The 72,089-nt window shown below is 35.9% G+C and overlaps 1 protein-coding gene across 3 annotated transcripts; it reads left to right on the top strand.

Moving 5' to 3' along the window:
• The first annotated feature begins 31,224 nt into the window (after window positions 1-31,224).
• On the top strand, window positions 31,225-35,666 carry LOC141724334 (putative methyltransferase PMT21). Of its 3 annotated transcripts, none has more exons than XM_074526446.1 (8): window positions 31,225-31,400; window positions 32,484-32,821; window positions 32,935-33,083; window positions 33,201-33,396; window positions 33,563-33,773; window positions 34,013-34,688; window positions 34,815-34,892; window positions 35,104-35,666. In XM_074526446.1, the coding sequence occupies exons 2-8, from the start codon at window positions 32,552-32,554 to the stop codon at window positions 35,318-35,320; spliced, it is 1,797 nt and encodes a 598-aa protein (XP_074382547.1). In that variant the 5' UTR covers window positions 31,225-31,400; window positions 32,484-32,551; the 3' UTR covers window positions 35,321-35,666. The 3 variants fall into 3 exon arrangements, with proteins under 3 accessions (XP_074382547.1, XP_074382548.1, XP_074382546.1); XM_074526447.1 differs by lacking the exon at window positions 31,225-31,400 and adding an exon at window positions 31,807-32,061; XM_074526445.1 differs by lacking the exon at window positions 31,225-31,400 and adding an exon at window positions 31,808-32,085.
• Window positions 35,667-72,089: the final 36,423 nt, after the last annotated feature.

Consider the following 72,089-nt stretch of genomic DNA (forward strand, 5'->3'; position numbering starts at 1 on the left):
AGAAATTTAGATCAGTATTTGGATCAGTTGGTGATTCAAATTTGAATTTTTAGATCACAACAGTTGGAGATGGCCTTATATCTTTATTATATTTCTTTCAATTGGCCAAAAAAAAATCAGCCCTATAGATTCAGAGTTCTGGGTCGGCCCTTGAAATTAATGATGTTTTCAATAAACTGACAAACAACACAACTAGATGAAAGAATGGTCAAAAACCTTAGGGACCCTTAACAGTTGTTGTTACAATTTACATTAAGATTACCGCGACCTCTATAATGCCTCTATTATTAGATACTAGCTTAAAACCCATGTGATGCACGGGCTCCGTTAATATTTATATTTTTTTATTTATATTTTATATAATTTTATTAAAATTCTAATATAAATAAATAAATACGTTAATTAATAACAATATAATTATAATTTGATTGTGTATAACTTTAAATTAAATAAAATAGTATAGTATAAAATAGTATATGGTTGATAAGATTTGAACCATTAACCTTATTTATAAATAATAATTAAATGTTTGATATTGGCGAGGTTCGAATCTATGAACCTGGTTAGTGTATTTAGTTATAAATATTAATATAAATGTTTGTTGTTGGTATGATTCGAACCTAGAAATTTACTTGTAATTTTATAAATAATAATAAAAATATTTGTTGTTGACGGGATTCAAACCTGTAAGCTTGGCTTGTGTATTTTTTTTAGTATTCGGATCTAACGGTTATGATCATTTGGTTAAGAGATCTGACGGTCGTGATCGAAAGTGATAATCAAAAATACGGTTTACCGAACTACAAATTATACCCTTATTTATTTTTATCGTAGATAACCCGCAGCCGCACCCAAATTATACCCTTATTCGGTTATTATAGTTAAGTATAGAAGTATAGATAACACACAGCGTGCCTTCAATCACAATATAAACAAATCAATCAGAAAGACTATTTTTTTTACTAGAAATAGCTTATATAAAAGCAAAATATATTGTGAACATTTAAATTCTGTTGACCCTTTCATTTGAAGGAGTTATCTGCACTAGAAATGTCTTGCACTATTCAGTCAACAAAGTTAATTCAACTTACTAAATTCCTTCCTGCATTGCTTAGGATTCCACCTAGTAATGGTTCTCTCTTCCAGTAACTACCTAAGCACATAGAAGAAGTCAGGGTTGTACCATTATTGATAGGGTATAAGAGACCCGGCTAGGGCACAACCTGGACCTAAAGGATACCAGGCTCGATCGATGGACCGAGACCCCCCTCTCCCAGAACAATCAAATGAAGAGCCCAGGCCCGGGTCCATCGCATGACCTGGATCCAGATCCAACCTGGGACCCGGACCACCTGCCTACCCGGATCCGGATCAGGGCTGAGACCACCATGAGGGGGGTCCCAGAAAACACATGCACATCCCACAACCCACCAAGGAAGGGTACGTGGGCACGTGACTGTGACAGCTATCCACAACCAACACACCAGAAAAGCACGGCGCGTGTCAGAAGGCCGTTAGGACACCCTAGAGGTGGTCCTCCCCTGGACACGTGTAAGCAATCCACCCAAGCCAGGAGTCCTCTGCTCCCAAGATCAAACGGTTGTGATTTAGAGTTAACAACCCCTAAACCATACCTTTGGGCTATATATACCCCCAAGGCTGAAGGGTTTAGGGGTTAGAAAATATTCACTCTTACATACTCACCCTCTCATATCCATACACACACAGCAGCCTCTCTATTAACATACATACATCTTCGTCTTCTCCAAAATCATGTTCTTATTCTTACACCGGAGGCGCCGTGGGAGCCAAACCCCCCTTCCGGTGTTGTTTTGCAGGCGCCCAACCAGCAGCTACACCTCATTCACGCACAGAAGGTCCAGGAATGACGTCGGACGGAGCCGCCCGCTCATCGGAGTTATCATTTGGCGCTAGAAGGAAGGGGCTCCATCCTTGGGTCTCGGTGCCCCTGGATTCATCTTCATCAGCAAACTCTTAAAAGAGTCCACTTTTAAGCCTGTAAGAACACAAACAACCATACCCTTTCTTAAATATGAATGTTCATTTTAGCCACGTTTGTGTGAGCTCGTTACTTTAGGCCACGTTTGTGTGAGCCCGCTCTTGTTTGTTAAATTTTGGTTGTTTAGGGTTTGATGATCTTGATAGTCTTGAAGCTTGGGGTTTAATAGTCTTCATAATTTTAAAACCCAGAACTGTTTTAGCTTGCATATTTTCTTTTGTGTTCTAGAGCCTGCTATTCTTGTTTAGTATTATTGTTAGCAAAGCACATAAAGTTTGTTTGCTGTTATTCTGGAAATTTTTTGTAATCTTCAAAAAAGCAACCTCAGGTCCACATTTGTAGCCTCAAATCTTGGTCAGTTGTTTGTACAATTGTGGTAATGGCAAGAGCATGAAAAAGTATGGCTGGTAGGCCCTCCGTCAGTAACCAGGTCCAGGATCAGGACCACTCTCAGGCTCATGAACCTGGGGGAGATTGAGAGACCCTCCAGGAGCAACCATTGACACAACACACCCCGGACTTGGAAAGGCTAGTGACACCCCGGGATGCCAGAAATGTCATAGAGCTCAATCAGTACAAGTACACCAATGTTCCAGTTGCAGAGGAGCACATGGCTAACTTAACAAGCCATGAACTTGCTGAAGCAATCAGGCTCTATAGAGATGAACAAGCCCGGCTCCAGATAGAATATGAGCAAGATGAAGAGCAAGAAGAGTCTGGGGATTCTCTGCAATCCAGGAGATCTGTCTTCGACCGAATTGGGGCTAAGGCAAAAAAGAGTCAAAAAGAGCCTAGTAAGAAGGAGACAGAAGCAACCAGAAAGAAAAAGTTAGAAGAAATCAGAGAACATATAAGAAAGGTAGAAGAGGCAAAGCTGGAGCAAAAAATTCAGAAAAGAATGCAGCTGGAGGAGGAGAGGCTCCTAGCTAAAATAAAAGGCAAAAGAACTCGGAGGGACCCTACCCCCGAGCTCATTTCTGACGACGAAGAGGGGGCCAGAAGGATCTTAAAGACATGATTTATGAGCTCCAGAGAAAAATGGAGAAAGATTCCGGGTTGGAAGTTGGGGAGATGATAAGTGGCATTTTATACCACTTAGAACGTCTTATAATAGCTTAAATTGGTGTCTTGAAATTAAGTATTTTGTTTATTTGATTCGTTTTTCTAGTGTTTGTGCATTTCAGGGTATTAGTTGCATTTCGGGGGAGAATTCATCAATAATAGGCCTTGGCATGTGTCTAGCATTGCAAGTGGGAATAGAGGAGCATATTACAGTGAAGAAACGGAGCAAACAGACCATTTTTCTAGAAGGGGTCTGAGCGCCCGCTCAGCTATGCTGAGCGGCCGCGCAGGAAGCTGAGCGCCCGCTCAGCTATGCGGAGCGGCCGCGCAGGGTCGTAATTTCAGATTTAATATTTTAGACTTCTAATTCTGTTTCGCTTCCAACTTATGAGTAATCTGGGTTTTATGGGACTCCTATATAAGTAGATTTCTGAGACGTTTCACGTGTGTGGGATCGTTGTATTAATCAAGAAGCGAAGGAGATAAGGAAGAAGACCGTTTTAGCACATCGCAACGAAGAGGAAGCATATTTTCTTGTGATTCTTTATTTCGTTGTAACGTTGGATGCTAGTTTTCTTTGCTTTGAACCTAATTACTCTTGTGACATACTCTGGTTTAATATAATTAGTTTAGTTATTATTCTTTTGTGTTTATTTATCATGATGACGATGAGTGCTAACATGGGCTAATCGTGATCATGGGGTCGTAACGGATTTACTATGTACTTCTTTAGTTGTTTAATACCTTAGTGTGTGATGCTTGTATGATATCTAGTATTGGTTGTGCGTATTCGTCTTATTTGCATCGCGAACATATAAGATAGGGTCTTAATCTCTTGTGAAGTGACGATGGATCTCGAGATTTAGAACTTGCCATGCTAGCATAGGTTCATGTACGAGTCTGCATGATTAGTGGGTAACTCTAACCGTTTTATTCGCCCTGTGTAATCAAAAGGAATAACTTGTTCTTAAATCATTATGTTGTCAATTTCTGTAGACATATAGGGACTCAATATAATTGATGCCTATTCAACTTCTATCTTAATTGTGGATGTTTGGTAGAATGGTATTAGTACAATAAAAGTTGGCTTTTATCAGTTTCATGTTATTCGATTAATATCATCGATGGTGCATGCTAAGGGTAATAACAATGACTACTGAAGGAAGTAGTAATGAAGTTGTGATCTCATGAGTGTTTTAATATTGTTAATTCTAAGTGTTAATTAAGTATTTAATTCTAGTAGTTAATTATAGTTCATATTTAGTTAATCAAATCTAAGTGTTATTGTCTTAACATTGAGAAGTAATCATACATTGGTGAGTGAGTTTAATTGAACATAATTAGTCTGAGTCTCTGTGGGAACGAACTAGAAAGTATTCTATATTACTTGCGAACGCGTATACTTGCGTGAATATTAGCGCATGTTTTCGCCTTAACAAGTTTTTGGCGCCGCTGCCGGGGACTCGGCGTATTTGTTTAGTTTATGTACTTACCATCATTGGTCGTTATGACTCAGTGATTAAGACGTGTTACTTATTGTTTCCGGTTGTGTTTCAGGTACTTTAGCGAGCGTTTATGCAAACTCGTTCTCTTACTCGCAAGAGGACTTTAGATACAGCTGAGGAGACAGACGAAGTTCTTGATATTCCGGAGAAGATAGACTTTAAAGATTCGGATTCAGGAAGTGAGCAGAAAGAGCCAGTAATCATGGGTGATCGTATTGTTCTGGAAGATCCAGCTCTTATGGACTTTTTTCGGCCTAAAATTGATAACATTCAGTCAAGCATTCTTCATCCGGCTATCCAAGCTAACACCTTTGAAATCAAGCCGGGCACTATTCAGATGGTGCAGAACTCTGTTTCTTTCAGAGGAGCTGCGACTGAAGGCCCCAACATGCATGTAAGGAATTTTGTCGAGATCTGCAGTACTTTCAAATATAATGGTGTGACTGATGAGGCTATCAAGCTGAGGCTTTTCCCATTCTCACTGAGGGATAAAGCTAAGGACTGGTTACATTCTGAACCAGCTGGGTCCATCACTACTTGGCAAGATCTTGCGCAAAAGTTTCTGGTGAAGTTTTATCCAATGGCCAAGACTGCTGCTATGAGTAGTGCTCTTACTCAGTTTGCGCAGTAACCTACAGAATCTATGTGCAAAGCTTGGAAACGCTACAAGGAAATGTTGAGAAAATGCCCACATCATGGAATGCCCGATTGGATGGTGATCACTGGTTTCTATAATGGTTTAGGGGCCCAATCTCGGCCCATGCTCGATGCAGCAGCTGGAGGCGCCTTGTGGGCCAAAAGCTATACTGAGGCTTATAATCTTATTGAGACTATGGCTGCAAATGAGCATCAAAACCCAACTCAAAGGATGATGCCTGGGAAGGTAGCAGGTATTCTGGAAGTCGATGCAGCCACCGCTATTGAAGCGCAGCTCCAAGCGTTGTTTATGAAGGTCGATTCTCTAGCTACATATGGAGTCAATCAAATAGCTATGGTCTGTGAGCTTTGTGCAGGTTCTCATGCTACGGATCAGTGTTCTCTTGTTAACGAATCTGTTCAGTATGTGAACAATTATCAGCGACAACAGCAGCCTGTGCCAGCTACTTATCATCCTAACAACAGAAATCATCCAAATTTCAGCTGGGGTCATAATCAGAATGCTATTCAACCACCATATCAGCAAGTTGTGAGTAAACAGTTCAATCCACCTAGATTCCAGCAACCACAGCAGTATGCTCAAAGGCAATCATATCCTCAACAGGGAGGTGCAGCTGCACCCACTAGTGCTGATTTTGAGGAACTTAAGCTGTTATGCAAGAGTCAGGCGGTGTCGATCAAGACCTTGGAAAATCAAATCGGTCAAATAGCCAATACAATGCTCAATCGCCAACCTGGCACATTTCCCAGTGACACGGAAGTGCCAGGCAGGAAGGAAGCTAAAGAGCAAGTCAAGGCTATTACCTTAAGGTCTGGGAAAGTTGTTGATGCTGAAAAGGCAAAAGAAGGAGAAGCTGAAGTTGGAGATGAAGAAGTTAAGCAAAAGGAGAAAGCGGCGGAACCAAGGAAGACTACTGTTGAACACACTCTTCCTGAGGGTAATACAGGGGAGAAACAGCTCTATCCTCCACCACCTTTCCCTAAGAGATTGCAACAACAAAAGCTGGATAAGCATTTCGGTAAGTTTCTAGAGGTGTTCAAGAAACTTCACATCAATATACCTTTCGCTGAGGCTCTGGAGCAAATGCCTAATTATGCGAAGTTTATGAAGGGTATTCTTTCAAGGAAGGTAAAACTGGATGACCTTGAGACCGTTGCTCTAACGAAAGAATGCAGTGATGTGCTGCAGCAAAAGTTACCTCCAAAGCTTAAAGATCCAGGTAGCTTCACCATTCCTTGCACCATTGGCAAGTTGTCTTTTGATAAATGCCTTTGCGATTTAGGAGCAAGCATCAATCTGATGCCGTTGTCGATCTTTAAAAAGTTGGATTTGCCTGATCCAAAGTCCACCTACATGTCTCTATAATTGGCTGATCGTTCTATTACTTACCCAAGAGGCATAGTGGATGATGTGCTAGTCAAGGTGGATAAGCTCTTCTTTCCTGCAGACTTTGTTATTCTGGATTTCGAGGAAGATAAGAAGATTCCCATAATCTTGGGAAGACCTTTCTTGGCTACTGGCCGTATCTTGATAGATGTGCAGAAAGGTGAACTTACAATGAGGGTGCAGGATCAGGATGTGACCTTCAATGTATTCAAAGCAATGAAATTCCCTACAGAAGATGAGGAGTGCTTAAAAGTGGATTTGATTAATTCTGCGGTTACTTCAGAACTCGATCATATGCTAATGTCTGATGTATTAGAAAAGACCTTAGTGGGGGATTTTGATAGTGATGATGAGGATGGGAATGAGCAATAAAATATATTAATGCTTCTCCCTGGAGGCGAAAGCTGGACATACCGTTTGAATCTCTTGGTACTTCTGACCTCAAAAATGTTGAAGGAAAGCTCAAACCATCAATTGAGGAAGCACCCACCTTGGAGCTTAAGCCATTGCCTGAACACTTGAGGTATGTTTTTTTAGGTGATGCATCTACATTACCTGTTATAATTCCATCTGACCTTTTAGGTAGTGAGGAGGACAAACTCTTAAGGATTTTGAGAGAATTCAAATCGGCTATTGGATGGACCATAGCAGACATCAAGGGGTCAGCCCTTCATATTGCATGCATAAGATTTTGCACGAGGAAGGTAGTAAGCCAACTGTTGAGCAACAACGCAGACTTAATCCTATCATGAAAGAGGTGGTGAAGAAAGAAATTCTGAAGTGGCTGGATGCAGGAATCATTTATCCTATTTCTGACAGTTCTTGGGTGAGCTCCGTGCAATGTGTGCCTAAGAAAGGAGGTAATACTGTGGTAGTAAATGAGAAGAACGAGCTCATCCCCACTCGAACAGTCACAGGATGGAGAGTATGCATGGACTACCGAAAGTTGAACAAGGCCACGAGGAAGGATCACTTCCCTCTTCTGTTTATTGATCAGATGCTTGACAGGTTGGCTGATCATAAGTATTATTGTCTTCTGGATGGCTACTCGGGGTATAATCAGATTTGTATTGCATTAGAGGATCAAGAAAAGACTACCTTCACTTGTCCATTTGGCGCGTTTGCTTTTCGCAGAGTTTCGTTTGGGTTATGTGGCGCACCGGCCACTTTTTAGAGATGTATGATGGCTATATTCTCTGACATGATTGGCAATAATGTCGAGGTGTTCATGGACGACTTCTCCGTCTTTGGACATTCGTATGATGAATGTTTGAATAATCTTCGTGCCGTGCTCAAAAGGTGTGTGGAAACTAATTTGGTGCTCAATTGGGAAAAATGTCATTTTATGGTGCGTGAAGGCATTATTCTTGGGCATAAGGTCTCTAGCAAGGGTCTTGAGGTGGACAAAGCCAAGGTGGGAGTCATTGAAAATCCTCTACCACCTATTTCTGTGAAAGGAATCCGTAGTTTTCTTGGTCATGCGGGTTTTTATCGGTGTTTCATCAAGGACTTTTCGAAGATATCTAAGCCGCTGTGCAACTTGCTTAAGAAGGATGTGTCTTTCAAATTTGATGATGAATGTTTGACGGCATTCGAGACTCTTAAGAAGAGTTTGATCACTGCACCAGTTATTACAGCACCGGATTGGACAGAGCCTTTTGAGATGATGTGTGATGCGAGTGATTATGCGGTAGGCGCAGTTCTTGGGCAGCGCAAGAATAATCTCTTTCATGTGGTCTACTATGCTAGCAAGACCTTAAATGGGGCCCAAATGAACTACACCACTACTGAGAAGGAGCTCTTGGCTATATTCTTTGGTTTCGAAAAATTTCGATCTTATCTGTTTGGGACAAAAGTGACAGTATTCACTGATCATGCGACCATTCGCTATTTGGTTTCCAAGAAGGATTCGAAGTCGAGACTCATTCGTTGGGTGCTCTTACTACAGGAATTTGAGTTAGAGATCAAGGATTGAAAAGGTACTGAGAATCAAGTAGCTGACCATCTCTCTAGATTGGAGAATCCCGAGTCTACTTCATATGATAAGACATTGATCAACGAATCTTTTCCGGATGAGCAATTGTTTGCAGTTCAGGAGGAAGAGCCATGGTGTGCAGATATTGTGAATTATCTTGTCAGCAATATAATGCCTCCTAATTTGACCACAGCTCAAAAGAAGAAGTTTCTGCATGAGGTGAAGTGGTATATGTGGGATGAACCGTATTTGTTTAGACAAGGAGCTGACCAGATCATCAGGAGATGTATCCCATTCTGTGAGACGGAGGGGATATTACGAGACTGCCACTCCACAGTTTATGGAGGACACTATGTGGTGAGAAGACGGAAGCTCGTATTCTGCAAGCAGGTTTTTTCTGGCCTACCTTGTTTAAGGATGGTCATCAATTTGTTTTAAGGTGTGATCGTTGCCAAAGAGTGGGAAATTTGACGAGAAAGGATGAGATGCCGTTAAATGTGATGCTTGAAGTCGAGGTCTTTGATGTTTGGGGAATCGATTTCATGGGGCCTTTTGTCTCGTCCTGCAACAATCAGTATATCTTGCTGGCAGTCGATTATGTCTCAAAATGGGTAGAAGTCAAAGCTCTACCGACAAATGATGCAAAGGCAGTGTTGAATTTTCTTCATAAGCAGATTGTCACAAGGTTTGGAACGCCTCGAGTAATCATAAGTGATGAAGGGTCGCATTTCTGCAACCGTAAGTTCACTTCTATGATGCAGCGTTATAATGTGAATCATCGAGTTGCTACAGCCTATCATCCGCAAACAAATGGTCAAGCGGAAGTATCTAATAGAGAGATCAAGCACATTCTAGAGAAGGTTGTTTGTCCGTCAAGGAAGGATTGGTCTTTAAAGCTCGATGAAGCTGTTTGGGCTTACAGAACAACATACAAAACTCCACTTGTATGTCCCCGTTTCAACTGGTGTATGGTAAGGGATGTCATTTACCTGCGGAGCTTGAGCATAAGGCTTATTGGGCGTTGAAAAAGTTGAACCTAGATCTAGATGCAGCTGGAAAGAAGCGAATGCTTCAGCTTAATGAACTTGATGAATTTCGACTCCAAACGTACGAGAACAACAAAATGTACAAGGAAAAGGTGAAAATGTGGCACGATAGGAAGCTACATCCTAAGTTATTTGTGCCGGGGCAACAAGTTCTCTTATTCAACTCTCGTCTCCGACTTTTTCCTGGGAAGTTGAAATCAAGGTGGTCTGGACCTTTTATTGTCAAAACTGTGTTTCCACATGGAGCGGTGGAGATTTTTGAGAATGATCTGGACCAAGCATTCAAGGTTAATGGTCAGCGTTTGAAGCACTACTATGGGGACACAGAAAACAGAGAAGTGGTTAGTGCCGTTTTATTGTCAACTTGAGGAAGGTACGCAACGTCAAGCTAATGACGAAAAAGAAGCGCCTTGTGGGAGGAAACCCATGATTTGTTGTTACAAGAACCCTTAGAAGTTAATAACCTATCCAAAACCACAAAAAAATCAGAAAAACTGGGCCATAAATTTTTTTTTCCTGTAGCCTCCTGAGCGCCCGCTCAGCTCTGCTGAGCGACCGCTCAGGGGTCGGTTGGGAGAAAAATTTTTAGTTCCATAAAATCCAAAAAAAAATCAGAAAAATAAAAAAACAAAATACAAACCATAAACCCACGACCTATTTCCCCATTATCCCATAATTTTAACCCTTAAACCCACTCCTAATCAAATTATACCCTAATCCATACCCTATATATACATACACCTATCCCATATATCTCACATACTCTTTCTACACTTCAACTCTCTCCCAAATAAAAAAACATAAATCTCAAGTACTTTTATTCAGATTCGATGGCACCCAAGAGAGCGAGGACTATTGATAGCAGCAGCACTGTCTCCCTATTGCTGATTCTTCAAGGGGTACTGCTATGAGGCATCGTTTGAATGATAGGGCTGCTGAGGAGGAGTACACTAGGCTTCTGGGGAAGCCGATTCTGAAGGAGAGGGGCTTTTTACAATCGGGGAGAGATGGTGAGTTGTTGCCTATGATTGCTGAGAAGGGGTGGATAGCTTTTTGTGAGTCGCCGGAAGCAGTGCCAATGAGCGTGGTTCGCGAGTTCTATGTGAACACGAAGGCCGAGAAGAATGGGTATTTTGTGGTCCGGGGGATGACGGTTGATTATCACCCAGCGGCGATTCGCCGTGTGATTGGGCAGAGATAGAGGAAGCCCACGGAGGAGAGCTGGAACGAGAAGACTGCTGAGGATTTTGACTTGGATTTGATTTGTGCTACTCTCTGTAGGCCGGGCACAGTATGGACTTTCAAGACTGGAACTAATGAGTATCGTCACTTTCCGGTGATCGCGATGAACAGGTATGCCCGTGCATGGAATGTGTTTATTTGTGCTAATATTCTGCCTTCTTCGCATTTACATGAGGTCACAGTTGAGAGAGCACAGTTGTTGTGGGGAATTTTGAATGAGGAGTACTATGTGGACCTTGGTGAGTTCATCTACCAAGGAATTCTGAAGTTTTTGAGGGGAGCTAAGCACATGAACATCCCTTATGCATCCACGGTTACTAAGCTTTACCGAGCGGTGGGAGTTTAGTGGCCGTCTCATCAGCAGTTGCAGTTGTCGGCCGCTCCTATTGATTCCGGGACTCTGAATGCGATGCAGGAGTGGACCGGTGGTGAGCCCGAGGAGCATGGGCTGGGTTATCATCTTCTAGGAGGGCGTCCAGCATGAGGTGCTACTATGACGAGGCCAATGCGTGATGAGGCTGGTTCTTCTAGAGCTCAGGAGGGTGCTGGGATGGCTGATGCCCAGTATAGGAGGCTGTCACGGAAGATGGATGCTATGTACGAGACGCAGAGCAGGTTTGCTCAAGAGCTCACTCTTGCGCTAGGGACCGCTTTTCGAGGCCTTGGAGCTGACATCCAGTGGCCAGTTTTTGGTGAGGACTCTGCATATCCGCCTCCTGATACACCACCAACTGAGGGTGATGATGATGATCTCTCCGAGTAGGTATACCCTGTGTTCCTTTCTACTACCTTCACTGGGGACAGTGAAGATTTTAAGTTTGGGGGTGGTAGTTAAGGAATATTTTGTGTGTGTGTCATATAGTTGCATATTCATGATAGTTAGTTCATATAATTGCATAATTTTTGCCATATAGAGTTTTTTTATTATTTATAGCTTTATTTATTTATCATGTCATGTAGCTCATGCATTTGCCATGATCCCTTTTACGCTGATTTGCCGACTGATTTGTGATGTTGATGCGAGTGTAGTGATAGCATTAAAGTAATGTTGAATCGTGTAGGTTGATACGCATGCTAGAAACACTTGTAATTTCACTAAGTCTTAGAGAATGCTTAAGGACTAGATTGTTGTTATGGTTCGACGGTTTTCGAGGTTAATCTATTTATTATGCTTAGAATTTTATAATAGGTTCTTAGTGATAAAAGGCATGAAAAGAAAAATTATGGAGTAAAAAATGGAATTCGTTGCTAATTGTGGCTAGGCGTCAAATGGCTAGTAGCCAGCTCGTATGTGTATGCGAGTAGTCTAGGGTTGAGCAGGATGGAGCGAAACGCACTTGCTCAGAAATTTCTGAAAAAAAAATATATATAGAAAAAAAAGAGAAAAAAAATAATAAAGAGTTAATGCATAATTGATCACGAGTGGGCTCTTTGGTATTCGAGTTATTAAGTTCTTAGGGGACTTGTGCCTAGTGACCTAAGGCTTTTATAGTCTGGGATCCGCTAACCTAACGCTCGCTACATGGATACCATTGTATAAGTCTTTTGTGGACCTCACTCATTGCACGGTCAAATAAGCATTTGTTGTTATAAATAAAAAGCATGATTCCGTAATAAGCTCCACGATTCTCGAAGTGTTATAAGTCACTTTGTGCCTAGAATTTTTATTCTTTGTATAATCATGCGATTGTCTGGATGATAGTTGAGTCATGATAATTAATCTAGTTGCGAAGCATATCTGTTAAGCATCTGCACACACCACGTTTCTGGCTGTATGTTAGTTTGTATGATTCGATTGATCTTTATTCGCCTAATTGCATTTGTTGAGATGTCGTGAGTTGGTTGGTTTGGTCGTAGTAAGGGGGATCGCTGCATTTCATATAGATTGCATTCATGCATGTTTTTAGTTTGTTTTTGAGTCTGTGATGCTTGAGGACAAGTATCGATTTAAGTTTGGGGGTGTGATAAGTGGCATTTTATACCACTTAGAACGTCTTATAATAGCTTAAATTGGTGTCTTGAAATCAAGTATTTTATGTATTTGATGCGTTTTTCTAGTGTTTGTGCATTTCAGGGTATTAGTTGCATTTCGGGGGAGAATTCATCAATAATAGGCCTTGGCATGTGTCTAGCATTGCAAGTGGGAAGAGAGGAGCAGATTACAGCGAAGAAACAGAGCAAACAGACCATTTTTCCAGAAGGGGTCTGAGCGCCCGCTCAGCTATGCTGAGCGGCCGCGCAGGAAGCTGAGCGCCCGCTCAGCTATGCTGAGCGCCCGCTCAGCTATGCTGAGCGCCCGCTCAGCTATGCTGAGCGGCCGCGCAGGGTCGTAATTTCAGATTTAATATTCTAGATTCTAATTCTGTTTGGCTTCCAACTTCTGAGTAATCTGGATTTTATGGGACTCCTATATAAGTAGATTTCAGAGACGTTTCACGTGTGTGGGATCGTTGTATTAATCAAGGAGCGAAGGAGATAAAGAAGAAGACCGTTTTAGCACATCGCAACGAAGAGGAAGCATATCTTCTTGTGATTCTTTATTTCGTTGTAACGTTGGATGCTAGTTTTCTTTAATTTGAACCTAATTACTCTTGTGACGTACTCTGGTTTAATATAATTAGTTTAGTTATTATTCTTTTGTGTTTATTTATCATGTTTTCATATGAACCCATGATGACGATGAGTGCTAACATGGGCTAATCGTGATCATGGGGTCGTAACGGATTTACTATATACTTCTTTAATTAGTTGTTTAATACCTTAGTGTGTGATGCTTGTATGATATCTAGTATTGGTTCTTCGTATTCGTCTTATGTGTGTCACGAACATATAAGATAGGGTGTTAATCTCTTGTGAAGCGACGGTGGATCTCGAGATTTAGAACTTACCATGCTAGCATAGGTTCATGTACGAGTCTGCATGATTAGTGGGTAACTCTAATCGTTTTATTCGCCCTGTGTAATCAAAAGAAATAACTTGTTCTTAAATCATTATGTTGTCAATTTCTGTAGACATATAGGGACTCAACATAATTGATGCCTATTCAACTTCTATCTTAATTGTGTATCTTAATTGTGGATGTTTGGTAGAATGGTATATTGGATTTTTAACGCAGTGGGGTCATGGCAAAATACTTTTACACATACAAAATCCATATAAAAGCATATAAATCGTGAATAAAAATTCGAGGGATCGAATCTAACCTTTTAAAATAATTCGGAGACAACGATCAGAGATCCTTAGCAGTTGCTCCTCAAGTGTGAAGCACTCCACCGGTATCCACCAAGAAAATGATGTTAAGGAGGAGGAAGGAGGTGGAGAGAATTGGGTTTTCCAAACTTTTTGGGTTTGTGGGTTCAAAAATAAAATTAGGGTCTATAATAGTGTATTTATAGGCAAAATTTTCAGCTGAAATTTTCCCATAAATATTATTATTATTATCCCATTTATTATTCTCATTAATAATTAAAACACCTTTTAATTATTAATCATTTTTCTAAACACTTTAGAAATAATTCTCTCTCTTGATTTAATTTCCAAAAATTAAATCCTTAATTAATAATATTAAGAACATTTCTTAATTAATTTATAATCAATTAAATCTCATTTAATCAATTATTAAATTTGCCAATTAATTATTTATTTCACAAATAAATAATTATTAGCCATTATTAATTAATTCCTCCACCATTAAATCATTCTCCTTTTATGGTGTGACCCTGTAGGTTCAATATTAAGCCGGTAGTAGAAATAAATAATAATTAAACTATTTTATCATTATTTATATAAATTCTCTAATTTATTAAATATGATTAATTAATTAATCACATTTATTCTACATCGTGAGGGATACTTCTCAGCATATCGCGACTATCCGGATAATATGAATTCACTGCTTAGAATATCAAGAACCTATTCAGTGAATAGTTACCGTACAATAACTCCTTCTACCCTACAATGTCCCGATTAAATACAAGGCATGGATCTCGTGTCAAGCCTATCTAATTCAATCACTTGCTTACCATTTACTATGCTTAGTTCTATGCAAATTAGAAACTCCTTTCTAATTTCATTTACTCTGGCCAGAGATTCCTGAACTAGCATAAGTGGATCAGCCTTGAACATTCGCTTCCTTCACTGGAAGGGGTAGATCCTTTATTGATCATACACTATCTTCGTGTACAAATTCCTATACCCAGAAGAGCCCTAATAATTGTCCCTGGACACTAAGAACTAAACCAAAGCATAGTTCAGTGTACACAAGATGACTATGATGACCTCAAGTCTAAGGATACTTGTACAACTATCACTAGGTGAACAACTACTGACACGTGAGTGAACTCCATCAGTTGTTCAGCTGGGTGAGTCATGTTCAGTGAACTTATTCTATAATAAGCACCTACATACTAGCTATAGTGTCACCACACAAATGTCTATGAGAACAGACATCCTTCATAATGAAGCAAGCATAGTATGAACCGATCTTTGCGGATTATTAATTACCAGTTAGTAATCCTATGACCAGGAACTATTTAAGTTTAGAGTTATCATCTTTTTAGGTCTCACTATTATGATCTCATCATAATCCATAAAAAGCTTTACTCTAAACTATGGTATATCTTATTTAAACACTTAAATAGATAGAGCCCGTCCTAAATCCTCATACATGATTGGACTTAGGACATATTCCTTTCAATCTCCCACTTATACTAAAGCCAATCACTCTGGTATCTAATACCCATCCTGTCATTATGACGATCAAAGTGACTTTCATAAAGTAGCTTTGTGAGTGGGTCTGCTATGTTGTTATGTGTGTCAACTCTAATTTCAATACAACACAAGAAATGTTACCGTACTCCCACTAACCCTTTTGTAGACGCATGGTTCATCTACGTTTTTGATAAAATCAAACTCTTTGATTGTCTCATCAAAATGAATGTTCCATCTTTCGAGAAGCCTGCTTTAAACCACATATGGTTCGCAGCAGCTTACACACTAGGTTTTCATTTCTCTTGGAAAGAAAACCATCTGGCTAATTGCCAGATCTCATAGTCGTAGTAAGCAGCAATCGCAAGCAAAATCCGAACTGATTTTAACAGGGCTACAGGTAAAAGGTTTCATCAAAGTCAATCCATTGCCTTTGTCTGAATCCTTTTCCCAAAAGCCTGGCCTTATAGGTCTCCACCTGGCCATCTACTATAATCTATCTTTTGTATACCGTATACATAGATTCCATTCCGGATTTTATGGCACTATGCCATTTCTCTGAGTCAACACTACTCATAGCCTCATTATAGGTCACAGGGTCGTCATCATCAATGATCGACAACTCATTGTCATTCTCAATGAAAAGGCCATATTACCTTTCAGGTTGGCGAGACACTCTCCCTGATCTATGAATGGGCTGTTCCACAAAAGGTTGTTCAGTCAGAACAGGTGTTTCCACTTGATCTGTAGTAGTTTGTGCTTCTTGAACTTCATCAAGTTCAATTTTGCTCCCACTGTTTCCTTCTAGGATAAACTCCTTTTCCAAGAAGGTAGCATGTCTGGAGACAAACACCCGATGATTGGTGTAAAAGTAATACCCTAAAGTCTCTTTATGATATCCCACAAAACTACATTTTACGGATCGAGATTCCAGCTTATCTGGGTCAACTTACTTGACATAAGCTGGACATCCCCAAATCTTAACGTGTTTAAGACTCGGTTTCCTTTCTTTCCATATCTCATACGAAGTTTGAGGAACAGATTTTGGAAGGCACCATATTCAGTAAATATGCTGAGGTTTCCAATGCATAACCCCATAGGAATACTGGAAGATTTGCATAGCTCATCATGGACCGAACTATGTCTAACAAAGTTCGATTTCTCCTTTCAGATACCAATCTGGAGGAGTCCACTGAGAGACTATACCATTTACTTTGAGATAATCTAGAAACACTCCATTAAAGTATTCACCACCTCGATCTAATCGAAGAATTATAATACTATGTTTGGTTTGTTTCTCCACTTCATACTTATACTCTTTGAACTTTTCAAAGGCCTCAGACTTGTGTTTCATCAAACACATATCCGAATCCAGATCTATCATCTATGAAAGTAATGAAGTATGAAAATCCACCCATGGCTTGCGTAGACATTGGTCCACATACATCTGTGTGTACCATTCCTAGCAAATCTGCAGCCCTCTCTCCATGTCCACTAAACGGAGACTGCAGTGCCACTATGAAGTGAGATTTTCATCATCCCTTTTCTTTTATTAGTTTGTTCAATCTGAAGTAAATTACGTCACATTTATACAGACCATTATTTAAAGTACCACGTCCATAAAGAATATTATCTCTAAGAATAGAACATTCATTATTCTCAATAATAAATGAAAATCCAGCCAAGTCTAACATGGGAATAATATTCCTCACAATCGAGGGAACAAAATAACAATTATTTCAAATAATAGTCTTGCCCGTAGGCATATGTAAATGAAATGATTCTACATCTTCAGCAGCAACTCTTGCTCAATTTCCCATCAGTAGAATCACCTCCTCTTCTTCAAGAGTCCTACTTCTCCTTGGTCCTGCAACAATTGCAGATATGAGAACCACAGGCGGTATCTAATACCCAAGTAGAAATTTGATTTAATGACATATTCACTTCTATCATGAACATACCTGAATCAGAAGCGGTAGTCTCACTACCCTTCTTCTTCTTCAATTCTGCAAGGTAAACCTTGTAGTTCCTCTTCCAATGCCCTACCTTGTTACAGTGAAAGCAAACAACTTTGCTCTTGGGGTCTTCAGCTTTTGGTGGAACCGGCTTTTCTTCACCTACTTTCTTCTTCTTGGAAGGGTTCCTCTTCCTTTCCTTAGGATTGGAACCTTCACCAATTAGAAGAACAGAACTCTTCTTAGGAGGAAAATTCGATTCCGCAGTCTTCAACATGTTGTGGAGTTCAGGCAGGCTGACATCCAACTTATTCATGTGAAAGTTCACAACAAACTGCGAGAACGAACTTGGAAGCGATTGCAAGACCAAGTCTTGGCTCAGCTCCCCATCCATGGCAAAACCAAGTTGTCCAAGACGTTCAATCAAATTGATCATCTTAAGTACATGGTCATTCACAGATGATCCCTCAGACATCCTACAACCGAACAGCTCCTTCGATATCTCATATCGAGCTGTCCTCCCCACCACATCATACAACTCTTGTAGATGCATGAGGATAGTGTGAGCATCCATATGCTCATGTTGCTTCTGTAGCTAAATGTTCATGGAAGCTAGCATGATGCATTGAGCAACATTTGCATCATCTATCCACTTACGATACACAACATGTTCATCATTATGTGCATAACTAGCAGGTTCAGTAGGCTTAGGTGAGTCAATCACGTATTCCAGCTTCTCAATCCTGAGAACAATTCTCAAGTTTCGAAGCCAGTCAGCATAATTAGGACCAGTCAATTTGTAAGCATCTAGTATGCTCCTGAGTGATAGTGCAGAAGACATAATGTATATTGTAAATCTGTAAATGATAAACACATAACAACACTTAGCAAATATTCGATTTCATTTTAAAACACTACATGAATCGGGTCTTTATTCATAAGTGGCTCCCACTAGTTAATCTAATTTATTCAACCCCTACGTGAAAAATTAAGCATTCATAATGCTAGTGGGAATAGGGATCCTACATTCCATTACACGACCCCGGCTGTAGCACGAACCGCCATATAATATTCAATAGGCAGACAACTCTTGTCAATTACATCTCATGTTATTCCCTAATCAAACTTTAGCCTCATGAATAATTGAGTCTCGGCTATAGCACGACAAACTCAATATTCTAAGTCAAGTCTAACCCAACATTCCGTACAGTTGAATCAGTCCCCAAAGGCCCACGGCTGTAGCACGTACCGACCTTTAGATTCTTATTCAATGTACACATCTCTATGTAATAGACAAGTATTTCTTATTTCGAAATCAAAGCCCTCGGCTGTAGCACGAACCGACAATGATTCAAAAATAAGAACTACTTTTCTATCATGTTGGAAGGCTATGACCAACACAAGCCCGTTGTGTCATTGGCCAATTACTACTTGATATTATTAAATTTTAGAGGGATTATATTACGTTACAATCATAATCATATTATAAAGAGATTCTTCCTTTTAAATTAAATATTTCAAATCAATAATCAATAATCAGATGATTCCCAGATCGGGTGGAGCATTGTCAAGAGGCGTCACTTAATAACCCTTTCTTACAGATAGAAATCTGTTGTTGACAGAATCATCCTTTCTCTCATATCGAAAATTCATATTCATTTACGTGTTTCATAAACACAAGAATCTCATGATTGTATTGATAATATTATCATTAAGGTTATGAAACAATTTCACTATACTAGGTTGTCTAACAAACGTCTTATGTTCATTTAAGTTCACCTATATCTATCATCGCATGATAAACTAAGCATATATCACATATATAAACATGTATAAACATCAAGGTAGGCATGTTACATCATCTAGCACATTAGTCTAAGCATTATACATCTCTATGTATCACAAGAAACATTTAAAAGCAATTAAAACAGTTCAAAACAACTTTAAAACACTTCATGGAAATATAAACAGTTCAAAACTTTTATATAAACTAAAATTGATCACTCCATTAGATCCGTCTCGGAAAAACGAATCCAACGGTATATTGTACACCCAAAACGGAGTTACGAAACTCCCAGAAAATCAATTTTAAAATCAACAGACGGGCTGTAACGCATTAGAGGAACGCGTTACAGGACCTGTAACGCATTCTGGTGATGCGTTACACCCCTTTTAAGCCATTAGAGGGTGTAACGCATTCCGTGAATGCGCCACAGGTGTGTAACGCATTCCCGGAATGCGTGACACCCCTATTATTTTTTTATTTTTTTTTTCTGCAGCAGCCGTCACTTTCTCCTCGAAAACCGTGCAGCCGCCTGATCTCCTTCTCTTTCCGTGCAACACAGCAGACAGCAGGCTGATGTATTCTTTTACAGCAGTACAGCAGATGTACAGTAACACAAACAATACAAACATATATATATATACTATATATACATATATTTATACTTATTTAATTACGAATTTAATTATAAGAACTTCAAAAATTCATAATAAAAAATCTATACATCCTAAAATTATGAAAAAAATACTCAGACGATCTACAACACTTGTAGAACCCAGATCAACATTCAAAATTATTCTGAGAAACGATTTCTCATCAGACAAAATTAATCCATAATATAACTTGTAAAAATCATAATTAATTCATACAAGCATATAAAATTCTGAAATTTTTACCACAGATCTATATGCATACAACCTGTGCTCTGATACCATTGTTGGATTTTTAACGCAGCGGGGTCATGGAAAAACACTTTTACACATACAAAATCCATATAAAAGCATATAAATCGTGAATAAAAATTCGAGGGATCGAATCTAACCTTTTAAAATAATTCGGAGACAACGATCAGAGATCCTTAGCAGTTGCTCCTAAAGTGTGAAGCACTCCACCGGTATCCACCAAGAAAACGATGTTAAGGAGGAGGAAGGAGGTGGAGAGAATTGGGTTTTCCAAACTTTTTGGGTTTTCGGGTTCAAAAATAAAATTAGGGTCTATAATAGTGTATTTATAGGCAAAATTTTCAGCTGAAATTTTCCCATAAATATTATTATTATTATCCCATTTATTATTCTCATTAATAATTAAAACACCTTTTAATTATTAATTCTTTTTCTAAACACTTTAGAAATAATTCTCTCTCTTGATTTAATTTCCAAAAATTAAATCCTTAATTAATAATATTAAGAACTTTTCTTAATTAATTTATAATCAATTAAATCTCATTTAATCAATTATTAAATTTGCCAATTAATTATTTATTTCATAAATAAATAATTATTAGCCATTATTAATTAATTCCTCCACCATTAAATCATTCTCCTTTTATGGTGTGACCCTGTAGGTTCAATATTAAGCCAGTAGTAGAAATAAATAATAATAAAACTATTTTATCATTATTTATATAAATTCTCTAATTTATTAAATATGATTAATTAATTAATCACATTTATTCTACATCGTGAGGGATACTTCTCAGCATATCGCGACTATCCGGATAATATGAATTCACTGCTTAGAATATCAAGAACCTATTCAGTGAATAGTTACCGTACAATAACTCCTTCTACCCTACAATGTCCCGATTAAATACAAGGCATGGATCTCGTGTCAAGCCTATCTAATTCAATCACTTGCTTACCATTTACTATGCTTAGTTCTATGCAAATTAGAAACTCCTTTCTAATTTCATTTACTCTGGCCAGAGATTCCTGAACTAGCATAAGTGGATCAGCCTTGAACATTCGCTTCCTTCACTGGAAGGGGTAGATCCTTTATTGATCATACACTATCTTCGTGTACAAATTCCTATACCCAGAAGAGCCCTAATAATTGTCCCTGGACACTAAGAACTAAACCAAAGCATAGTTCAGTGTATACAAGATGACTATGATGACCTCAAGTCTAAGGATACTTGTACAACTATCACTAGGTGAACAACTGTTGACACGTGAGTGAACTCCATCAGTTGTTCAGCTGGGCGAGTCATGTTCAGTGAACTTATTCTATAATAAGCACCTACATACTAGCTATAGTGTCACCACACAAATGTCTATGAGAACAGACATCCTTCATAATGAAGCAAGCATAGTATGTACCGATCTTTACGGATTATTAATTACCAGTTAGTAATCCTATGAGCAGGAACTATTTAAGTTTAGAGTTATCATCTTTTTAGGTCTCACTATTATGATCTCATCATAATCCATAAAAAGCTTTACTCTAAACTATGGTATATCTTATTTAAACACTTAAATAGATAGAGCCCGTAATAAAAACAAAACAAGTCTTTTATTAATATCAATGAAATCAAAATAGGTTACATAAAAGTTATTCCTAAATCCTCATACATGATTGGACTTAGGACATATTCCTTTCATGGTATTAGTACAATGAAAGTTGGCTTTTATCAGTTTCGTGTTATTCGATTAATATCATCGTTGTTGCATGCTAAGGGTAATAACAATGACTACTGAAGGAAGTAGTAATGAAGTTGTGATCTCATGAGTGTTTTAATATTGTTAATTCTAAGTGTTAATTAAGTGTTTAATTCTAGTAGTTAATTATAGTTCATAATTAGTTAATCAAATCTAAGTGTTATTGTCTTAACATTGAGAAGTAATCATACATTGGTGAGTGAGTTTAATTGAACATAATTAATCTGAGTCTCTGTGGGAACGAACTAGAAAGTATTCTATATTACTTGCGAACGCGTATACTTGCGTGAATATTAGCGCGTGTTTTCACCTCAACAGGAGACCTTCACACCCTTCAGCCACTCCCTAGAAGCCATCCCTCGACAGAAAAATCTCAAACATTACAACTTCGACTCTTTTGATGGATTGGGGGATCCGGAAGAGCACCTCAACTACTTCGAACAGATAGCTCAGATATATTATTACAATGACTTAACCAAATCCAGATTCTTCGCCTCGACCCTCAAGGGGGGGCTCAAAGATTGTTCAGCAGGATCCCATCAAGAAGCATTCACTCCTGGAAAGAATTCAGAGGAGCCTTCCTTAGAAGATTCAGAGCCAATAAGACACATGAAATGCATATGTGTCACCTGGAGACAATCCGCCAGTATGATAATGAAGCATTCTCAACTTATATGCGGAGATTCCAGGAAGCCATTAACAAAGTCTCGAATCTTGATGAAAGGGAGGCTCTAAGCATATTTCGAAGGAACCTGGATCCAGAACACAATGAGAGGTACATTGTAGAGTTGATAAACAAAGAGCCACAAAGCCTGGCCGCTGCCTACTCAATGGCAGCCCGGTTCATAAAAGAAACAGATGTTCTCCAGGCGATGAGAATGACTCAGAATGGAGGATCCAGGAACAAATCTTCTAATGACCGACCGAAAGGGGGTTACCATCAGGAGAAAAAGTTCAAACAAAGCAACTAAACCCAGCAGACAAATGTCGTACAAAACACTCCAATATTTTAAAGATTGGGTCCTCAGACAGAATCCAAAAGCGATCCCGGTCCATCTAAGCAAGCAAGAGAGCCTAAGCAAGAGCCAGAATGGACACCACTAAACAGGACCCGGGAAGAAATATTGAAGGAGATCAAGGGAAAGCCATTATATTATCCTCCAAAGCCAATGCAGACTCCCCTAGAGAGCAGGTCTTACAACAGGCAGTGCGACTATCATGAAACCCATGGGCACAAAACTGAAAATTGTCTCTCTTTAAAATACTTCATTGAAGATCAAGTCAAGAAAGGTAACCTGAATCAGTACATCTCTTCGGAGACAAATCAGAGAGAAGAAAGGAAAATGAAAGGTAAAAATGTAGTAAATGTGGTCCTAGGAGGGTCACACTCTCCCCCTAGGAGCCCGGGCTCAGGAGATGAAGTGTTCTCCGTCCAATCCTACCCGGAGATGATGATCTCATTCAGCAGCAAGGATTATGAAGGGGTCAACCCGAATCACAACGAAGTCTTGGGGGTAACACTTGATATTTTTGACAACGAAGTAAGAAGGATGCTGATAGATAATGGATCTTCAGTAAACATACTCTTCAAGCATACTGTGGACATGATGAAGCTTGGGAGCGTACGCTCCAATGAATGCCAAGAGGACCCTCTGTATGGGTTCGGGAACAACTTGGTCCCGATTCAGGGAACCTTATACTTGCCAGTCATATTTGGATCGGCCCCAAACCAAGTTACCCATGTGATAAAGTTCTACATGATCAAAACTCCCTCGTCCTACAACGACATAATCGGACGCTCAGCCCTGACCAGGATCCAAGCAATCACCTCCATATCACACTTGAAAATCAAATTCCCAACTCCAACCGGGGTAGGAGAAATCAAGGGAGACTATGAGGTAGCCGAAAGATGTTATAGCCAGGCTCTGGTAATGGCTGAAACTCATCAAGACAACAAGAGAAAGGCCGTAGTACTTCGGAAACAGCAAAGTATTAAGAAACATTTCCCTCACCTAAGGGACGACGCGAGAAAAGAAGTTCAGATGATAGAGTCCCTCTCAAATCCAAAAGCAACCAAACCAAGCTCAGAAGAGCAAAAAAGCAACCAAGCCACAGAAGAGATTGAGTTGAGCCTAGGCCTTGGCCAGACCAATCATATTGTGCAAGCAACCAATTCAGAAATAATTGAAGTAGGAGAAAGTAACAAAAAAGAGATGACAGCCCAGGGTCAAATCTATATGAAGAAGAACACAGAGGCCCGGATCCAACAGTTGGTATCAAATACGGATCAATTCAAGATAGAGGCCGCTGTAGAAACGGAAACTATTCTAATTAGTGCAAGCGATCCTTCCAAGAGGATAAAGATAGGGTCCGGGCTCGAGGCTAATTTCAGAAAAGACTTGGTATCAGTACTCCAAGGGTACTCTGATATATTTGCTTGGACCCTAAGAGATATGCCCGGGTTGGATGAATCCATAGCAATGCACAGCTTGGACATCAACCAAGAGAGGAAGCCAGTCAAGCAAAAGAGAAGAAATTTTACCCTAGATGAGGAAATTGAGAAACTACTCAAAGCAGGGATAATATGCGAAGTCAAGTACCCAGAATGGTTGGCAAATGTTGTGATGGTGAAAAAAGCAAACGGGAAATGGAGAATGTGTATCGATTACACAGACTTAAACAGTGCATGCCCCAAAGACCCCTACCCCCTACCGAATATCGATCAGTTGATCGACGCAACATCCGGGGACGTAATGCTAAGTTTCATGGACGCCTACTCGGGGTACAACCTGATGAAGATAAATCTCAAAGATATCCTAAAGACAGCCTTCATCACCCACAGGGCGGTCTATGCCTATGTGATGCTTCCTTTCGGATTGACTAATGCGGGAACAACATATCAAAGAGCAATGAATAAAATCTTCAAAGACCAGATTGGAAGGAACCTGGAATCATATGTCGACGACATGATTGCAAAGTCTACAAGCATTCCCGGGCACATAGGAGATCTGAGAGAATGCTTCGACAACTTGAGAAAATACTCACTCAGGCTCAATCCAGAAAAGTGCACATTCGGAGTAGGGGTAGGAAAATTCCTTGGATTCATGATAAGCAACCGAGGAATTGAAGCCAACCCATAAAAGATAAAGGCAATCCAGGAAATGAAACCTCTCAGAACACAAAAAGATGTGCAGAAGCTAGCAGGGTCACTGGCCGCACTCAGAAGATTCATCTCAAAGTTAGTCGAGAGATGCCTACCCTTCTTTGACCTGTTAAAAGGAGCAACCAACAAGAGAGAAGTTAATTGGAGCCCAGAATGCCAAAACGCATTTGAAGAAATCAAAAGGTACCTTTCTCAACCCCCTGTGTTAACCAAAGCCCAACCCGGGGAGCCCCTATCCCTTTACCTATCAGCAGGGGCCCTGACAGTTGGAGCAACCTTGATCAGGGAAGAGAATGGCAAACAACAACCAGTTTATTATGTGAGCCAAGTGCTAAAAGATGCGGAGACCCGATATCCGAGGCTAGAAAAGTTTTCTTTTGCCTTGGTCACAGTATCCAAGAAGCTCAGGCACTACTTTTAGGGAAGGGAGATACGGGTTGTAACTAACCAACCCTTAAGAAGATAATACACAAGCCAGATAGAATGGTTTCTGCTGCCCGGAACCTAAGCTCATAAAATGGTTTCTGGCTTGATCGGGAAAGATAGAAAATCTGATGGAACAATTTGAAAGTGGGCAGGAGCGCCCGGCCTTGTTGCAGCAAGCTATGAACCAGGTCATAGACTTAATGCCGTTTGGGGTTATTTGCATTGGGGATATTTTGAAGACGTACTTGCACAAATGTTTGATAAAAATGTGGCAGCGAGGGATCCGCCCGGATCTTAAGTGCTCCAGCCACACCGGAACGAAGCCATCTGAGGGGCGGTGCAAAATCCTCTCATGAGGTTCTGGCCACCTCCACGCTATATCAGGAGTTAACTGAAATGCGGCCCGGATTGCTTTGTCCATGTCGACCGGTTCAGCCTCTGCATAAAAATCCTTCAGTTGGTAATGATCTCGGTTAATCCCAAATGAAGCAAAAACATCTTTTAAGGTACCCTAATTATACACTCCCGGGTGGCCATCCTCATGCCTCTCATACCTGACCCGGGCATAGTAAATGCTATTATCGAACTCGTCCAGTTTCCTCACAAAGTGGTATTTAATGTTCGACCAACGGCCTTCTGGTGTAAAGATAACAGAGTTCTCCGGAAGCCTCTTGAACCGGAAGCTCGTAATTGTTCCCACAGATCCGGACCCTTTCCTCGCCATCTCACCCCAGATCTGTTCTCTACCAGATGAATCCGGATCACTCTCTTCGTCAGAAAAGTTGGGGTAGCAGTAATAGACTTTCCTAGCTCGCTCCTTGGTCCGGACCATATACCTATTAAAATGAAGGTCAGTTAGCCTGGACCCTACAAATTTTATTTTTTTTGCTAAGCGGTCCAGATCAGGTACGTTATGTTAGTTCTACCATAACCTAATGATCCGGACCACCAATGCAAGTCCAACCTGGAAAAATATCAACGATCCGAATCATGTTAACTATAAACCAAAAAATATCAAAAATCATGGACCCGGATCCCGGTGGCAAGCACCCCGATCCGGATCCAAAGCAACCAAAAACAGCTTAAAAACCCGTAATATAATGCTACCCAAACACTTCCCTCAGATCCGGATGCTATACCCCCTACCCGGGTCCAGATCAAAACCCTCAACCCACAAACAGTCAACTTGGAAATCAAAGAGCAAAACACACATACTTTTCATATACATACATACATTTTCTTCCAAGAACACGAAGAACAAACAGAAAACCCCAGAAAAATCGAACCCAAAACCCAATTTTTCGTCCGAAAATGCAACAAAACAACCACAAAAGCACAGATCTACAAATAAACAAAAAACCAAGCAACAAAAACAACCAAAAACCTCGATTTCCATTACCAATTCGAAGACATATAACCGAATCTCAAGCATGCAAAATCAAAACCCGAAAAGCAAAATCGGAGAACAAATTGAAAAAGCAAGAAAGAAGAAATCTTACAAGTCAATTGAAGATGGATGGAGAAAATAGCGACACACGGGGGCAAGAATCAACCAAGAGCACGACACTTCGCAGAAAAATGAGAGAAAATGAAGAGGAAACTAAGTGACTGTTGATTTTCCTTTTGATGATGAATAAAAAAGAAAAGAAGAAGAGAAGGGGGTCGGCCTTCTATAGGCGTAAATGAGGACAACTGCCCCTGCCACGTGGCAAGTTGCGATTAGCCCAGGCAACAGTTACAAATGAAAACATAAAAATATATACATATATATATATTGTATATATACCCATAATTAAAACCAAATTAAACACCATCATCATTACAGGGCGATTTTCAAGGGAATAACTACCCAAAATTCAAATTCGTGGGAGGGAATAAACTGAAAGACGTTACAACCACTCGACTTTTCAAATTCCACGACCCACTGCCCGGACCAAAAGCCCTAATCCGGGTCATTTTCAACCGGATACAGATTTGGAAGCAAAAATTATCCAGGGTCAATCCGGGTATTTCTCTACTACACCAGATCCGGATTGGGGGGCAACCAGGAGCAGAAATTTTTCTAAAAGCATCTACTCTACCTTAATCCGGATTGGCATCTACTACAACAGATCCGGATTGGGGGGCAACCAGGAGCTTAGAAAAATTCTACTCTACCTTAATCCAGATCGGCATCTACTACACCATATTCGGATTGGGGGGCAACCAGGAGCAGAATTTTTTCTAAAGCGTCTACACTACCTTAATCCGGGTTGGCATCTATTACACCATATCCGGATTGGGGGGAAACCAGGAGCAGAAATTTTTCTAAAGCAATTGTTCTACCTTAATCCGGATTGGCATCTACTACTCCAGATCCGGATTGGGGGGCAACCAGGAGCAGAAAATTTCTCCTAAGGCAACTATGTAATTCTACTCAACTCCCTCATACAGAAAATCTGCGTAAGGGAGTGGAGGGCAAATGATAGGGTATAAGAGACCCCGCTAGGGCACAACCTGGACCTAAAGGATACCAGACTCGATCGATGGACCGAGACCCCCCTCTCCCAGAACAATCAAATGGAGAGCCCAGGCCCGGGTCCATCCCATGACCCGAATCCGGATCCAACCTGGGACCCGGACCACCTGCCTACCCGGATCCGGATCAGGGCTGAGACCACCATGAGGGGGGTCCCAGAAAACACATGCACATCCCGCAACCCGCCAAGGAAGGGTACGTGGGCACGTGACTGTGACAGCTATCAACAACCAACACACCAGACAAGCACGGCGCATGTCAGAAGGCCGTTAGGACACCCTGGAGGTGGTCCTCCCCTGGACACGTGTAAGCAATCCACCCAAGATAGGCGTCCTCTGCTCCCAAGATCCAACGACCCTGATTTAGAGGTAACAACCCCTAAACCCTACCTCTGGGCTATATATACCCCCAAGGCTGAAGGGCTTAGGGGTTAGGAAATATTCACTCTTACATACTCACCCTCTCATATCCATACACACACAGCAGCCTCTCTATTCACGTACATACAACTTCGTCTTCTCCAAAACCCTGTTCTTATTCTTACACCGGAGGCGCCGTGGGAGCCAAACCCCCTTCCGGTATTGTTTTGCAGGCGCCTAACCAGCAGCTACACCTCATTCACGCACAGAAGGTCCAGGAACGGCGTCGGACGGAGCCGCCCGCTCACCGGAGTTATCAATTATTAGTGACATTAAGAACTAATAATGTTTTTACAACACCGCCACAAAATCGTAATGTGCAATGGAAATCAGAACAAACCTTCAGACGGGAATTTGTATTACCTTCCTGTAAAACAACCACAGCATATTCAGAATGCACTAGGGATGGATGCCTGTAACCAACAAAGTCTACACCATATTGAGATCCCGATCTTACCACCCAATTTTTCATACGAAAATCATAGTAAGCCTTGTAAAAAACAGGGAAGGTGTCTCATTGACTTAACATGTAATCCCACAAGTGATAAATGTCTTTAGTACAATTGCCTTAACCTAATATCTTAAGACATTTTAGGGAATCACATAGGAAAAATGCTTCCTCCTCCATGTTCAACTGAAACCATTGCTTATCTTTCTCAGCTGTGACAATTGCTGACCAAAACATGCATGATTAAGAAGGCTAGTTTGTTCAGTATCTGCTAAAAGAAGTATGCTACAACCTGAAAGTATACCATGAGAATCTGACTGAATTAAAGAAGACTGAAGCTTTACCTGAAATGATCCTTGAAATCGGGTCTGCAAGAGCTTTAGCTGTAGCGTCCTTTCCTTTCCATCTTGGTGCCATGGAATCCTTCAATATAAAGACACAAGGATCATTAAGACCATACATTCCAAGCAAAGCGAAGAATGAATAACGATCAGATAGATTTTCCGCATATGATGAAATTAGCCTGTGACAAGTTTGTAAAATTTCCGCTAAATCATGTTCACGTTCATGTTGGTTATACCACGAAAACTGGAAGGAGGAACAGATGAAAATCACCACAGTGCCACTGTGGTGTGGATTCAAGTACCAACCCGCAACAAAACCTAAAATGAAGTTACTGTAAATGACATGAAACTTTGATCGAAATTTTGATAACCGTTTTAGTACACAATCAATAGACAATGACAGGTCCAAACATTAAAAATTCTACAAAGATCTCCTCTAAGTAGAACCTAGGACGATGACGTTCAGCACGCAGGTACAGGTTTATATAGACAACAGTCAACAGCCGGAAGCAATCAACTGCGATTCCTAAAATTATAATCGCAAACACAAACAAATGCTGACCCTCGAATGTTGTGGTTATATTTTAGAATTGTGTTTTTAGCCACTTTGAAGATCAACATAAATAATAAAGTTAAACATGAAATTAGAATCAATAGTCAAAGATGAATGATTACTTTGAATAGTGTTTCACATTTCAAAAAAAAAAAACAATACACAAACAAAACCATGTATTATGACAAGTGCGCGTTCAATTCAATATATACAGGAGACATTAGAAACTAGAATTAGTGCTTCTTTGCAACAAATTGCAACTCAAGTCAGCTTAAATCCGCTTAATGTTTTTCCTAGTTGCAAAAGTTTGGATTCGCCCTGCAGTCCGATCCAAAGGCCTTTTGGGTGCATTTACAAATAGCATATAGGTTCGAAAGTCATTAATCTTTAATTATAATATTACTTATAAGTTGTAAGCAAATCCTAAACTGAACTACAAATCAATTTCAAATCACCTCGTAACCTCTTACTCGAGTTTAAACTTAAGTAAGAAAAGCAACAAAAAGTAAGTTAAAAGATAAATAAAGTATTTTTACTTGCATACATAATTGTTGTCCCAAAATTTTTATAAAAAGTTAAAATAGGTGATATTAAATATAAATTTAAGAAAATTTCATTTCAAAAATGAAATTACTCACAAAGACATTGATATAATAATCAATTTTAAAAAGTGGATAATGAAAAAAAGGCTAACAAAATATGCAATGATGATCCAGATTTCCAAATACATCCTTGCTTCATCTAGTCTGTTATTATTTATTAACACCAAATCTAACTAATTTAAGCTATAGTACAGATCACAAGCAGGGAGAGATCATATTGCATATAAAACTTGTGAAAAAGATTAGAATAATCAAGTTTGGGAGTACTTGATCATCTGCAAAGAAGCTATTTAACGTGCAACATAATGTTTTTTATAATATCAGTCAACCTTAATTCACTTAACCTCCGTGTATAGATAGAATATTTTATTATATGTATTTCTTACACCTATTCTACAACTTTTAGTTATATATTTTTAAAATTTCAAAATTTAAAAAAAATTAGAAAATTAGAATGAGACCACGGTAGAATGTCAACTAATCTCAGGGCGTATCCTCATTTATATTGATATATATTGATGATTGATGACTGATGACTGATGACTGATGACTGATGACTGATTTAATAAATCGGGAACAATTGAGCTATAAATTATTGGATTCTTTCACAACTTGCCAATAAATCATAATCTATATTTTTCAACCATTTAGTTCCGATAGATAACCTGTTACTTCCAAAGAAACAAACGTACAAAGCTTAAACGGTAAGTTGGTATACAACATACCTTGAAGAGGAATTAAAAAAGGAAACACACTAAACAACACGAGTAATTAACCCACTTAACCCCTTACTAATTACAAAGCTCTGACAACAGGAGATAGAAAGTGTAGATAAAGCAACCATCATGACGTAACAGAGACCGTTTCACTAAAATTTGCATATTTGTACATAAGCTGAGCTTGGATTTTATTACATACAATTTCTACACAGGTACTCCCCCCTTGATCTTTATGCTCTGTTTGTCCTGCCTTTTTATTTACGTTTTCATTGTTATTTCTCTTTCTGGGGTTTGAAACAACAATTGATAATTCACAATGGCATAATTATGGGTTTTTATATCTTGCCAGTTCTCTAATTTTTACTGCCGTTTTTCACCATCTTCCGCTTTTCGTAGTGGGTTGCTTCTTTTTTTTTTCTGAGTTAATTGTTTTTCTTTATTTTTTAAATAATTGTTCATGAACAGGCTGAAACAAATTGGCTGGCTGTGGCTGGTGCAGTGTACTTTTGATGAGTGTAACTTTTTACCATTTTTCTACTTTTTTTTTTGTCTTAAAGGGATTTCATATATACATTATGTTAAAGTCCAAACTGTTGTTATCATTTTCTAAATACTTGGGCCCTGCTGTATCATGTGAATTTATTAAAGGCAATGAGACAATGGGAAAGTGTCATCTTGGTTGTTAGATATCATATCCTTATAGATTTTTTCAGTTCTTAAGTTATTAGAATAGATGTAGATAGCTATTGATCCACAATAGGCCCTCCTCCCCAGTTCTTGTAGTTTTCGGAACATTTTTCATACTTCCTGCATGTGTTGTTGAATCATACAGATTTATGTCTTTCAAGAACTGAATCGTGTTTACAAACTGAAGTAATGTCTTCACTGTCTAACTTGGTTAGTGTAATTAACTCAATTGGTTTCTGATCATGTAGGTGTATGTTAATGATTTTTGCTTGAAAATTTACTTGTTGACTCTATGAAGACAATGTGTTCAATTTTGTTCATAGTTCATCTTCTCCTTTATCCTTTGTTTATATTATATTAAAACTCAAACTTGTTGATCTGCTTAACTTTCTTGATCCAAGATTTCTGAAATTATGGAGAATTAGTAATGTCTGTGAATATGTACAGAAACTATTTTTAAGTTACTATCTTCAGTTCTTAGGTTTTCTATTGATATTTTAGTCTAGTTTACCAAGAACTGTCACTCGTTTGCACGTGTACGTAATTGATGAAATCAGAGACTACATATGGTTATCCCTAAAATATATCAGTGTTCATTTTTTGTGCAGATCTGATAGGATTGAGCTGCTAGTGACAACTTAACTTGCTTTCATCTAGCTTAATTAACTCTGGGACCATGAAGCACAATGATGGAAAAGTGGTACATCAGATTGATAAAAATACCAGAGTTGTGCCCTTGACATTCATGTGTATTGTGCTATGTGGGTTCTCGTTCTATCTGGGTAGAATATTTTGTTCTGAGAAGAACATGTACGAGGTTGACAACATCACCGGAGTAGTTAAATCGACCCAGAAAACTATTTCTGGTCCATCCAACATAAAATTCATGGACTTCCCTGAATGTGACATTGCCTATCAAGATTACACCCCGTGCACAGATCCCAAGGTAACTAAAAGTTTATGATTTTTTTTGCTTTAGTATGGTTTTTTTTGTCGGAGGTTGCTTCAGTATGGTTTGATATACCTATGTATATATGGTTTGACATTATCATGTGTCAGAGATGGAAAAAGTATGGTTATCGACGGCTTACGTTCTTGGAACGTCATTGTCCTTCTCCTTTTGAAAGAAAGGAATGTTTGGTTCCTCCACCGGATGGATACAAATCACCGATCAGATGGCCTAAGAGCAAAATTGAATGTTGGTACAGGTATTTGACATCTGATCTATTTTATGTTAAGTTCTAATCTATAAATTACTATTAATATTTGCCAAACAAGGTTCTTCTTTCTAGGTTTAAAGAGATTTTTTTTCACACTTGCTTTAGGAACGTGCCATATGATTGGATTAACAAGCGCAAGTCCAATCAGAACTGGTTAAGGAAGGAAGGTGAGAAGTTTCTCTTTCCTGGTGGAGGTACCATGTTTCCGAACGGAGTTGGTGCATATATTGATATGATGGAGGATCTTATTCCTGAAATGAAAGACGGGACTATTAGGACTGCTATTGATACTGGGTGTGGGGTAAATTCATCTTTTTAGTTTTGAAAGTTTATATTGCTGTTGCAGAATTCGTTACCTGCAGTTACGATGAGAAACAGTTTTGCATGATCATTTTACTCTCTTAATATGCAATTTACATATCATGTGAAGATTCTTTAGTCCATTTATCTTCAAATATATTGTTTAGGTTGCTAGCTGGGGAGGTGATTTACTTGATCGTGGGATCTTGACAGTCTCGCTTGCCCCACGAGATAATCACGAGGCGCAAGTCCAATTTGCCCTGGAACGGGGAATTCCTGCGATTCTGGGAATTATTTCCACACAGAGGCTTCCTTTTCCCTCAAACTCATTTGATATGGCTCATTGTTCAAGATGCCTCATCCCTTGGACAGAATTTGGTATCTTTTCTTTTTCTTTTGTTACTTTGGCGAAGTTTTTATTATATATAAATTTGTAAGATTTAGTGAGTTGCAATTAATCTAGGTTGTGATGTCTCAGTGAAGAGTGCATGTCATCTGTTCTAACTAACTAATTGTGGTTGCGGGAATTCATATAAATATTATAAAGCCAATGTAGTTCGCATTTGATATGGCTCCTGCAATGAACTTTTTGCCAATGCAGTTTGATTTAATTTCAGGTGGAGTCTACCTCCTAGAAGTTCATCGAATACTTCGGCCTGGAGGATTCTGGGTCCTATCTGGCCCACCTGTAAACTATAAAAGACGTTGGAAAGGTTGGAACACTACACTTGAAGAGCAAAAGTCTGATTATGAGAAGCTGCAAGAAATGCTCACTTCAATGTGCTTTAAGTTATTTGACAAGAAAAACGATATTGCCGTTTGGCAGAAGACTACAGATAATGACTGTTATATGAAGCTCTCTGTACCAGACACATATCCACCAAAGTGTGATGATGGAACTGAACCAGATTCAGCATGGTATACTCCACTCTGGCCCTGTGTTGTTGTCCCGAACAAGAATGTCAAGAATCTATCACTGTCATCCATTCCTAAATGGCCACAAAGATTGAATGTTGCACCAATACGTGTTTATGATGTTCGCCGTAGCAATGAGAATACCTTCAGTCGTGATAACTTTAAATGGAAGAAGCGGGCCAAGCACTACAAGAAGTTGCTCCCCACAATTGGGACTGATAAGATAAGAAACGTAATTGACATGAATACCATTTATGGAGGTTTCGCTGCTGCTGTGGTAGATGATCCCTTGTGGGTGATGAATGTAGTCTCCTGCTCTGCTAAGAACACGCTTGCGGTTGTCTTCGACAGAGGTCTCATTGGAACATACCATGACTGGTAAATATTGCTGCACTAAACAATCAGCTGAAGCCTAAACTCGTTGCTACACTCTTTTGCTTTGATGTGATAAATAATTTGCAGTTACTTATACATGTGCTGATGTAATTGGATGCTCTGTTGCAGGTGTGAGGCTTTTTCAACATATCCACGGACTTATGATTTGCTTCATGCAGATGGTCTCTTTACCTCCGAAAGTCACAGGTAAATCACTTGTTTATATTCCTCAACATTTTACCTGCTAATGCTAAATCTCTATCAAATGTATAACATTTTAAGCATTTGCTTGAGCTTTGAGCTAATTTTTTTAATGAAGCCACAAAAAATGTAAAATATGAAAATTAGTGTCTGCAGATAAATTTTACAACTGCAGCCAGTCTTGACATTATTTTTGAACTTTTAAATACGTGGCCAGATGCGATATGAAGTATGTATTATTAGAGATGGATCGGATCCTTCGACCTAATGGGTATGCTATAATTCGAGATTCAAGCTTCTTCATAGATCCGATAGAAACTATTGCAAAAGGATTGAGATGGAACTGCCGTAAAGAAGCCACTGAAGATGGAGGTACAAAGGATAAGTTGTTAATTTGCCAGAAGAGATTATGGTACTCCAAGCAAAGCTCATGAGCTAAGGAAGAATCAGTGAAATCCAAGTGTTGTTGTAAACTATGTGGAATGATTGTAAAAGCAGCTACAGGAGAGAAGTAAAATCCATACCGTTCACATATAAAAAAAGGTACTAATATATAGAATCTTGAAATCCATATATCTGCATAAGCATTTGTATATCCCCTTGGGTGGAGCTACTCTTAGTTGCGCAGCACTTATTTAGCTTATTTTGGAAGGTGTCCAAAAACAAATTCATTAGGTCTGCTTAGCAAAGCCCAACAAAAATCCATATATCTGCATAAGCATTTGTATATCCCCTTGGGTGGAGCTACTCTTTGTTCAATAGTGGCGCAGAATTTATTTAGGTTGTTTTGCAGTTACAGTATTTATGCTTAGAATCTTCGAGGGGAGAGATCCCTTCTTTGGGGTGCCCGCCGTCAGGTTGGGCGGGTTGATTACAAAACCCTAACTCAATTCATTTAATTCGGTTTTATTAATTTGTAACTCATCTAAAATTCGGTTTAAATTTTTTCGAGTTGGGTCGGTTTCAATTTGGGTCGGCTAGAATAAGGAAATATACAATTTCTTCGTCAACTCTCTGAAGTTTCTCTTAGAAAATGAAAGTAACAAGTGTGAATAGAGTCGGATCATTCAAAAGTATAGTTTTTCGAAAGACACTAGGAATTTTTGCCCGCGCTACGTGTTCTAAATAAATTTAATTTTTTTAAAATATATTAATTAATATAAAGAGAAATATTTACGTAATTTTTCAGTTGAACACTAACACAACATTACTTTTTAACGATTTTTTTTACATGAATATACTTTTTCACATATGTTAGAAAAATATATTTAAAACACTAAGACAACGTAATAAATGTAAATTTTTATATATATATATATATATGTTTTTACTCAATGTAAACATATTTATAAAAAATAACGATATATATATATATATATACGAAAAAGTTCCTTTATACTGTCGACCCGATTATAAATGTAATAATTTGTTTTTGGAATCTAATGTATATATTTATATGATTATATTTAACTTAAAAAAATTGGTTAAATTTTATACTGTCATAACTTTTTGTAACATCCAACCTCATTTTTGAATATAAAATAATTGAAAGAGTACATACATCTTATGATATCAATTTATCATATCAAATATGAATCGAGGGAGCCAATCTTAAGAAGCCAACATTCAACGCGGATGCGGGATGCGACGATTACAGGATTTTTGGGCTCACGGACTTGGCCGGATTCTCCCAATACTTTGTTGATTGCAATGTGGACCTGAGACTTTGTTCCTTGAAAGAATTTGACAGGCTAAGACTTAAGCATCTATCTTAAATCAACTTCGCCCTGGTTTGTGCAAATGAAACTTAACCAATTAATGTGGAACTTTAGTATTAGAAGACACCAATTTATTTGTCAAATTGATACATTCAAGACTTACCACTTACAAATACCTCTATGCTAAATAAATTGTATTGTACATATATGTGATGCACTCTTCAGATTAGAAAGCACAAGTATAACAGAATCATACTCAATCATTACTGGACCCAGATAGTCCCGTAGCTAGCAAAATTTATGTCAAGACATATTAAGTCACTTAGGAACATACCGCTTCCAGGAGTTTCCTTCAAAGCAGACGAAGATAACTTCTTATTTCCTGCTACTGCTTCAGATAATTGTATAAAGTGCTCAAATTATGTTTTCTTGTTAAAAATTTCTTTCTCAATGCCAAGATCAATGGCATCAGGCAGCAAGTCGACATTGTCTTTCAAGTCATCTTCATCATATACAAAAAAATCATCGTCCTCATGTTGCTGGCTGAGCCAATAGTTATAGAACCATGTCGAGGTTGTCATCAATTGCCACCATTCTGATGAGCAGCCCTTCACTTGATGAAGAGCAGCTGAAATAAAGAGTGGGTCATTTCGATTCAAGGCAGACTTTTCTTTAGAGATTCATTTCATTCTTAACTTTCGAAAATTGAAACAAAAAAACACAATGCAGAGTAGTAACTTACGACTTTCCATTTTTCATTGAGAATGGAGTTAACAGAACCATCTGAATCAGTAGGCCGAGTAGAAGTAAGATTGTTCTGAATAACTATTTTTCTATATTTTCAAGCAGTGCAAAAACAGTATTAGCCTCTAAAATCTTAGGCCTTACTTTAAAAGCTTTCATGCAATATAATTTATTTTGCACGGATTGAACAGTTTTTATATAACTTTGCAATATGTGAATTAGATAAAAAAATTGAATGAAGTCATAAAAATGATTAACTTATATGTTTAAAAACTAAGAAAAATTAGTCAAAAAATTAGAAAAAACACTATAATCGATAGGTTATCAAATTGTAGCATGATTTAAGAAAATATAACAAAGTAAAGGGAGACAATGGATACACACAAATCTCTGCTTAAAATCTTGGAAATCACAGGTAAATAAATTAAAATTTCACATCTACAAATATAAACTTCACATGTTAAAAAACACATACAAACATGTTTAATTCGTTGTTGATATGCTTTTCTCAGCTATATATTTCAGATGTGTGTATCGAAACTTGAAACTTGAACTCAGATGCATAAAAACAACGGAGAAGGAATTTAGATAAATAATCTTTTAGCGAAAGTGATATAAATCTATGGGTTACGCACCTTCTGTTTAATGAGTATAATATGAAAGGTTTTATGGAGCCCAATTAAAGTAAAACTTATAATTTGGGTAAGAACAACATTTATAGAAAGGCTAATGTAAGCTTACCTTGATAATGCAAGAGATCTTCGTGCTTCTGAAGATAGCTTCGATTGCACATTGAGGCATTAATTAGATCTGGTCCCAGGGAAGCAAGAGATACTATCAACCATTTGATAATTCCGGTAAACAAAAGCTTCATATGAACTGGTTACTGAATGGTATTACCAGAAGGTCACGGGCCATCTTCGATAATATAGGATATTTGGAGCTTTCAGTTCTCCACCAACCAATTAAGTATAAATCTCTGGTCCATGGGAAGATCGGCTCTTCAATATACCATTATAATTCAGAATTAGGGGCTCAATTATGTTGTTTAATAAACTCATATACTCGTTCATGCAATTAAACCCCAAGTTTTGGAGTCTCTCAAGTGTACGCGTAGGAAAAGCTTCTTCTTCCGAGTCTGGATTAGAGGGCTTCGAATCAGAAGGCTTAGTTTCAAAAGGTTTCAAAGAGTGTAAATCTTCAAGACTATGCATCTTATAATCATCACATATTCTCCGAATGGCCTCGAGAACAGCCGTGACTTTCGAGTTTCCGAAATTGTGGTCATACTTCAAAAAAAGAAAAATCTACATATTTCTTCTTACAGCGCGGATTTATCACGATAGCAATAGGCAATACCAAGAACATGTCATCCCATTACTTATCAAACTTTTGTAGCAAATCTGCAGCTAGATCTAACTTGTTAGTACACATAGATTATTTCCTCAAGCTTGCCTGAAGCTCATGAAGATTATGAAGATAAAAGATGGAAGTATGATGCTCTCTGAAGAACAACACTTCAACTGCATTATATATGTCATTCACCAGTCTTCAAACACAGCTTATATCACAAAGTGAAATAACTTATTTGACAATGGAAACTTGTTTTTATCTTACCAATGTTCTCCTTGCCTTAATGCAATTTAGTACGTTGACTGAATTTAGCCGCCTAATCTGAATCTGCAAAGCAGACGCAGTAGTCACATATGGGATTAGTTAAGAATACGCAGTAAGGATATGTCAAACGACACTTAAATTAAAATTGACTTACGTTGATTTGATTTGGTCATCATTTTTTCTCTTGAATTTGGAATGTTCTCTCTGTGGAAAAATGAAACCTATATTTTCACTAACAAAATCAGGCGTTTCATCAGCTTCTCCAAACATAAATAATAAACATGTTTTGTCATAGAGTTATGAATAATAATTATCTTCATTATCTGTCTTCGCATGACTAAGATATGTGGCTTAGAGTTGGTGTTAGTATAATTGTTGATCTGTGGGTCGTGACTCGTGATATAGTGTTGGTGTTTGTATAGCTCTTGAGATAAAAAGTTATATAATTTGGATATACAGATGAAACATAATTTGGTTTATAGTTTATATAACCATACTAAAGCACAATCCAATTATGTCTAAAATACATTGTAGACATAACTATGCTTTATCTGTTTAACGGCAATGTAAATTCATTATCTGAAGGAAACATACTACATTGATCACAGGGTAGTAATTGTACAAATGGATCTAAACATATAGACTGTACAAATTTTAATCTTTAACATTTTACATTGGCACAAATAATCAGTTTCGCCTAATGTGGGTAATTTGATTGAATACAAACACCATTTTTTACAACTCTAACATGGTTTTTGGTAAACATTCTTTAAAGTATCTTCTCAGAATGAGGAGATAATCAGCATATTCTTTAAAGACACGTCACAAAATTCGAGTAACATGACTGTTAAAATCAGAAAAACTAAATAAAATTGATAACTACCATTCGGTTATTCTAAATTGTGGTAACTGTTTAATTGATTAGAAAAGAACTGGCCCAAAACTACTGGACATACTCACACGTATATATACCTTGGGGTGTTTTTTTACATTTAGATGTATACAACAAATTATAAAATGACTTCACGAAGTGAAAGGAGGAAGAGATGGTTAGGCATAAAGAATGTAGCAAAGCAAGAGTTGCAAAATTTGGCTATAACGTGCGCAGCTATAACGTGCGCAGACTTCAATAATGACATGGAAGAAGCAAAGATTTTCTACTCAGAGATGTATGCTACAATGGAAAACAGACAATCTGGATTGTTTGCTCGTTCCGTTGGCCTTGAGGAATAATTTATGTAATATTTAAATGTTTATCTGATTTTATGATTTATATTGATTTATATTACAAACTGAATGGCATTACTTTCAATGTTTCACAGTGAAATAGAAAATACTTTGAAGAATGGATCAAGGAAAAAACGTGGAGAGTCATCACAAAGTAGTACTAAAATTTCACATTCTTATATAGGGAATTCACTCAGATTCCTAGGTGATACGTACACATCTCTACGTGGTCATGAGAAAAACTTCAAACAGAACACAGAAGAAATGATAAGTGCATTTCAAAACTTTGGAGATGGGTGGAAAGAACATCTTAATAATTTGAATGTTCGTGCTGATATGTTGATTGGAGAAAGTGGAAAGCTTCGCATATTATTAGATGATTATACTCGAAATATATAAATTATGTTCCAGTCGATATGTTATGATGATGTATCATAATTTTTCAAGTTGGAGGATAGTAATAAACGCTTTTATGCAAAAAATCTATATAGGAATGATTGTTTATGTTGGATTACTATCATTTTATGTTTACTGTAGATGATTAAAAAGATATATATACATTGAACAACAATTTATGTTGTTCATTCTATCTACAAATATATTTTTCTTACATGATCCACATATATCAAATTCACATAAATTGAAAGATTTTTATACTTTCGCAACCTGACCATCGTTTGCTGGTTCGGGATCATTAATTTCAAAGTCTTGAAATCTTGCTTGCTCTGACCCAATACCTAAATCTATGTTTAAGAAATTCTGTATATCTGCAACAGGCCTATCAAATGTTCGAAGGTCTTGCAAATCTTGTCTGCCAAGTATTGCCAAACGACGTGCAACTGCACTCCTATGAGGGTGAACCAAATTAAGTTCATAACAGATATTCTTATCATTGAGCCTTGAAAGAATAAGTCTAAAAGTCTGTCTAGTATGTGTTGTAATTCCTTCTTCTTTGTAATATTTGCATTCACGATATGCTTGTATATTGTCGGTTTCAATGATAACCCGTTCGTAAGAATCCTGGAATACACGGCGCATGCCGAATAGAATAGCCCATAATGCACTATTCAAATTTGTAAGGCCCGAAATTATGTCATAAGTCAGTCTAAGAAGATGACCTCATGCGTCTCTTACAACAACAATAATATCGTTTCTATTATCGCCTTGAGGAACATTCTGAATAAACTCACTATGCACATTGATCTTCACCCAACCATTAGGAGGAAATTGCCATACACGCTCAACATGTTCCATTCTCCTTAAATGTAAAACACAACAGTTAACTGTTTATGGGTATAACTTGATTATATGAGATATTATAAAATGATTCATGCTAATATATAAAGAACATAATTCAAGAGATATGTCTGCTCCAAATAGTTGTAGAGTTTTAAATAACTAAAAAAATAAATAGAAGAGTTGAGAAAATGAGTCTATTCCAAATAGTTGTGGAATTTTAAATTACTAAAACTATTGGAACAATTTAGACTGGACTATTGTTTAAGTCTTCATTAGAATTGTTAAAATATCTATTATAATAGTTTATGAATTAGTTATTGTGATTTAATTTCTTTATTAGAAATTAAATAAGTTTGTTTAGTACCAATTTATTAATTATTTTAGAACAAACTTCATTTATCCAAAATTCAAACCGGCAATGATATATGTGCTTGGAAATTGTGATCGCAATATATGTAAATTAATACAACTATATATAAATCTCAAAGTAATGAATTCCACCCAAATAATGGTAAGATTTAAACCAAAATTATATTATAATTGATTTGTGCCTCATAGTTCAGATCTGGCATTTCAAAATTATGAAACATATTACACTCACCCTATAGTGTTGTTAGATTATCCAGTGCACCAACAGTTTCAGTTGTAACCATGATTTAGGCAAGTTTATTACAAGTAGTTAGTAAACCTCTTCATGAGTCAAATGCATTCACCTGCAAGACACCGAGTTTTGGATACAGGGAAAACAAACAAACAGGCAAGCAACTGACAAAAATTATTGAAAAAAATTACAAAAAATGTAACTCTTAAATTCGGATCATCTGATCATGTGTTGGATAGAGTGTATAGCATAGTTCTAAGTTCATGAAAAATAAATACACATCTGTATTTTTTTCACCTTTTTCAACCTAAGTTAAGTGAGCTTCTTAAATGAAAGCACCAGTTTTCAGCACCAGTTTTCAGGATCACCTATATCAAGCACCTTTTTAAGTGAGATTTCAGGATCACCTATATCAAGCATTTTGTATATAAAAGAGAAATGACATTTTTTAAATAATAGAATCGAGCATCTTGCATTTACAAATATAAATTTAATTTTATATTGGAAGTTCACTTAATTTTAGATAATTAATTAAAGTTAACTTTAATATCATTAACCCCTTAAAAATATATATACTTTTTAACTAAGCAAAAAAAATAAAATATGTGAGGAATAAGTGTAAAATAAAATTATAAAATATTTTATATACAAAATTAAATAATTTTTTTGTATTAAAAGAATCCACATATATGTACATGTATAATGGTTAAAGAAGTAGTAGTATTTAATCCTTTGCCAAACAGTCCGCTAATAAGCCCATAATAAATAATATTTCTATTAGAAGAGTAAGTAATCATTTGATGATTTATGGAGGCGGAAGTTCAAAAATTGAGTACTCATCATCAATAACGGAGGTAGATTAATCTAAATATTAATTAACTTTTGTTCATTTGAATGTTGTTGTTCTTCCAATAGTAAATTTTCTTTCAATGGAAATATTGGAAGTAGGATTTATCTTGTACTGATAAAATTTATTAAATTTATTGATGATATTAATATATATAAAGAAAGTAATATTATCTTTGATAGTATCAATTTAATTTTATCTGTCACTCATGTTGTATATATATTATCATAATGCCAAATTGTTTACAAAGAAGTTAATGCAACATTTTATATATAATCATGGTCTAATGTCCTGTTAACCAAATTGGATTTCTAAATATCATATAGTTATGTAATTCCTATTAAATATTGGGGTTCTTATGATTGCTATTGATAGATATTGAAATATATAAATTGCAGGACTAAAATTAATAAGAAGCACAAAAGTTGAGAGTTCTTATATAAAAAAGAAATTGCTACAAAATTAACAAATGAAAGTGAAGATTTTTGATTGTATATGTTTAAGGTATTGAAGTGAAAATTTTATATGAGAAAATAATATATTGTCCAATATCGCATACATGAATTTGTATAAACTACTAAATAAGATTACAAAATTTTATTTAAGATTGTTGTTAGTAATCTATTTCTTTATTAAATCATATATAAGAAAAAATATTGTTAAAATATATTCGATAAAAGTATGCATAGTATTAACTTACAAAGTTATTAACAAATAGTGCTAGAAAGTGTATCTTGGTCACCATTCTAATTCCATTTCTTCAATACATCCATATTTTCGAACAAAAATTATTTGAGTCTCTAGTTGGAACTTAAACTAAATTATTTTTGCTTATGAGATGCGAAAAATTGTGAAGTAAATATAAAAAAAATATGTAACTTAATATAACTTATAAAATATGTTGTGTAATAATGTGGAGTAAAATATGATGTTATTGATAAGAGGAAGGACCTTAATTCAAAAGATGGATAATAGCGACTACACACCTTAAATTTGTTAAGTTCTCAATATGCATTTCATAATTTATACATAAATGTGACTGATAAATACATATTTTTTTATTAATGTCTGACAAAGTATGTTAAATTAGTTATAATTTTCTCAACATTTTGACCCAATTAAATTAATAAAAATTTCAAATTAATTACTTTGACAACTTGTATTAAATTAAGATTAAAAAATTTATCAAATTTTATTAGAATATTTGTTTAGATAGGAAAACCTAAACATTTTTCTTTCCTGTTATCATGTATGCCTAGTCTCGCAATTTTTAATTTAAAAAAATATCACAAATTTGGTTTAAGAGTCATTACCTAGTTAATTTTTTTTTAATTCATATTGATACTAAACTATCTAATAATAGAAAAAATATTAAGTTAAAAATATATATATAAAGTGAAACATTTTTTATAAATTATTTAAATTTAAATATATCATGTAACAGTTTGCCTACTCTTATATATATATATATATATATATATATATATATATATAGGTACAAGTTATTTTTAAAATGATTTGTTGAAAATCTTAAATTTTTAACAATCTAAATTAATTTATACAAATAAATAAATTTAGTTTTGAGAAAAAATAATTATACGAACAACTTTTGTACCCGAGAATATGAAATAAGTAATTTGCGGTTAATGTTTGTTTTACCAAAAAAAATATTTTGCATTACATTTGAAATCATTTTATATTAAGTTTTCATTCATACAAATAACTATACATGAGTTGAGTCCCACAAATCTTTAAATTATTAATTAACTACTTATAAAGAGCAAATATTTGTAATTTTAAATCACTGTAATTACTTTGTATAATTGAGAAGGAGAATTTTGCGTGCCTCCCACATTTTATTTTATGATTTTTTACTATTATTTTTGAAGGAAACTTAAAGATAAGAAGTATATTAATTTTAAATAAAGTTGATGAAGGTTAATGTTTGAATTAGGTATAGTATTTTCCAATTAGTTAAATTAAAATAAATGAGGAAAAATACAGTAATTCTGAGCTCAAAAAATAAGACTACCATTGTCAAAATTTTCTGAAATTTAACTATATGGTGCATAAGATAACATATGCCAATATTTCTCCTCAACTCCTAAGCACAATTAGAGGACCAGTATAATTTTCTTGAAAAAATTAAGAAGATCAGTAGCTTGAAAAGGCTATAGCTCTTTATCAAATATGTAAAAATAACATTTAGTGGGGAATGGGGATCATAAATGAGAAAGTAAAGGTATCGTGATATATATATTTTTAATACTCAGGTCAACAAAATTCTTTATTATAGTACTATACAATTATACTGACATCTCGATTGCAGAATCTGGGTTCATAAGAGGATTAGCTAATGCAACCTTATAACCCAACCCACAGTGAAGTCCCTCCAAATTAGCAGTGGTAAAGGTATTTATAGATGCTTCAAATATCTCTTTCTTTACTTTGTTAATTTGTACATGACACCATATGTATCGAGAACATAATAAAGAATATTACAATCTAACAACCTACATAAGAATAGTAAAAAACTTACGGGCAAAGACACATATAATCATAGGTGTAACTCGTATGCTCTCAAGAAGTAGCATATGCCATATTTCAACCAATTGCTTCCGTTTTCCACACCATACGCAAGTGTCTAAAGTTACATGTGCTTTTAAAAATCATACGTCTGAGTAGGTGTGTTGTCCTAAATCCATGTGATTTTTCATATATTGCGTCAGAGTTGATGAAAAGCCCAAGGAATCCCACATGGCCCTATCGAACCAGGTTAAAGAAATTAATAACCATCATAACATATATAATTTCTTCATCCTAAAGCAGACACTTTTTTGTAACATGCCGCAGACATTTTCGATGCTATTTTGAGACTATACATTGTTATCTGAGTCTTGCCCTGTGTAGCATGATTAGGTAGTGGATGAGGGATAGTACATATCTAAAGGAGGGAAAGAACTACTTTTTCTCCATTTAACCAATAAAATAAATATTCTGTTTCCAAGTTCTAATAAAAAACTCCAAATAACGTATCAAGTTTCAGACTCCAAGAGCATTCCACATCCTCAATAAAAAAGACTGATTCTGCACTCTTGGTAACACTATTCTATTCCAGATAAACATTCCGTTTCTAAGTTCTAACCTTTTCAATTCTTCACACATTAGCAAAATTACTTCATAATCAGCCACCACTAAAATGCTCTCCGTTATAAAATTATAATTATCTATCCAGTAACCATTCCTAAGATTAATATAGAGAAAAATTAGATTACATGCAACTTTGCAAGCTCATTAATAAACTCACCAGGCTATAGATCAAACCACTAAATTAAATTTACTCAATTTAGTATCACAATTAAATTTTTAGCCAAGATAACACAAAAATTGCAAGAATTTATATCATCAGTTCTCTAGCTAGATGCTCAAATCATCAATTTATAGCATTGACAAAAGAAGATAACATAGTTTTGTACACATAAATTTACATGTAAATATGATGTGTGTCACACCCCAACTTAAACAGCAGATTAAATATAGCTATTACAACATTTTAAAAGAAATAACATAACCAAATCCAAGATCTTACAGTTTAGGGTTTGGAACAGCCCAATACTACCAACTATTACATCTGATTTTAAATACCGAGTCCTCACACAAAACTACTATCTCTTATTCTACCTGAGCTCGAACATAAGCATCAGCATCACAGGTCTTACGGGCAGTCTGCTTGAATCTAACCATAGCTGCTAGCTGTAATATCAGGGTAAAGCAAGGAGTGAGCCAAATGCTCAACAAGTGCTAACAGTACGATACAAAACATAAATCGAGATATATATTAAAGAATGACAATGGAAAGACATAACCAATGATAACGAGGGATAAAACTATGGGTGATGGCATCATTTTTGTTTGTATCAAAACAATTTCAAAATCATGTCTTAATCAAAATCATTTTATGACGCTACGGATTACAGCTGGTGATCAGCCGCGAAGTAATCCCGAACCTCGTTGGGTTCTAAAACATTAATAGGAATCCCTAGGCAACTTTTAAGCCTAATATAAGTGTGGAAAGGACTCGCGTCTCAGTCCAGATCCACCATTCAAGAAAACATTTATCCCCCTTTGGGACTGAAAACCAACATTTTATTTATTTCAAAAACTGATGCCGAATTATAACAAAAATCTCTTTTTACAGTAAACATTTTTATCAAGGAATTATAGATCAACTCGAAACACGAGAAATAAGGTACTGAATATCAGGGCCATGATTCACAAAACTATACTCTATTCAAGTAATTGAATGGTTTTCATATATCAAAGATTGGACAAGGGGATTTAGTGAGGCTATTGGATATTATAAAAGGGTAATGCCAAATTGGGCTTTAAGCAATGATTTCTCATCAAGGTTCAAGTGCTGGATCATCAAGAAGGTAAGCTTCATGAATACTAAGGGTATTAGGGTATGCAGAAATGATCTTTAACTCAGGATATATCAGAATTGTCAAGCTTTAGGATAAGAAAGAGGGTATCAATCAATGAAGAATCACGTTGGTAAGTATCTGACTATCAGAGTTCAAGGTAAGGTTCTATAGGGGTTCAAGTTTCAGGGCGAGATATTAATACTTAGGAATCATTAGCATGTTAATCAAGAGGATCAATCAAGTATTATAACAACTCTTTATTTTATCATGGCATTCAACTATCATGAAAAGACTTTTGAACTACTTGCAATACGTACTCGAGGGTTCATGGCATCTCTATATAATTCAAAGATAAACATAAGATACGCTTGATTTAATATATCAAATGACACAGGATAGTTGTAGCAATGTATGAACTATTAGCAGTAAATACGAAGGTCAAGTTGAATCACTTGCCTTGAGAAAGGCTGGTCTGGTTTGACAGGTAGGAGCAACTGGAGCTTCACTCGACCTTTATGGCAAGTTTTCCCTATTCTCGAGATCCTACATAAATAATAATAATCCTCATTATAATATATTCTCACCAACTTAACCTATTTATAACCCGAAATTAAACACGGATGACACTTAGGCCTATATGCACTTAATTTTATATTCACTTTTAAATCACAAATGTACACACATAGCCACATAATCACATATCATATATTAATACAAAATAACACCATATATACCATAATGCAACACTAGGCTTGGATGATCTCGACTCACAACTTAAGCCACTTGGTCGCTAAACTAGACAAAGTCTTCAAATTTTGGCTTCCTAACTCGATGTGCCTTTACTAAACTATCCAAAACCTATTGACCCTCACTTGTGCCTTTTTCTCTACTGACCTTATACTATCTTACAACTATGGTGGTCAACCTAAATCTCACTCCTAAATGTTCTAAAACTATGTGATAAGTGAAAGTACTCACTGGTGCAAATTTCAGAATGACAACTATGGTTTCTTGAGTGCATTAGACACTCTTAAACTTCAATTTTTCCTTCAAAACTTTTACACAAGACTCTCCTGACCTAAGGGCATCTCACAAACTTGATGTGGCTCAAGGGCCTGGCTTGGGCCTTCTTGGGCCTAAGCTAAAAGTTCAAGGTTCCTCTGTTTTTCTGGGCAGAAAATGCCCTGACTTGAATTAACTTTTGATACATGGTTCTAACTCATATCCTATGAACAATGGTTGGAAAAACTTCTCTGACACTCCCTATAACTAAGGCCCAACAGGGCCTAATGAGGGCCTACCCATGACATGGTCAAATCTCCCTATTTCTAAGTTGCAACAAAACTGTCCCCTGCTGGACAGATTTTGTTATTCTACTTGTGCACCTAACCAAATGACATGCAAACCTCCAACCAACACCTAAATCCTTTTATATACTCCCAATACTAACTTCTGATGGCTTGGGCCTCAAAGTGCACATCAATGATATGGTCCAAACTCACTCTAAACCTCAGGGTACTAAACTGATTTTCTGCAGAAACTATAACTCTCCTTTCTCCAAGGTTTTGACTTGACAAACTCAACTACCAACAACCCAATACCCAAACCAAGACTTAAACATGGTGATCTACTGAACTAACTCCCTTATACTCAAAATAATTTTGGTGGAGATCATCCTTACCTAAGGTACAATTATGACAAAACAAAAGAAACCATATTTCACAACTCACAAATCTTCATGCTTTTGAAACAACAAGATATGCATTTTTATGAAAGATAACCACGAATTATTACCATGCATCAAGGAGCATTAATCAATATTAACACCTTATTTCTACTGAAATTAAAGCTCACTAACAAAATCTTTCCAAATGATCAAAATCTTATAACATTCTAAGAGAAATCCACATGCATGCATGTCTTCAAGTTTTGCTAGCCAAACAACATGTTTTCTAAATATGTTTTACCAAGAAATTTACATGCAAGCCTAGCATGAGCTATATCTAGATGATCACTTAGCATGTAAGGAGTTTCATCAAATTTTCACCATAAAATTCAAGCCATTATCACATAAATATGCAAAAATTGAACAAAGCAACAAGAATAGTCTTAAGGACCATTCATTCGGCTCCCCTATGGTCATGGCCGAATGAAAGGGAAGGGAATGGCCATTTAATCGTCAAGAGTTTCCTTCTCAAGACTTGGCACTTATCCATTCCTTATAGTGCTCTCAAAAACAACCCTAAACTCACAAGAATCAAGGTTGTACTTTGAGTTTCAACTAGAACCTTAACATGCAACTTTAAAACTTGAACTTTTTACTCAAAACTCTTTGGAATATATGTGATCATGGTATGGGAAGTAACATTTAATTGTTTAGAAGGTGGAAACTTGGTGGAGGAATGAAGAAAATGGGGAGGGGGTTGGTCTCGGCTGAAAACCCGAGAGGAGGGAGAGGAGGGCCGAGAGTGAGAGGGAGGAGGGAGGGAAGAAAGAGTGTGGTGGTGAGTGGAGTGTGAAATGATCATAGCACTTGCTTGTTTTATGGTTTTTGATTTGACAAAAATGAGTGGGAATGAGAATTGACAAGACTATCCATCCACTTATACTTGGTTCATTTTGCATGCAAGGGCAAATAAGGAATTTGGCTAGAAAAATAAGAGTTAGTGGGGTTGGAATTGTCCTCTTTGTCCTTGAAAAGAATGAAAGGGTGGTTTGCATGCAAGGGCTTTCTTGTAATTTGCTAAATATGACAACTAAAATTTATAAAGATTTATTTTTATAAAATAAAATACAAGTTCAAAAATTATAAAATTTATACCATAAAATAACTTGGATTTTTAGAAATTTTATAAAACTACTTTTGAATTTTGTGAACAAATAACTTTAAAAAGATATTTATTCAAGGTTTAAGATATTCCTTATAAATCAAAAATGAAAGAAATAATTAAACTTTTGATTTAAAAAATCATATACCATATATCGAAAATTTAAGACGCAGATATTCTCATTCACACTAGCATACAATAGTTGAATATATTGGCATTCGGCTTTATAATTACACAAAATTTTACAATTAATATTACACGGAAATGCCGGTTGTAACATCCTCTCCCCCTTAAGGGATTCTGTCCCCAGAATCTAAGAGAACAGATGAGGATACCGGAAACGCATATCAGACTCTAACTCCCAAGTCGATTCTTCGACCTTAGGGTTCCTCCAAAGCACTTTTACTAACTTTACTGACTTATTTCTAAGGCTCTTCTCTTGCCAGTCGAGTATTTTAACCGGTTGCTCCACAAATGACAGGTCTGCCTGAATTTCTACAGGTTCATATTCTATCACATGACTAGCGTCAGGATTATACTTCTTAAGCAACGACACATGGAACACATTATGCACGTGCTGATACTGAGGTGGTAAGGCCAACTCGTAGGCCACCTTCCCTACTTGACTCAAAATTTCAAAAGGACCTATGTATCTAGGTGCTAACTTTCCTTTTTTGCCAAATCTAGACAACTCTTTTCTAGGTGACACCTTCAACAAAACAGCTTCGCCAATTTGGAATTGAACATCCTTACGCGCTGGATCCGCATACTTCCTCTGTCTATCTTGAGCAGCAAGCAACCTTTTCTGAATTAACTTGACTGAATCATGCAACTGTTGTACCAATTCCGAGCCGAGAATCATTCCTTCTCCTACTTCATCCCAACTTGTTGGTGATCTACATTTTCTCCCGTACAAAGCTTCGTATGGTGGCATGCTGATACTGGAATGATAGCTATTGTTGTAAGAGAATTCAATCAACGGTAAGTGGTCGTCCCAACTTCCTGCAAAATCGATTGCATAACTGTGCAACATGTCTTCGATTGTTTGAATTGTCCTTTCACTCCGGCCATCAGTCTGCGGGTGGTATGCCGTGCTCATATTCAACTTCGTGCCAAGACATTCTTGAAATTGCTTCCAGAATCTCGAGTTAAATCAGGGATCTCTGTCTGAAACTATCGATACGGGTACTCCATGTCTTATTACGATTTCACGCACGTACAGATGAACCAATTTGTCCAATGACGACTTCTCATTAATTGGAAGGAAATGCGCCGACTTCGTAAGACGATCAACTATAACCCATATTGCGTCATGCCCGGATTTCGTTCGCGTTAGTCCTACTATAAAGTCCATAGCGATATTTTCCCATTTCCATTCTGGAATCTTCAGGGGCTGAATTAATCCGCTTGGTCGTTGATGTTCTGCCTTAACTTTCTGAAAAGTATAACACTTCGCAACCCATTCTGCCACGTCTCGCTTCATATTTGGCCACCAAAAGTTCTTCTTTAAGCCTCGATACATCTTGGTACTTCCCGGGTGGATTGAAAATTTCGAATTGTGGGCTTCGTGGAGGATCTCATTCTTTAATTCAGGTACATAAGGAATCCAAATTCTGGAAGAAAACCTTAGTATCCCTTGCTCATCCCTTTGAGTATTAATCTCCTCTTCAGATAACTGATTCTTCTCTTTCTCCATTACTTCTTCTTGACACTTCTTTATCTTTTCCACTAGTGTTGGCTGAAAGGTCATTGCACGACAAACTTCCTCAACTTTTCCGCAAGCACAAAGTTCCAGTTCAAATCTCTCGATTTCTTCAGATAACTCTTTTGATGTTATCATCATATTCAGTCTCTCCTTCCTACTCAGAGCATCGACCACTACATTCGCCTTTCCAGGATGGTAGTTTATCGAGCAGTCATAGTCCTTGATCAATTCCAGACATCTCCTCTGCCTCATATTGAGCTCCTTCTGAGTGAAAATGTACTTTAAACTCTTGTGATCCGTGTAGATTTCACACTTCTCTCCGTAGAGGTAATGTCTCCAAATCTTAAGTGCTAACACTATGGCGGCTAGTTCCAAGTCATGCGTCGGGTACTTTAACTCATGCGGTTTCAACTGTCTTGACGCATATGCGGTCACTTTACCGTGTTGCATTAACACACAACCCAAACCCTTATGTGAAGCATCGCTGAAAATTACAAAGTTCCCTTGATCATCTGGTAGTACTAACACCGGAGCGGTTATCAATCTCTATTTCAACTCTTGAAAGCTATCCTCACATTCTGCACTCCATTCGAACTTCTGATTCTTTCTGGTTAACTTGGTCAATGGCGTGGCGATTTTTGAAAAATCCTTGACGAACCTTTTATAGTATCCTGCCAACCCTAGAAAACTTTGCACTTCCGTAGGAGTCTTTGGCCTCTCCCAACTCATAACTGCCTCAATCTTTGCCGGATCCACTTTAACTCCTTCATTTCCAATGACATGCCCCAAAAATTGAACTTCTTTTAACCAAAACTCACATTTGGTAAACTTGGCATACAACTTCTCTTGCCGAAGTATCTCCAATGCTATCCAAAGGTGCTGCTTATGTTCTTCTTCCGACTTAGAATAAATAAGGATGTCATCAATGAATACCATGACAAATTTGTCCAAATACTCCTTAAATACCCGATTCATCATATCCATAAATGCGGCCGGAGCGTTTGTCAATCCAAACGGCATTACTAGGAATTTATAATGCCCATATCTGGTCCTAAATGCTGTCTTGGGAATATCTTCTTCTTTGATCTTTAATTGATGGTATCCCGATCTCAAGTCGATCTTTGAAAAGCATTTTGCTCCCTTCAGCTGATCAAAAAGGTCATCTATTCTTGGTAGCGGGTAGCGGTTCTTGATCGTCACCTTATTCAACTCCCGATAATCTATGCATAGATGCATACTCCTATCTTTCTTCTTGACAAACAGAACAGGTGCTCCCCATGGCGACGTGCTTGGCCGTATCACTCCTTTATCTAACAATTCTTGTAGCTGGCTCGCCAACTCTTTCATTTCTGCTGGTGCCATCCTATATGGGGCCTTTGAAACTGGTTCCGTGCCTGGAGCAAGGTTGATCTCGAACTCGATTTGTCGATCTGGTGGTAAGCCTGGTAGTTCGTGAGGAAACACATCGGGAAACTCGTTAACTACGGGGATATCTTCTATGCCGGGACTGCCTTTTTCTGAATCCACTACATATGCTAGGAATGACTCACAACCTTTTCTAAGTAGCTTCTTAGCCTGAACAATTGTAAGAAATAGTTGTTCTTGCCTCTGCCCCTTAAATACTACCTTCTCTCCACTCTTCGTCTTTAAATACACTTTCTTGGTCTTACAATTAATCTGAGCGTTATTCTCTCCTAACCAATCCATACCTAGAATTATATCAAACTCCCCCAACTTGAAGAGTATCAAGTCGGCTGAAAACTTATATCCTAAAATGTCGACCTCACACTTCGGACAGAATTGATTCACAGGAATCTTCTCTTGGTTTGCAATTACCACATTTACTACCTCACTCATAATCATTTTATCACACTGAAGCTTATCAACAAAAGTTTCTGATATGAAAGATCTTGTTGCTCCCGAATCAATCAATACTTTAGCTTTGACATTATTGAGTAAAAGTGTACCTGCTATCACCTCAGAATTCTGAACAACATCCTTCATCTTCAAATCAAATGTCCTTGCTGTTGCTTGCGGGGTTGGTGAAGGTGGTGGAGGTAATGCTAATACCTCGGCTGGCACGCTTGCACTGGTACTTGCCACGTTCATCAGAGCTTTGACTGGTCTGGTTGCCTTGCACTCCCTAGCTATGTGTCCAGTTCTCCCACACTTGTAACATGTAACTCCTGGCTTCGGTATCTTGCACTCATTTGCCAAATGTCCCTTCTGATTACACCTATAGCATGTCATGCTCAGCTTATTACATAGTCCAGGGTGCCTTCTTCCACAGTGCTTGCACTCCGGTCTCTGGAACCTGTTTTCTCCAACTTGCCCTTGGCTCACCTGATTGTTCCCCTTCGATTCTTGCCTTTTGCCCAAATTTCCTTTCTTTTGAAAATTTCCGCCCTTATGGAAACCAATCCTCTTTACATTCCGATCTTGTGAACTTCCTGCTTCAGACTTTTCTCCATAAAATGGAACCTTCCTCTTCTTGTTATCCCTTTCCTTCCTTGACTGTGTCCCATTATTCTCAATCAGAGCAGCTTTCTGTACTACTCCCGCGTAAGTTTCAAGCTCAAACATAGCCACTCTATCTCTGATCCAAGGCTCCAATCCTTGCTGAAATTTTTTTGCTTTTTCCTCCTCAGTGCTGGTATACTTTGTCACAAACCTTGTCAACTCAGTAAACTTCTTCTCATACTCCAGTACAGTCATGTTCCCTTGCTTCAGCTCCAAAAATTTAAGCTCCATCTGATTCTGCATGTACTTAGGGTAATACTTGTCCAGAAATAACTTCTTAAATCTCTCCCAAGAAACCTGCTAAGTGACTTCCATAGCTTTTACTGATTCCCACCAATAGATGACTTCTCCCTTCAAGAAGTAAGTAGCATACGGCGTCTTCTGATCGTCTCCTAACTGTACCAACTCAAAAGCCCTTTCCATCTCCTTGATCCATGTGTTAGCTATCACTGGATCAGTGGTATCATGAAATGCAGGTGGATTCACATTCTGAAAAGCCTTGAAAGTGACAATTTGTCTAGGTGGTACTGGTGGTTCAGGTGGTTGGTGTGGTTCACGGTTATCTTGGTTTTCAATTCGTTGTTGAAGAGTTAGTTGTTGTTGAGCTATAGCATTGGTTTGCTGTTGCAAAGTTTCCAGTAGTCGAAGAATGTTTGGGTCTGTGGTGGATGTGGTTGTTGGGTTCTTCTTTTTGGGAGGCATGATTCTGAAATAAGATTTATGTCAAAACAGATATGAATGATAAAATGATTCGAGGGTATCGCATGGCATTCTTATTTATATATAGGGTCAAGTTTCCAAATTAAGCAGATATGGTGATGCATATAAAAACGTAAAATAACAGTTGAGAGCAAATGGAACAATAGAACATAATTATTGAAATTTTTAAAGGTCACAATACATAGGATTAGGACAAAGTCTGATTCTAGGAATAACAGGCTTATTTAAAGGAAACAACTGGGGATTCCACAGAGTCTGATAGTACAACAACATGAAAGGTAAATGGAAAGAACTAAGGCTCCACTCCATCTGAACGGGGCTTGGTAGTTTTTTCTTCTCGAAGCGTCTTCACAATGCTCTGGAGCTCATCCGCCACCATCTGAATGACATACTGGCTGGTGCGGTCCCGGTGCACTGGCATCTCCTCAAGCTTAGTGTTGAAGTACTGAACCAAGGTCTCAAGTCTCGCAGTCATCTGCTCCTTGGGCTTCCCTTCGTAGTTTCGGCTGTCTGGATACACGTTCTTTAGTCGGTCTATTAGTCGGTCGTACTTGCCCTGAAGCATGTCGAACTCGCGCCTCAACTTAGCATACACAGTGAAAGCAATAGTGTCGTCCGACCCAGAGGATGACGAGGAATGTGCCCTTTCCTGACAACCAATAAGAGGAGTATTAATAATAAATTTACTTAACCTACTCTCTCGCATAATATCTATAACCTACACACATATCCTATAACCTATTTGGGCTGTCCAGGGACTCTAAACCGTAGCTCTGATACCAAAACCTGTCACACCCCAACTTAAACAGCAGATTAAATATAGCTATTACAATATTTTAAAATAAATAACATAACCAAATCCAAGATCTTACAGTTTAGGGTTTGGAACAGCCTAATACTACCAACTATTACATCTGATTTTAAATACCGAGTCCTCACACAAAACTACTATCTCTTATTCTACCTGAGCTCAAACATAAGCATCAGCATCACAGGTCTTACGGGCAGTCTGCTTGAATCTAACCATAGCTGCTAGCTGTAATATCAGGGTAAAGCAAGGAGTGAGCCAAATGCTCAACAAGTGCTAACAGTACGATACAAAACATAAATCGAGATATACATTAAAGAATGATAATGGAAAGACATAACCAATGATAACGAGGGATAAAACTATGAGTAATGGCATCATTTTTGTTTGTATCAAAATAATTTCAAAATCATGTCTTAATCAAAATCATTTTATGACGCTACGGATTACAGCCGGTGATCAGCCGCGAAGTAATCCCGAACCTCGCTGGGTTCTAAAACATTAATGGGAATCCCTAGGCAACTTTTAAGCCTAATATAAGTGTGGAAAGGACTCGCATCTCAGTCCAGATCCACCATTCAAGAAAACATTTATCCCCCTTTGGGACTGAAAACCCACATTTTATTTATTTCAAAAACTGATGCCGAATTATAACAAAAATCTCTTTTTACGGTAAACATTTTTATCAAGGAATTATAGATCAACTCGAAACACGGGAAATAAGGTACTGAATATCAGGGCCATGATTCACAAAACTATACTCTATTCAAGTAATTGAATGGTTTTCATATATCAAAGATTGGACAAGGGGATTTAGTGAGGCTATTGGATATTATAAAAGGGTAATGCCAAATTGGACTTTAAGCAATGGTTTCTCATCAAGGTTCAAGTGCTGGATCATCAAGAAGGTAAACTTCATGAATACTAAGGGTGTTAGGGTATGCAGAAATGATCTTTAACTCAGGATATATCAGAATTGTCAAGCTTTAGGATAAGAAAGAGGGTATCAATCAATGAGGAATCACGTTGGTAAGTATCTGACTATCAGAGTTCAAGGTAAGGTTCTATAGGGGTTCAAGTTTCAAGGTGAGATATTAATACTTAGGAATCATTAGCATGTTAATCAAGAGGATCAATCAAGTATTATAACAACTCTTTATTTTTTCATGGCATTCAACTATCATAAAAAGACTTTTGAACTACTTGCAATACGTACTCGAGGGTTCATGACATCTCTATATAATTCAAAGATAAACATAAGATACGCTTGATTTAATATATCAAATGACACAGGATAGTTGTAGCAATGTATGAACTATTAGCAGTAAATACGAAGGTCAAGTTGGATCACTTGCCTTGAGAAAGGCTGGTCTGGTCTGACTGGTAGGAGCAACTGGAGCTCCACTCGACCTTTATAGCAAGTTTTCCCTCATCTCGAGATCCTACATAAATAATAATAATCCTCATTATAATATATTCTCACCAACTTAACCTATTTACAACCCGAAATTAAACACGGATGGCACTTAGGCCTATATGCACTTAATTTTATATTCACTTTTAAATTACAAATGAACACACATAGCCACATAATCACATATCATATATTAATACCAAATAACACCATATACACCATAATGCAACAATAGGCTTGGATGATCTCGACTCACAACTTAAGTCACTTGGTTGCTAAACTAGACAAAGTCTTCAAATTTTGGCTTCCTAACTCGATGTGCCTTTACTAAACTATCCAAAACCTATTGACCCTCACTTGTGCCTTTTGCTCTATTGACCTTATACTATCTTACAACTATGGTGGTCAACCTAAATCTCACTCCTAAATGTTCTAAAACTATGTGATAAGTGAAAGTGCTCACTGGTGCAAATTTCAGAATGACAACTATGGTTTCTTGAGTGCATTAGACACTCTTAAACTACAAGTTTTACTTCAAAACTTTTACACAAGACTCTACTGACCTAAGGGCATCTCACAAACTTGATGTGGCTCAAGGGCCTGGCTTGGGCCTTCTTGGGCCTAAGCTAAAAGTCCAAGGTTCCCCTATTTTTCTGGGCAGAAAACACCCTGACTTGAATTAACTTGTGATACATGGTTCTAACTCATATCCTATGAACTATGGTTGGAAAAACTTCTCTGACACTCCCTCTTACTAAGGCCCAACGGGGCCTAATTAGGTCCTACCCATGACATGGTCAAATCTCCCTATTTATAAGTTGCAACAAAACTGTCCCCTGCTGGACAGATTTTGTTATTCTACTTGTGCACCTAACCAAATGACATGCAAACCTCCAACCAACACCTAAATCCTTTTATATACTCCCAATACTAACTTCTGGTGGCTTGGGCCTCAAAGTGCACATCAATGATATGGTCCAAACTCACTCTAAACCTCAGGGTACTAAACTGATTTTCTGCAGAAACTATAACTCTCCTTTCTCCAAGGTTTTGACTTGACAAACTCAACTACCAACAACCCAATACCCAAACCAAGACTTAAACATGGTGATCTACTGAACTAACTCCCTTATACTCAAAATAATTTTGGTGGAGATCATCCTTACCTAAGGTACAATTATGACAAAACAAAAGAAACCACATTTCACAACTCACAAATCTTCATGCTTTTGAAACAACAAGATATGCATTTTTATGAAAGATAACCACGAATTATTACCATGCATCAAGGAGCATTAATCAATATTAACACCTTATTTCTACTGAAATTAAAGCTCACTAACAAAATCTTTCCAAATGATCAAAATCTTATAACATTCTAAGGGAAATCCACATGCATGCATGTCTTCAAGTTTTGCAAGCCAAACAACATGTTTTCTAAATATGTTTTACCAAGAAATTTACATGCAAGCCTAGCATGAGCTATATCTAGATGATCACTTAGCATGCAAGGAGTTTCATCAAATTTTCACCATAAAATTCAACCCATTATCACATAAACATGCAAAAATTGAACAAAGCAACAAGAATAGTCTTAAGGACCATTCATTCGGCTCCCCTATGGTCATGGCCGAATAAAAGGGAAGGGAATTGTAACACCCCCAGATCCGGGGTCGGGGATCCGGGTCGTCACGGTCTTTCTTTCCACAATATCACTTCACTTAATTAATAATAAATAACCTTATGCTGTGACCCCACACTAACACACACCACAACCCGTTATAGTCTCAGAGATGAAATTGAAATAAGTACAAGTCTTTGAATCCATAATTTAAAAGTTATTACAACCCAAAATAATTACTTGATAATTTACAGTTAATTGCCATTATCTGCCACAAGTTATAATTATACATAATTTGATTCTCAAAAGTAGAGTGCCTGGTCTACCAATAGATCTACCTCTGCAGCTATAGCAGCTACAACATCATCGGGAAGACGCGGGACGCTTCCCACGCACTTGCGCTGGGTCTGCTGGAGTCTGGCCATCTTTCCTAACTGTTGTTGTGTGATGAAGAAATAAAGCAAGAGTGAGCCTTACAGCTCGCAAGATAATATATAGTGATAACAATAATATAAGTATCTAAATGGATACTTACTAGAATCTTTTATCATGTGTAAGATAATTACTTACTAGATATAAGTAAAAAGAAGGGATGAAGTTACCAGATACTTCACTACACTTATATCATTTATAAAGCTACTTGAACTACCACTGTTCAAAGTATAATGAGCTTTCAACAGTTCATCACATAGATGAGACTACAAGACAAGATTTGAATAGATTAAATCTTTGAAATATTATTAAAGGAAATGAAGTTATGATATACTTCATTAAGTTCTGATATATATATATATATATATCCACATATACATCTTCTTTATACATTTCCTGAAAACCTCTGTCATGTAAAGTATGAATAGAGTTTGAAACATCCAATAAATTTGGGAAAGGAAAAGAATTTTGGCATAAACCAGGTATCTTGCTGATCAGGCAAGGATACCAATAAGTAACCTTTTCTACTAGTAGATGGACGAATTCCCCACTGGTCATCACCCTGGTCTCAATAGAACCTTATGCTGGACTGCCACTCAGCCACTTATGCATTTGATGGACTCCCACTGAGCCACTTACACTATCATGGACGCCCACTGAGCCCATGTTGCTTATGCCGACTCAATAGATGGACTTACTTCCCGAACGTTGGGTAAGTAATCAATTCATTTACCAAAACTGCAACCTTGTTGCGAATATAAAATACACCACAGAGCCGGATCCCTCAGGTTTTGAGCGAGTATTTAAATCCCCTTAAAAAGGAAGATCTTAAATATAAAAATGAGTTTTGGGATCCGCTCTAATCTTTAAAAATCATTTTGAAGACTCGAAAACACTTTAAAGAGTGTTTGGAGTAAAGCTGATTTAATGAAGTAAATCAGTCCCCAGTATATTTAGAAAATGTCTGAATATTATTATTTAAATAATATTCCCATAAAGAATAATCTTTATAAAAATAATTGAAGTAGAAGTATTAAAACTTATACTTGAAACGAGTATTAAATAACCAAAGATATACTTATACGAAAGTACTATCTTTATTTGAATAATCGAAAATAAGTTTGATTATTGACACCTTATTCTTTAATAAAATAAAGAATATATTGCAGTAATAAGCGGAGTCATAATACCTCGAATGAATATTATAAATAATATTCATAAAATAAAGGAGTCATACATCCTCAAATGAATATCCAAGTAATATCCAATAATAATATAAAAGAGTCATAAGCCCTCGAATAATATTCGAAATAATATTCAATAAATAATATAAAGTTATCGAATAACCCTTATTCGATTAATAGTTTTGAAAACTATAACCATATATATATATGAATATATATATATATATATATATATATATATACAAAATCTACTCGGGATCCTCGACTCCCGGTTTTAGAAAATGTTTTCACCTTTTGGGTCCTTATAATAAGGGTATATGCAAATTACCGCTATCCTCTAGCATAGGTATTATCAACTGAACCAATCAGATATATATGGCAAGAATACGAAACAGGCATGCATATGTACCATATAACATGCTACAATATATCGCAAGGATTTGCTATAACAAATATGCATTTAACGCAAGATCATGCATATACACAAATACATCACAACAACAGTATAACGGATAGAAAACTTGCCTGAGCGACTTGGGGTGATAAAAGACTCGGGACGAGTTTGGTAACCTATAAACAACAAGTAAGTTGGAATTAAACCAAAGTCACTTGTAAATCTATACTTTAACTAACTTAGACTCTAACGCTTGTTTTGCGCTTATTGATTCTCTTAAGTCACTCGAGTACCCTCGGCTCCACCATTTTTAATAATTTAACCTTTATGAGTTTTAAGGCGATTCCTTCACGAGTGTCTTACTAACTGCCTAACACACTTACCATAAATGTTTCATACATTAATTAACCCTTTTTGGTCTTTAACCTATGTTTCAAAGTAAGGCGAGGGGAAAAGTTTCGTTCGCAAAACGCCGTTACTTGAAACGGTCGTTTCTCCTAAACCGTGCATCGGAATCGAACGAACTACATATCAAAACGAAGCTCGTAACATGAGCTATCTAGACATGGCAATGGTAAAAATCTAGCAGGGGGTTCTCGGGTCCTAATGTTATGCACAAAAACAGTCCAAAGAAAATCGGACGTTACGACGGCTATGTTTACGCGATTTCCCAATTTAAAACCATTCAAAACCAACCCAATTCAACCTCAAATCAAACATACAACCAACATCCATCCTTATCACATCATATCAGCCCCAACCAATTCAATTTTAACATTCATACTTATGCCTAAGCTTGAATTTAACTATACTACAATCTTTTAACCAAAACAACAACATTTACCATTCCATTTCAATACCATTTCAATCCCAAACTCTAAATCACAAACATTAAGCTACAATATCACCCTACTAATCAAAATCATCTTATAATACATAGGAATCTAGGGTTTGGAGATGATATACCTTCCTCGAAGTGGTGGGAGGAGCTAGGAAGCCTTAAGAAGCCTTGAGAAGTCTTAAGAATGCTTGGATCTTCAAGGAAATCAAGAAAAATTTCAAGTTAAAAACTTGAAAACACTATTCATTGTCTTCTTCATTGATTAAATGAAGAAGATTGAGAAGGAATTGATGGCTTAAACTCATGATATAGCCTTAACTAAGCATAAGGATGATTAGGGAATTAACTCACCAATTTAGGAAGCTTGGATCTTGAGTTTTGAATTTCTTGCCCTTTTGCAATAGTAAAAGCCGAGAGCAAGCTTGCTTGGATGAGAGAATGATTTTTGTGTTTTGATGAAAATGATTTGCTTGGCTTGGTTGGTTTGATTTTGTTTTTGTTTTAGTAAATTACCTAGTTGCCCTTGATTTTGTGTGGTTAAAAAGCCACCACTTCTCCTTCCTTCCCATGTCATGCCTATGTCATGCTGTGATGCCATCCTTCCCTCTTTGTCCTCCTCTCATTGGTTGGGTGACATCACTCTCTCTCTAATCCCCTTTGATTAACTTCCTAATTGTTTGCCTAATGACCGCTGATCTGCTATACGGTTCGCTTAACTTTCGTTTTCGTTTATCGTTTGAAGGATCATACCCGGGATCTTATTACTTAGGTTCCCTTAACCTTTCTCAATACATTATATTCCTTTTTATGATCCTCTATTATAATCCTTTAATTTAAATCCTTTTTATCCTATTACCTTATAATCAATTCTCTCCGTATCTAGTGTATTTACGGGAAAAACCAAAGTGTTCGGAATTGGATTCTGACGATCTTTACATACACTCATATACCATATAGAGTACTAATAAAATCTCAGAATATCCATAATAGAATCCCTACATAGTGTGGCATGAAAAGTTTTCTCATTCAACAAAAACACTATTCACAAGGGTTACAAAAAAGTTGAAAATTTTGGGGGTTATTACAGGAATGGCCATTTAATCATCAAGAGTTTCCTTCTCAAGACTTGGCACTTATCCATTCCTTGTAGTCCTCTCAAAAACAACCCTAAACTCACAAGAATCAAGGTTGTACTTTGAGTTTCAACTAGAACCTTAACATGCAACTTTAAAACTTGAACTTTTTACTCAAAACTCTTTGGAATATATGTGATCATGGTATGGGAAGTAACATTTACTTGTGTAGAAGGTGGAAACTTGGTGGAGGAATGAAGAAAATGGGGAGGGGGTTGGTCTCGGCTGAAAACCCGAGAGGAGGGAGAGGAGGGCCGAGAGTGAGAGGGAGGAGGGAGGGAAGAAAGAGTGTGGTGGTGAGTGGAGTGTGAAATGATCATGGCACTTGCTTGTTTTATGGTTTTTGATTTGACAAAAATGAGTGGGAATGAGAATTGACAAGACTATCCCTTCACTTATACTTGGTTCATTTTGCATGCAAGGGTAAAGAAGGAATTTGGCTAGAAAAATAAGAGTTAGTGGGGTTGGAATTGTCCTCTTTGTCCTTGAAAAGAATGAAAGGGTGGTTTGCATGCAAGGGCTTTCTTGTAATTTGCTAAATATGACAACTAAAATTTATAAAGATTTATTTTTATAAAATAAAATTCAAGTTCAAAAATTATAAAATTTATACCATAAAATAACTTGGATTTTTAGAAATTTTATAAAACTACTTTTGAATTTTGTGAACAAATAACTTTAAAAAGATATTTATTCAAGGTTTAAGATATTCCTTATAAATCAAAAATGAAAGAAATAATTAAACTTTTGATTTGAAAAATCATATACCACATATCGAAAATTTAAGACGCAGATATTCTCATTCACACAAGCATACAATAGTTAAATATATTGGCATTCGGCTTTATAATTACACCAAATTTTACAATTAATATTACACGGAAATGCCGGTTGTAACAATGTGAAACTCTAAAATTCATAGCCATAATGTTTATAGAAACCTCCCGCTCTAACCTAAAGTAAAATTGACCACAACTGAATTCAAAGTTTAAAAAAAATAAAATATGTACATGGCTACAACTTATACAATTCTAAAATGGAGATAAAATGGAGATGAAGGCTACAACTTATACAATTCTAAGGGATAAAATGGAGATGAAGGTTACACCTTATACAATTCTAAAATAAAAAATATAGCAAAACTCACTGAATGAGGACTTTGTTTTCACTGAATTCTTATAATGTCGATAAAAAATGCATAATAGGGTATATTCAGAGAGGTATTTCACCTTCTTTACCATGCTTCTTCTTTCGTTTATCATGGTGCTTGACATGGTATCTTCATTGTGATTGCATAATCAAAAAATAAACTGCAAATCTACAATAAATATGCAAGAAATAAAGATAGACATAAATACACACATGTGGACAAATATATATATTTGCATAAATTTAAACAAAGAGCGTACACCTTAATATTAACGTAGATATTATAAAGAGAAAGAGCAAATTGACAAATCGTAAGAAACGGAGAAAATAAAACCAGATCATCTAATATCATTAAAAATGAATAAGTTTTTAACATATCAATATTGTATTTGGTAAAAATAAAATTTAAGAATCAAAGCTACAAAGTTACAATACATAGAGAATCAGCATGAGAAAAAAAGATAACAAAAATAAATTTGTCTCATTCAAGAATTATATAAACAATAATCTTACAAATTGAAACCTCGGAGATAACCTTAATCTTGACAGGAGAGCTCTTTTGACATCCACTTTCAATGATCTTTAGAGAATCAACACACAAAAATTATCATTACAGATTTGAAAAATATAACCAATACGTATTGGATATGCATATAATATGTACTAACATATATTACTAAATCGCAGGAAGAGGAAGAAAAACAAAAACAAATAGAGAAAAATGGGATGTTTGAGATTTAAAATCAAACAGTTGGTGTACATACCTTGATTCGTGATTCTATAACCAGTGTTGTATAATTAATCAACCTATCGTCATCTTCTACCTAAACCAAAAATAATTTAGATAAAGAATAATAGTAAAAATATATTAAATCTATACAAACAACAATACTAAAATTACATAAAGGAAGGAGTGAAGAGAAGTTTAAAAAGAAAAACGGAAAAAAAGAAATGTGATGTACTAACCTGTTTGTTCATTGTGTTGCATTAGCAAATGAAACTCAATTAAAATCTACATGTAACCTGCAAGAAGAAAGAGAGAAAATGAGATTTTAAGATTTGAAATTTGAGAGAAGAAAAATAACTGACGTGTATATATCAATCTAATTTAACTCAATTTACAAATCAAGGAGTGATAGTTTCTATAGATAGGTATGAAATTCAAAATTTAAAAATTTAACAAATAAAGGAGCAAATCATGCATGGTTGATTAGTCTAAAATCTTTTTCCATGGATAGCTTGCTTTTTGAATTTCAAATTATAAATGTTGATTAAGAATATTTATACAAAACACAATAAATCAATACAAAAAAAATTATACTAAAATTATAAAAAAGAAAGAGTAAAAGAGACGACATATCAAACCAATACAAAAACATAATACTAACATTACAAAAAAAAGAGTAAAAGAGACGACATATCAAATCTTTACAAAAAATTATACTAAAATTACAAAAAAGAGAGTAAAAAGTCGAATAAAAAGAAAAAAAAATTAAAAATAGAAGAATGAGAGAGATAAATGTCTGATGTAATTTGAAATAGTGATTTTTGAAGGTAGATATATTTGAATAGATAGTTTTATCATGGCTAAAATTGTGGATCTTGAGTAGCACACATATAATATTAATTGGGTAATTTGATTGGATATGAGATAATTAAGGAAATTTGAATTTAAAAAAAAACAATTGGATGTGTAAATATAGTAATTGGGCTATTTAATTTGATTAGATATGAGGTTGATTTTGAAATTCAAAAATAGGTAAATAGTAATTAAGATGGGTCAATTGAAGCTAATTGGATAGTTCATGGATATAGCAAAATATATAGGATTTGGGTCATGGGTAAATTTATTTACCCATGGGTAAAATAAGGAGTAGTCAATAAGATATATAGATAAAACAAATAATAAGGTAATTATATTGTTGGTTTTAATTCAATCAAACTTGCACCAATCTCCCGCATGTTACAAAACTATTGAGCGTTATATGGATAAATTATCAGTTCCAGTTTTGGTGTAGAACTAATAGCACAGGAAGTGCTATAATACTTAAAAACATGATAATGATTCTCTCTCTCTCTCTGAATATGTCTGGCTAAACTTCTTCACTCTCTATAAACTCTACTAGGAATATATCATAATAATAGAAACAGATTATTTTATAAGTATTATATACAATCAGAATTGGTTCAGAAAAATAATATCTTGAAGAATAGCGATATGGAAGAGACCGTGTGAGGACTCCTGCATCCAGCCAAAGAATATCCAAAGGAGCTTGGAGAGCGTTATGGATAATAGGGCAAGGGTGAGTTGAGACTTCCGGTGACCAGAAAGCTATTGTAAGAGGTAAAAAAATTCTGATTTAAATCTGATTGTGTATGATAGCATTATAAAATAATGTTTTCTGAGATTATGATGTATAATTAGTATGAGGTTATAGAGATGATTTCATTTAAAATAATGAATTTGATTTTGTCTATTGCTTACTACATGCAAAAAATAACAATATTAATTAATACGAAAATGCATGCACCTTCCCTCGCTTTCCCTCTTTAGGGTCCCGAAATTGGTATATAAACGATCCATAATAATAACCCCCCGAAATTGGTATCAGAGCCAGTAATAGGCGGAAAATGAACAGTAAAAATATGTCTGGCTAAACTTCTTCACTCTCTATAAACTCTACTAGGAATATATCATAATAATAGAAACAGATTATTTTATAAGTATTATATACAATCAGAATTGGTTCAGAAAAATAATATCTTGAAGAATAGCGATATGGAAGAGACCGTGTGAGGACTCCTGCATCCAGCCAAAGAATATCCAAAGGAGCTTGGAGAGCGTTATGGATAATAGGGCAAGGGTGAGTTGAGACTTCCGGTGACCAGAAAGCTATTGTAAGAGGTAAAAAAATTCTGATTTAAATCTGATTGTGTATGATAGCATTATAAAATAATGTTTTCTGAGATTATGATGTATAATTAGTATGAGGTTATAGAGATGATTTCATTTAAAATAATGAATTTGATTTTGTCTATTGCTTACTACATGCAAAAAATAACAATATTAATTAATACGAAAATGCATGCACCTTCCCTCGCCTTCCCTCTTTAGGGTCCCGAAATTGGTATATAAACGATCCATAATAATAACCCCCCGAAATTGGTATTATGGAAGATTTAAGGATACGATCAATTCAGTATATAGCTGATAAAGAACCAACATATAATAGGCTAATAAATCAACATATTGAAAGTTGTAAGATAAGCATGCAAATAATAAATGAAAAATTAGATATTATAGCTATATTACAAACAATGTTGGAAGAAAGAGATGAAAAAATTAGGAGACTAGAGGAAGAAAAACTTTTATTAAAACGAGAAAAATTTATTAAAGAAACTAATTTAGAAATCGAAATAAAAGACTTAAAAGAAGTATTAACTGAACAATATAGATTAATAGACGATTTAAAACAAAAAAATTAAAAAATGAATTGGACAGATCCAAATGCAATAACTAGAAATAATAGAAAACTAAAGCAATTAATAAAAAATCAAGAAAAATTAGAAATAGATCTGGAAAAATTACTAGAAAGAAAAAATAAAATAACATGGACAAGAGAGAATAACGAAGAAATTATGAGAATTTACCAACAACTTGGAAATATGATAATAACATTTAGAAATGATAAACTAAGAATACAAGGACTTAAAAGAATAATTTTAACAAATAATATAACTGGATAAAATATAGATGGATAAAATGTCATTAGAAGAAATAAGTGAAAAACAAGATATGTATTATCAAATGGATGAATACGAAGGAGGAACATCACAAACTCTAAGTTTTAAACCAGATATATATAATCAAATTCAAAGTGAAACAGAAGAATTAACAATAAAAAAGATATTCAAGACATCATATTTTGAAAGAAATAAGGAAGTTAGGTATATAGCCCAAAAACATGAGAATGTAATAGATATAGATACAATAAATGGAAAAACAAGAATAAATTTAAACAGATGGATTAATAAAAAGAGAATTATCCAAATTAAAACAAAAGGAAGCAAATAAACTAAAAAACATATATTTTGGAGCAATAGAATTTACAATAAAAGCATATTTTCAGAAAAATATCGATACTCCTATACAGATATATGTATTGGATGATAGAATAATAGGAAATATACAAGATTCATTAATAGCAGTAATAAAAGGAAACTTGATATATCAGAAATTAAAATTTATAATACAACCCGATTTCAGTATATCACTAAGGGATGAAAATAAAGAAAGATCTTTAACATTATACTATAAGTTAGATGGAATAAAAATGCAAAAAGGAAGTAAAGTTATTAGGATAGAAACCAAAATGGTTTATGCTATGACTGGAAACCATCACGTAAAGAAACAAACGGAATTAGGAATAATAGTACCAAAGTTATATAATGATATATTAGAAAAAATTGAACATAAAGAAGAATCTCAAATAACAATCCCAGAAGAAATTACAATAGATTTTAGTAATAGACAAATGATTCCAAGGCAAAGAATTAAACCAATATTAGAAGGATCTAGATTAAGTTTTAGAAAAGAACAAAATCCTATAAGATTAATTAGATCAATGAGTATGACGAGTAGAAAGATAGATTTAATAAAAATAGATACTGATAGTTTGAAAATAAAAATAATAATATTTGACGAAACAATAACAAGAGACTGTATAGCAGAAATTAATACAGGAGCTACCAAAAGTTTTATTCATATAAGCAAGGTAAATGAAGAAAATTGTAAGTGGATAGAACCTCAGACTTACAGATATGCAGAAAATGATAGAGAAATATTTATTACTAAATGTACTAATTTAAAGTTTAAAATATTAGACTTGGAATATAATATAAATATAGGAGTAATAGAATATGATAGTTCGAGTGAATTATTATTAGGAAGCGACTTCTTAAAAATGATAAATTATAAAATTAATAATAATGGAATAAAGATAGTAGATCAAGGAAAAGAAAGATTTATAGAAAAACTATGAATATACAAGAAAAATTAAGGAATAAGAAAGAAAAGTTAAAGAAAATACAGAGTATGTTAGAAAGCGAAATAGATTCACAAATAAAATATTTAGAATATAAGGAAAGACAAACAAAGTTAGAAAATGATATTAAGAAATTAGAAGAACAGAGTAAAAATACTAGTAAATATTGGATAGATGTTGGAAATGGTTGGAAGAAGCGAATCAACAAATAATAAAATGTCAGACTCAGAATTTATAAAAAATTTATGGGAAGAAATAATAGTTAAGGAAAAACTAAATGCAATAATGAGATTGGTAGAAAAACAAGATAATCAAGAAAATTTGAGACAAATAATAAGAGAAGAGTTAACAAGCTTATGGAATAATTCTGAAATACCTACTTTAAAAATGATACTAGACAAGTTAATAAAATTAGAAGAAGGAAAACAAAAAATTATACCAGAAAAAGAAATTACAAATAAGCCAGAATTAAAAGCCATAAATGCATGGAGAAGAGTTAATGAGCCAATGATGATAGATATAAGTAAAATGAAACCTAATATATCTGAACCAATAGGAAAGGTATTAGATAATTTGGGACAACTTAGTAAAAAAGGAAAGTTCTAATGGAAACTAAAGAACAAAAAGAATATAACGTGATAACATTTTTAAAGAATCATGGAAAAGAAATTTTAGAAAGAGAAAAATATAAGTATGAACCATTAAAAAAGGAAACAACTAGTGAAAGCAAAGCTGAGTTTAAGATTGATACAACTGTGATAGAATATTTAAAGTCAAAATTAGAACAAAAGGAAGAAATAGAAGAAATAAGGACGGAGAATAAAAAATTACGATTAAATACTAGTGAAGAATGGTTAGAAAAATATAAAAAATATAAAAATAAATATAAAGAAACTAAAAAGGAACTAAAAGATGTAAAAAGAGATTTAAGACAAACAAAAAAGGAATTAAATGAAAAAACAGAAGAAAATAAAAAAGAAATAGAAATATTGAAAAGGCAATTAAATAAGATAAAAGGAAAAAAAAAAGATACAAGTGAAGTTTCTAGTACTGTATCTACAAATAATAATACAAGTACTAGTGAATTGGAACAAGATAATTTAGGAAAAATGGTGAATATAATAGAAGAATATAACAGTAGTTATGAGGAAAATTCTGAAATGGAAATAGAAAATAAAAATATAATAGAAGCTTTAGAAAGAATGAAAAATGTAAATGCAGTAATAAAACAAGAATCGAATAGTGACCAAGAAGATAAAGATAATTATACTGATATAGAAACTGAAGGAATAAAGAATGAGGAGATGGATAACTACCCAGAAGAAGAAGTAACCGACCATAATATGGAAGTTATAACAAGATATAGGAACACGATACCAAAACACATACCAATAGGACAACATAATGAATTTAAAGAATTTATAGGATCAATGTCACAAGGCGTAAACTTGAATGGATACTTCTTAGACTTAGATAATGTATATGAAGAACAAGAAATTAGCAGGAGAATTACTGATTGGAATTTAGGAATGTATATAGCATTAATGAATTCTACTCATACAGATGAGTTAGAATATACTTATAACTTGATCTCAAAAACGTTAATTGGAAAGGTAGCATATTGGATAGAATCCATAGAATATCAGTTAAAAACTGAAGTACTAAGGTATGCAACGGATTGGAAATCAATGTTACAAATATTTGATATGATATTAAAAAGAGAATTCTTAGGAGAACCTTGGATAGTAGCTAGAGACCAAGTTTTAATAGAAAGAAAAATAGAAATAATAATGAATCTAAATAACATGAAATGCTGTAAAATTAACAAGTTACCAGAATATACTATAAGTTTTACTAAATTCTTTTATGAAGCTAGATTCTTACCCGAAGAAGGACATATATATCAACAATTATATTATGATCATTTACCAGAACCTTATAATACTGAGATAACTAAGGAATATAATAAGTTAGAACCTCGTGAGAACACTCTGGGTGAAAGAATAAGAGTACTAAGAGGATATCTAATGAGAAAATGTGAAGAATATAGGGTACAACAGAAGGTTAAAAAGGATAAAAAACTAGGATTAAGAGAAATATGTGGATTCACTGAAAGAAGATTAGTATTTGGATGTGAAGATAAAAAACCCTATAGGAACTATAAGAAGAGGTATAATAAGAAAAAATCATATGATAAGTACAGAAGCAAACAAAATAGAAATAATTATCCTTATAAATACAACAGATATAAGAGAAAAAGATTTAGGAAATTTAGAAATACACCAGAAAATAGGAGAAGATATAAAAATAAGAGAAAGTTTAGAAGAAAACCTTTTAAAAAGAAAGATATAAGTGAATGTAAATGTTGGAATTGTAATGAAAAAGGACATTATGCTAATAAATGTCCTAAACTGAAAGAAAAGAAAGTAAAATATATAAATACATCACAATTCATAATGGAAATAGAACAAATTAAAGAAGATGACAATAGATGGTATGAATATGAAGAGTTTTATATTAGTGAAACTGATAATGAAATAAACTTTATAAATTATGAATCATCTAGTGAAAGCAATTGGGAGGAATGGTAGCAATATACATAGAAGCAGATGTAGAATATAAAAAATATAAATTCCTAAAACAAAAAATATTTATAGATAGTGGAGCAGATCTATGTCTAGTAAAAAAGGAAGTTTTAGCTTCATATAGATGGGAAAAATCTAATGCACATAGAACTAGGGTATCAGGATTTAATGAACAAAAGAAGGAATTAGATGTAATAGCAAAAAACATGAGAATAAAGCTAAATAAAACATTATTCAGTTTACCTATTGTATATCAGAATAAGATGAAGCAATCTATATTATTAGGAAATAACTTTTTAGATTATTTTAAAACACATATAGTAACTTCAAATACCCTATCATTACAAACTCCGTGTAATAAGTGGATAGTATTAAAAAGAATTATGCCAATAAGTACTATAAATACT

This window comes from Apium graveolens, chromosome 5, assembly GCF_009905375.1.
Source record: "Apium graveolens cultivar Ventura chromosome 5, ASM990537v1, whole genome shotgun sequence".
NCBI classification, from domain to species: domain Eukaryota; kingdom Viridiplantae; phylum Streptophyta; class Magnoliopsida; order Apiales; family Apiaceae; genus Apium; species Apium graveolens.

Coding starts and splice junctions, on each gene's coding strand:
- LOC141724334 (XM_074526446.1), top strand. CDS start 32,552: ATGAAGCACAATGATGGAAAAGTGGTACATCAGATTGATAAAAATACC. Junction 32,822..32,934: donor CCCCGTGCACAGATCCCAAG/GTAACTAAAAGT, acceptor ATCATGTGTCAG/AGATGGAAAAAGTATGGTTA. Junction 33,397..33,562: donor CTATTGATACTGGGTGTGGG/GTAAATTCATCT, acceptor TATATTGTTTAG/GTTGCTAGCTGGGGAGGTGA.